This window comes from Salmo salar, chromosome 12 (genome assembly GCF_965601325.2).
Source record: "Salmo salar chromosome 12, fSalSal1, whole genome shotgun sequence".
NCBI classification, from domain to species: Eukaryota; Metazoa; Chordata; class Actinopteri; order Salmoniformes; family Salmonidae; genus Salmo; species Salmo salar.
The window spans coordinates 92,058,380-92,127,007 of NC_138302.1; the positions used below are offsets into that span (position 1 = coordinate 92,058,380).

General features: G+C 42.1%; 1 protein-coding gene and 1 long non-coding RNA gene across 2 annotated transcripts; both read left to right on the forward strand.

Moving 5' to 3' along the window:
• The first annotated feature begins 20,886 nt into the window (after positions 1-20,886).
• Positions 20,887-40,774, forward strand: LOC106566043 (monocarboxylate transporter 1). Its single transcript, XM_014133850.3, has 5 exons — positions 20,887-21,194; positions 26,031-26,304; positions 35,946-36,089; positions 36,422-37,207; positions 37,352-40,774. The coding sequence occupies exons 2-5, from the start codon at positions 26,088-26,090 to the stop codon at positions 37,612-37,614; spliced, it is 1,410 nt and encodes a 469-aa protein (XP_013989325.1). The 5' UTR covers positions 20,887-21,194; positions 26,031-26,087; the 3' UTR covers positions 37,615-40,774.
• An 11,134-nt stretch (positions 40,775-51,908) lies between these two features.
• Positions 51,909-59,106, forward strand: LOC106566042 (uncharacterized). Its single transcript, XR_014379801.1, has 8 exons — positions 51,909-51,996; positions 52,110-52,213; positions 52,314-52,612; positions 54,114-54,195; positions 54,836-55,060; positions 55,187-55,240; positions 55,333-55,419; positions 57,400-59,106. It is a non-coding gene; the product is annotated as an uncharacterized LOC106566042 (long non-coding RNA).
• Positions 59,107-68,628: the final 9,522 nt, after the last annotated feature.

The window sequence follows — 68,628 nt, forward strand, 5'->3', positions numbered from 1 at the left end:
CCTGCTTCTCTCCACCTGTACTCCTCTCCCCCTCTACTCCTCCTCTCCCCTACTCCCTCTTTACTCTTCCTCCTCTCCCCCTCTACTCATCCTCTCCACCTCTCCCTCTTTTTTTCCTGCTCCTCTCCAGCTCTACTCCTATCATGTTTCAGCACTGTTAACGAGTACAACCACCTCCCTGGAGCACCAGAAGGGCTGGAAGGCCTGAACGGGAGAAAACAATGTCTTGATGACTGAGGAGTTGTTCCTAAACAGGGATAGGAAGGTTTATAAATAAATACTGCATGTATGAGCAGCGTGGCATACTGCTCCTGCTGCTTCTTACTGACATACAGGGATTGGTCAGTTTATTAGGTACACCGATCTAGTACGGACCCCCCTTTGCCTCCAGAACATCCTTATTTCACCAGGGCATGGAAATGTTGCTCAATTGGTATCAAGGGACCTAATGTGTGCCAGGAAAACTTCCCCTACACCATTACACCACCACCACCAGACTGTACCGTTGACACCAGGCAGGATGGGGCCATGGACTCATGTGGCTAACGCCAAATCCTGACTCTGCCATCAGCAGGACACAACAGGAACTGGAATTCGTCAGACCAGTCAATGTCTTTCCACTCCTCAATTGTGCAGTGATGGTGTTCACGTTCCCACTGGAGTCACTTCTTCTTGTTTTTAGCTGTTAGGAGAGGAAGTGGAACCCAGTGTGGTCGTCTGCTACTATGGCCCATCCGTGATAAGGAACGACAAGGTGTGCATACTAAGATGTCTTTCTGCACACCACTGTAGTATTGCGCCTTTATTTGCCTGTTTGTGTTCAGCCTGTTAGCTTCCACAATTCTTGCCATTCTCCTTCGACCTCTCGTCAACAAGTTGTTTTCACCCACAGGACTGCCGCTGACTGGATGTTTTTTGTTTGTCGCTATATTCTCTGTAAACCCTAGACACTCATGTGTGAAAAGCACAGGAGGTCAGCTGGATCTGAGATACCCAGAACCGGGTCCCTGGCACCGACGATAATACCATGCTAAAAGTCACTTAGGTCACTCGCTTTGTCCATATTAACGTTCAATCGAACAGTAAGTGAATGCCTCGATGCCTGTCTGCCTGCCTTACATAGGAAGCCTCGGCCACGTGTCTCACTGTCTATAGTAGCGAACCATTTTTGTGAACGGGGTGGTGCACCTAATAAACTGTCCAGAGAGTGTATATCATGTGTCTCTTCGGTATGACATGCATGTGATATTTATGTTTGGCATGAAGGATTTGAATATCTTTTGCGCTTTCACAAACAATCCTGTAGGAAGAAATAACTTCAGAGCAGTATGAGCTAAAATCAACATTGTTCTTTATAAAACTTTTTTTTTTTAAATGCTATCGTTATACCTCGCAAAAGATCAACGAAATTGGATAAACCAAATAAATGAAGTCTTGTAACATTTTGGTCAGGTGAAGTGAAGGCATTATCGGTCAATGACCAAAGGCCAAGCATTGTTTTCATTCACATGAAAAGGAAATAGGAGGTTCCCTCATTGCGTAAGCACATACTCTGTGAAGTGCCCAGGCCGCTTCCTACCTCACTGTTGTTCCCTTTGGCTTACAATGGAGCTCCCATGGTGAAGCTACATGCCACAACACCATACAAACACAACTTCATACATGTACAGCAACAAGTGTTGTTTTCACAGTTGTAATCTCCTAAACACAAAGCTATATACGTTTGTTAGAAGTTGTTTGAATATCATGGTGCGTGATCCCACAACAAGAAGTCAAAACAAGCATCAACTGGGTGTTGGTGGTGAAACAAAACGTTTTATTGTATGTTTGTATAACTTTTGTCTATTTGACGAGATGGGGATACAATGAGGTTCGGGCTCAAGAGAAAAGGTCTACTTTTCATAAACATTTTGAAACAAAACCTCTGACTACTAGTTTTGATCCTTGGAAGCTGAAACCCATTCATACCAACTGATGTTCTCCAGCTCAATGTGCTCTGCTGTAGGCTATTGTTTGTATATTAATGCATTACAATCTGAATCATAAATGTTGTGAACTTTCCATCAAAAAGGAATGTTGATAGCATTTTGCTCTAGCTGGAAGAATATTTGACGAGCTGTAATGAATTAATAGTCCACCCTTGAAGCACTGATAACTATTTCAAAAAGGTCATTTTGGGGTCATGCTCATACCATTGGCAAACAAAGTGGAGGTAAATATATAAATGTATTCATTGCTACCGCGAGAGCATGCTGTAGAACTACACAATAGCCTAACACATTAGCTGTTATTTCAGTTGTTCAATGCATCATCACCCAATAGATAGCTCACAGTTCAAGTTGTTCTTGAGGAGACCAATTATTTCAGACTCAGAGGGGTAAAAGCGGTCTATGAATACCTTCTATTGTTATCCTTAGACTTTCTAACCTGTTCCTCAGGAACCAGTGCTGAACATCACTGAGCCAAGACCAATACTGTGTGAAAACAGAGGAAGGAAGAGGGGAAATCACTTTTCCCCTCTGGCTCATATAAAAATGATGATTGGGCGGAAAGCAGTCTCACCTGTCATTAAAATTCACATCAAATAACTATTATTTTTCCTTGAGGGAATGTCCTTTGTGGGATGGCTAGTACAGAATGTACGAAGATTTAAAAAGCAACCCATTCAATCTTATAAAACAAATGTGAAAATAGCAATGGATACTCTCTGCAAGAGTGCTGATGATTGTACTTATCTACTGTTTATACACTGAGTACAGAAACATTAAGAACACCTGCTCTCAACATAACAGACTGACCAGGTGAATCCAGGTGAAAGCTATGATCTCTTATTAATGTCACTTGTTAAAGAAAGATTTTAAAGCCATGAGACAAGTAGTGTTGTATTTTGAGACAGGCTTGAATATGCAAATAAGCCAATATGCAGAGGGTTAGCCTACATTGTCTCATGATCTGTATGGTAATAATAATTCATTTTATTTCGTAAAGTGTTTTTTTGCATCATATAACACAATACAATGCAATTTATAGTCACCTATTTGGCCCATGGTGTTACAGGCTAAGTAAAAAATATTGAATTAATGTCAAGCCCTTCATAATGTAAAAATATATATACTGCTCAAAAAAATAAAGGGAACACTTAAACAACACATCCTAGATCTGAATGAAAGAAATAATCTTATTAAATACTTTTTTCTTTACATAGTTGAATGTGCTAACAACAAAATCACACAAAAATAATCAATGGAAATCCAATTTATCAACCCATGGAGCTCTGGATTTGGAGTCACACTCAAAATTAAAGTGGAAAACCATACTACAGGCTGATCCAACTTTGATGTAATGTCCTTAAAACAAGTCAAAATGAGGCTCAGTAGTGTGTGTGGCCTCCACGTGCCTGTATGACCTCCCTACAATGCCTGGGCATGCTCCTGATGAGGTGGCGGATGGTCTTCTGAGGGATCTCCTCCCAGACCTGGACTAAAGCATCTGCCAACTCCTGGACAGTCTGTGGTGCAACGTGGTGTTGGTGGATGGAGCGAGACATGATGTCCCAGATGTGCTCAATTGGATTCAGGTCTGGGGAACGGGCGGGCCAGTCCATAGCATCAATGCCTTCCTCTTGCAGGAACTGCTGACACACTCCAGCCACATGAGGTCTAGCATTGTCTTGCATTAGGAGGAACCCAGGGCCAACCGCACCAGCATATGGTCTCACAAGGGGTCTGAGGATCTCATCTCGGTACTTAATGGCAGTCAGGCTACCTCTGGCGAGCACATGGAGGGCTGTGCGGCCCCCCAAAGAAATGCCACCCCACACCATGACTGACCCACCGCCAAACCGGTCATGCTGGAGGATGTTGCAGGCAGCAGAACGTTCTCCACGGCATCTCCAGACTCTGTCACGTCTCTCACGTGCTCAGTGTGAACCTGCTTTCATCTGTGAAGAGCACAGGACGCCAGTGGCGAATTTGCCAATCTTGGTGTTCTCTGGCAAATGCCAAACGTCCTGCACGGTGTTGGGCTGTAAGCACAACCCCCACCTGTGGACGTCGGGCCCTCATACCACCCTCATGGAGTCTGTTTCTGACCGTTTGAGCAGACACATGCACATTTGTGGCCAGCTGGAGGTCATTTTGCAGGGCTCTGGCAGTGCTCCTTCTGCTCCTCCTTGCACAAAGGCGGAGGTAGCGGTACTGCTGCTGGGTTGTTGCCCTCCTATGGCCTCCTTCACGTCTCCTGATGTACTGGCCTGTCTCCTGGTAGCGCCTCCATGCTCTGGACACTACGCTGACAGACACAGCAAACCTTCTTGCCACAGCTCGCATTGATGTGCCATCCTGGATGAGCTGCACTACATGAGCCACTTGTGTGGGTTGTAGACTCCGTCTCATGCTACCACTAGAGTGAAAGCACCACCAGCATTCAAAAGTGACCAAAACATCAGCCAGGAAGCATAGGAACTGAGAAGTGGTCTGTGGTCACCACCTGCAGAACCACTCCTTTATTGGGGGTGTCTTGCTAATTGCCTATAATTTCCACCTGTTGTCTATTCCATTTGCACAACAGCATGTGAAATTTATTGTCAATCAGTGTTGCTTCCTAAGTGGACAGTTTGATTTCACAGAAGTGTGATTGACTTGGAGTTACATTGTGTTGTTTAAGTGTTCCCTTTATTTTTTTGAGCAGTGTATATGTTTTTTTATATATATCTCATATTAACCCAGAAATAGTTTTTGGGTTTAAAATCAATGAATTATTTTTGATTACTTTGATAAAGTTGGCTATAAATGGATCTCTGAATGTGCTACAGTGATGAACCCACTCTCTCCTTCTGCACTATGTGTAAGGATTGCAGGCAGCTGCTTTGTCAGTGGCTGTGACGTAGGTGTCAGCCAGGAGTTGATGGACAGTCAAGAGCGAATGTGAGTAGGGGGGGGACATCCCAGATTCAAGTGGTGTCAGGTTTCACATCTACTGTACGCCACGCAGGCGGAAACTATATTCTCATGTGTCCGTGAGAACCAGGACTACCGCTCAATGCAAGCCTTTTCAAACTATGGTGTATATAGATAGATTTCTAAGCTAAAATGTTGGTCGGAACCGGCAGCAGAGCATGCAGGTCCCCTAAACAGGGGACTTTGTCCGGTATTGCACCACAATGAGAAATGCGACCCTGGTCAAGAGGAAGAGATGGGTGGAAGATCTCCTTGTGTGTCTCTGTGTATTCAATCATTTCACCATCATTTATCATAGTATTTATGAAGTCCTTCACAGAACAGCTCAAACACACTGAAGTATTTTTCCTGTTTATGCTCCTTTAGAACTGTAGATACGTTTTCATCCAGTTCATGTAAATATTCTAACATCCACAAAAACACAATCCTAATTATCCCACCAGAGGCGTGTTTCCATCACATTGGCAACATTCGAGAGCATCAAATCCATGATGCATTGTGGGTAAATTGTAACTGACTGACAGATCTACAAATGTAGAAAGTGATGTACAGGCAGCCCCACTGTCAGCTGCTCCTGTCAGAGTCTAAGCACTCCCCCAGGTCCCCCCAAGAGCACCAGACCCCTTTGTCCCCTTATATTCCTGCCCTTTGAATCAGGCTACAATGCCTGTGGACATTGCTCAGGACTGTCCCTGCAGAGCACCTGTTGCTGCACCTTACATGACCGTACTATACAGAAGGGGGCTGATGGACTACGACTGCTAAATGGACTATTGAAAGAAAAAAAAAGAGAGAAAAAAAACAGAAAAACATGAGTGACGAAAATACAAACAATCTCCCTGTCTGGTCAAAAGTATGTATATACATAATAAGGGAAAGGAGATTGTGAAAACATGTTCTATTCTGGTCATCTGATTCATCTGAAAGTGTTCTGTGTTTACATATTCTAGTCACAGTCTAGTAACAATGTGTATTACTGTCATGTGTTATCCCCTAACAACTAACTGTGCTAAGATAACATGTTGTTCTCATGCTTTACGGTTCTTTTACTTCTACATTTAAAAATAACTGTAAAACGGGGACGTTTCTTTTTTTGAGCGGGAAAGGTATGTAGGAAGTGATGTAGTGTGAATGTCTCCTAGCCAGGAGAGGGCGGAATCACTCTATGGAATACTGGACCTGATTGGGGTTCATGCATGTTCCCGGGTGGGCTTTTGAACTAGCCTTTGATGTATGAGACGTTCTATGTGAAGCTAGCAGTTGGATATTAAATATGAATAATCTAAAAGAGAAGTTATTCGCCTCATCTTTTTATCCACGCTTTGCATCATAAATAACTACCCATTATTATTTGTGTAAGTTGATTTGTAGATCAGTCAGTCCGCAGTCGCCTGCACTGTCGGCTGCCATGTTGAACAAGCCCACTGACTTGCTGCTGATAAAAGACTGCTTGATTATGTAGTGCACATACAATTATTATTTAGGTTAAGTTCACCTGTACCGAATAAAAAACATAAGTTAAATGGGTTTCCATCGCAATTTCAACTCTACCGATCGTTTTGTCACAAAAAATGAAAAATAGCAAACTTGCGCATGCTCTCTAGATAAGACTTCACTGATAAAGTGGGTTATAGGATGAGATATGGACAAGACGAAGAGAACCGATCATCATGTCACTAGCATTCAAAAAATAGCATACCTTCAATATTTAGCCTATTGGAAATGTGACTGATCACTGTGCACTTAACCACCATGGGAAATTCATCGTAACTTATTTAATCTGCCTAAAAACTTTTCATGCCTTTCCACGTCAGCCATATCATCGTATGACTCCAAGTTTATTTAGATATGATGGTTAATATATCAATATTTGCGCACAAAGGAATTTCCACCACAATTATTCGCATAATACATTTTACAGACACAAAAATAATGCATCATGTCGAACTAATTGCCTGTCAACATTTATGAAATTGTACCGACATTTCCTGTTTCCATAAGCCCTGTCGTTCCTTTTTATGTGTCAGGTAGTTCTTCCGCATGACCGTCTAGGTTTCCGAAGGGAGGAGGAGGATCGAGAGAGGCCGGATCTGCTCCTATTTCACCAAAGACAACCTGACTAGAAAGACACAGCTGCAGGGCATGGAGGTCTGTGAACATCTCAAAATGTGTTTTAAACAGTCTTTTTAGCAGTAGCAAGTTGACTTTGAAAAGATAAAGGAGATTTGACTTCCAGGGTCCAGTCAAAGTAAAATTTGTAATACAAGTCATCATGTGAAAATGTAAAGACTAATAGCACCAGAGGCTAAAAGAAGCCAAGGCCAATAGCATGGTGGTAGAGCATGGCTAAAAAGCATGGCTGAAAGGCATAAAGTCTCAAAAGGCAAGTTCTTATTCTATGGTCGCAAGATTGTATAGTGATTCTGAATTACAAATACATGCATCATTACAGACGTTGGTTGATATGAAACTGATACAACTTTCAATTGAACAATGAGACATCTGCTACTTTGGGAACATAGATAATATGGAAAACTTGTAGACATTTATTTCAGACCGTTTTAAATTGTGTAGCAATTAAGCAGGATAGTCATATGAGTATAAGATAAAATATTTGGGGATGTTGTTGATCTTGATCGGAGTTTTGGCATTAATCTGAACATGTGTAAAACATCTGAGTTCATCCCAAGAAATAAGATAAATCAACAAGAGTAGCTAGGTTTCCATCCAATTTGCGGCAGATTTTCATACAAATATTCTCAAATCTGCATAAAACAATATGCACATTTTCCCACCAGAGATGTGTCAAACGGATGTATTTCTGGTAAAAGACTGTGCGTGACTACAAAGTGCACATTAAAATAACTTTTGCAGTTAAAATGTACCGAATAAGAAATACAAGTTAAATTGGGTTTTCATCGCATTTTCAACTCTACTGATGGTTTTGTCACAGAAACTGTTGCGTTAAATAGCAAATGTGCCCACTTTAGTCTTGGCACGTGAGCTTTAGCCAACAGCTCGCAGATACAGTGTGGGTAGCCTACACCCATGCATACCCCACAAGACATGCCACCAGAGGTCTCTTCACAGTCCCCAAGTCCAGAACAGACTATAGAAGGCGCACAGTACTACATAGAGCCACAACTACATGGAACTCTATTCCACACCAAGTAACTGATGCAAGCAGTAGAATCAGATTTTTTTTTAAACTGATAAAAATACTCCTTATGGAACAGTGGGGACTGTGAAGTAACACAAACATAGACACATGCATACAAACACACGATAACATACACACTATACACACATTTACACATGTATTTTGTGTAATAGATGTGTGGTAGTAGAGTAGAGGCCTGAGGGCACACACTTAATATGTTGTGAAATCTGTTATGAACGTATTGTAATTTAAAATAATGTACAACCGTCTTCATTTTGCTGGACTCTAGGAAGAGAAGTAGCTGCCTTGGCAGCAGCTAATGGGGATCCATAATAAATACAAAAACATGAGATTATTCTGCATAAAGGCGAGATTATTTTTGTCAAGCAGCAGCCAAGCATCGATCATCATGTGATAAGAATAAGACCCTCAATATTTATTGGAAAGGAGCACCAAGCTCATCGCCGTGCACTTTCACCACCCTGTGAAGTTCATCATAACTTATTTAACCTGTAGCCTAAGAAACTGCATGCTTTCCTCTTAGTGGGCCACTTAAATCGTAGTGGGCCACAAAATATAATATAACTATGACTCCAAGTTTTCAATATGATGGTTATAAAATAAATATTTGTGCATAAAGGCATTTCCACCGCCATTTCTTACATAATTAATTTTACAGACACAAAAATATTGAATGTGTTTACGATAAATATACAATTGTACAGGCTTTTTCTGTTTCCATCAGACCAGTTGTCACTTTTTTGATGAGTCAGGTAAATCATCCGGATGAAATGGTAGGATGGAATACTGGTTAATGCTGCTAATTCTGTTCTAGATAATTTAACCCTAGGAATGTGTTACACATGTGTAACACCCACATGTTGCAATGATAGGAAAGAGCCAATGTAGACTTGAACTAGGTACAAAGCCAAGGAAACACATCACCCGAACACAGAATTACAAAAATATAAAGTTTATTACAATGTTATTACAGTTTCAATGGAAGGAAGCTTTAAAGGTGCTAGACATAGGAGTTTTGTATTGTAATTTCAGAAAATAATATATCTGCACTAATAGAGGAACGATAGTGTTTCATGGTATTACTTACCCGCCAGTGTTGTGAATGGCTGTGATATTCGCCTATTGATTTCTCCCGCCCGAGCTCAATGACCTTGTTAACCTCGATGTAACCAGACAAACATAATCAATTACTGAGCATATTCAAGACACATATTCAAAATTTACATTTTACATTTACATTTACATTTAAGTCATTTAGCAGACGCTCTTATCCAGAGCGACTTACAAATTGGTGCATTCACCTTATAATATCCAGTGGAACAACCACTTTACAATAGTGCATCTAAATCTTTTAAGGGGGGGGGTAGAAGGATTACTTTATCCTATCCCAGGTATTCCTTGAAGAGGTGGCTGTTTCAGGTGTCTCCGGAAGGTGGTGATTGACTCCGCTGTCCTGGCGTCGTGAGGGAGCTTGTTCCACCAGTGGGGTGCCAGAGCAGCGAACAGTTTTGACTGGGCTGAGCGGGAACTGTGCTTCCTCAGAGGTAGGGAGGCGAGCAGGCCAGAGGTGGATGAACGGAGTGCCCTTGTTTGGGTGTAGGGCCTGATCAGAGCCTGAAGGTACGGAGGTGCCGTTCCCCTCACAGCTCCGTAGGCAAGCACCATGGTCTTGTAGCGGATGCGAGCTTCGACTGGAAGACAGTGGAGAGAGCGGAGGAGCGGGGTGACGTGAGAGAACTTGGGAAGGTTGAACACCAGACGGGCTGCGGCGTTCTGGATGAGTTGTAGGGGTTTAATGGCACAGGCAGGGAGCCCAGCCAACAGCGAGTTGCAATAATCCAGATGGGAGATGACAAGTGCCTGGATTAGGACCTGCGCCGTGTAACAGGGAAAAATCTTGACCCTGTTACACATGTTTAGGAAATGTCTTGTCACAGCAAACCTCTGAAAGTGTGTGTCCTCCACTGATCTGATCTTGCTTTGTGGTTGTTGAAGGATAATTCACTTTCACACTAAACCAACGTAGAATGTTATGGGTTTACTGACGCAAAACAATTTAGAGTTCTGGTTCATAGCTGATTTCAACATGTAGAGCTACTGGATTTTAGCATTTGGAATGATTGAGGACATGTAACATGTAACTGCTATAGTAAACGAGGCCTGTTAGTTTCATGCTTATTCATGAAATATCATAAAGTGTTACCAGCATTGGTCCATAGCTGCATTACAGGTTGTCATGCTCCAGTCCAGTGACTGAAATGGTAGTGAGACCTGTCACTGGGGTCCAGACTGAGAGGTTTTTAAACAACACTCTCTTTTATTCATTTAGTGCATCAGCAGGTTGGTTATGCAAGTCAAGTGCATAACCCCAGAGCCTATGATTGTGGAGCTTATCATTCTATAGGGAACTTGTCAAATCCAGACCTGGGAAATCAAAGGCAGGGTCTGTTTTTACCATAGCTGGACTAGTCAGATGTAATCTAAACAGAGCAAACCTTGTATTCGTTCGAGGTTGTTGATCACCTGTCTGACACATCAGTTAGAGAGCCATGTCTGGACTAGGATGAATAGACTGCATTTGAAGAGGTAGAGTAATGACATGTGAAAGATGAAGTGTGAAGTACCTCACAACGTAATTCAGGAACACCTGTACACCTGTACAGTAGCAATACCTGTACACCTGTACAGTAGGAACACCTGTGCACCTGTATAGTAGGAACACCTGTACGGTAGAAACACCTGTACACATGTACGGTAGGAAGACCTGTACACATGTACAGTAGGAACACCTGTACACCTGTATACCCTTTGCAGAGGCTTGTGTCTAGAATCCTCTATGTAGGGTTCTTAAAAGAACCACCTGTACATGGTTCTACCTAGAACCCTCTATGAACGGTTCTGCATAGAACCCTCTATGAAGGGTTATACCAAGGACCATTTTATCATCAGGGTTCTTCCAAGAACTGTCTATGAAGGGTTCTACCGAGAACCCTTTTATATTTGGAGAGTTCATAGAACCATGACAAAACATTTAATATATCATAAGGCCTGTTTTTGAAGGCCTAGTTATACCCTAACACTGTGGTGTTAGGAATCTCCTGGTTTACAAGCCTGCAAGTCACATTAATCTGGTTTCAAATCAAATCAAATTTCATTGGTCACATACACATGGTTAGCAGATGTTAATTCGCATGTAGTGAAATGCTTGTGCTTCTAGTTCCGCCAGTGCAGGAATATCTAACAAGTAATCTAACAATTTCACAACAACTACCTTATACACACAAGTGTAAATGGATGAATAAGAATATGTGCATATAAATATATGGATGAGCGATGGCCGTGTGGCATAGGCAAGATGCAGTAGATGGTATAGAGTAAAGTACATACCGTAAATTCCCGACTATAAGCCGCAACTTTTTTCCCAGCTTTGAACCTCACGGCTTAAACAATGACGCGGCTAATATATGGATTTTTCCCGCTTTCAATTTTTTTTCTTCCAAAAAAACACATTCTGTGATGTGTTCAGTTTTTTGGCGGCATGAAGCTTTCATTAGACCAATGAAATTGCCGAACGGGATAAGGTCAAACAACTTTTTTGTTTACTGTTTAGATTAAATCGAGCGCTCTCAAACTTCCCATCATTCTGATTACGGTAGTCATTTTGTCACCCTCATCATGGCAAAGACACGGAGAAATGCATATGATGCAGCTTTCAAGTTGAAGGCGATTGATCTGGCTGTTGGAAAAGGAAATAGAGCTGCTGCACGGGAGCTTGGTCGATCGAGCTTGGAGGATACCGTAGGATAGGGGGCGCCACAGCGCATTTTGAAAAAAAATCGTTCCCATTTTCAACGGCCTACTAATCAAACTCAGAAGCTAGGGCATGCATATACTTATTATATATGGATAGAAAACACTCTAAAGTTTCCAAAACTGTTTGAATGGTGTCTGTGAGTATAACAGAACTCAAATGGCAGTCAAAACCCCGAGACCGATTGAAACAGGAAGTGGAATTCTGAATTGTGGACTCGACTTCTCATCTTTCCTTATTAATCACACCGTTAACAATGGTTCAGTGAGCACTTCCTATTGCTTCCACTAGATGTCGCCAGTCCTTTCACAGTGGTTTGAGCCTTATAGAGTCAAAACTCAGTGAATGAGACTAGTTTGAAATTGGTCACAGGGGATGGGCCATCACCATTATGACGCCGGCGGCCATGTCTGCCCCCACCTTTGGAAACGGGTTTAAAGGCCATGACATCATCCCCCTCGAATCTTATTGGCTCGCTTGGTGTTACAGGCCCTGAAGATTTATGTTATACAACGTTTGACATGTTTGAACGAACCTACATGCGGGAGCATCGCATTTTATCAGGAACTTCAGCCCTGCACTTGGAGAGAGCCATAGGACGCGCTACCAACATCAGGCTAATGGAACGTGAAGTATGGACTTTTTGACCGAAAATACATCTGTTGTGGACCTGGGATGCTTTCTGATGAAGACAACTAAAGGTAGGCGATTATTGACAATATTATACAAGATGAGATGTGACATGCGATTGTTTCCAAGATGGCGCCGAGCTCTGTATATTAGCTAATTTTCTGAGTATCGCATCTCCTTTTATCGCAAAGTGTGATTACCCAGTAAAGTTAATTTAAAATCTGGTATGACGGGTGTTCTCAAGAGATATTCATCTATAAATGTTAGATTGACAATATACATTTAAAAAATCGTTATAGGATAGTAATTTAGGGAAATGTAGCATTGTTTACCGGGACGCTTTTGAGGGGAAATGATGTAGTCAACCTCAGACAGAGATGTAAAATGCTGTTTTTATATATAAATATGACCTTTATTGAACAAAAGAATGCATGCATTGTATAACATGATGTCCTAGGGGTGCCATCTGATGAAGTTTGTAAAAGGTTAGTGCTGCATTTAGCTGTTTTTTGATTATATGTGATGCAAGTGGTTGGTCGGAAAATGGCTATGAAGCTGCTTTTTACGATGGACTCATCTAATATAATCTAATGATTTGCTTTTCCTGTAAAACCTTTTTGAAATCGGACGACGTGGGTCGATTCAGGAGAGGTGTATCTATAAAAAAAATATATATATATTATTATTTTTTTTTTTTTAATTATGATTTTTTTTTTATGCTAATTGGCGATATGATTTTTCGCTGGATTTTGATCCCGGTGACGGGATGAGACGCTGAAGTGGTTTTAATGAGTCGATTACAAGACGTTGGAAACAGCAGCGTGAGGAATTGACTCAGTGCAAAAAGACAACTAAAGCTTACTGCTCATTTTTTGTTACAAGCCGTGTTTCGTTAAAGCCTATTTATTTTTGTTACAAGCCGTGTTTCGTTAAAGCCTGTGTAAAGTTCATTTGTTTCAATGTACCGGTAGGCACCTGCGGCTTATAGACATGTGCGGCTTATTTATCTTCAAAATAATATTTTATTTAAAATTCAGTGGGTGCGGCTTATATTCAGGTGCGCTTAATAGTCCGGAAATTATGGTACATATGAGATGAGTAACGTCGGGTATGTAAACATTATGTAAAGTGGCATTGTTTAAAGTGACTAGTGATACATTTATTACATCCAATTATTAACTATTAAAGTGGCTAGAGATTTGAGTCTCTATGTTGGCAGCAGCCACTCAATGTTAGTGATGGCTGTTTAACAGTCTGATGGCCTTGAGATAGAAGCTGTTTTTCAGTTTCTCGGTCCCAACAATGATGCACCTGTACTGACCTTGCCTTCTGGATGATAATGGGATGAACAGGCAGTGGCTCGGGTGGTTGTTGTCCTTGATGATCTTTTTGGCCTTCCTGTGACATCGGGTGATGTAGGTGTCCTGGAGGGCAGGTAGTTTGCCCCTGGTGATTTGTTGTGCAGACCTCACTACCCTCTGGAGAGCCCTGCGGTTGCGGGCAGTGCAGTTGCCATACCAGGCTGTGAAACAGCTCGGCAGGATGCTCTCGATTGTGCATCTGTAAGTGTGAGTGTTTTCGGTGACAAGCCAAATTTCTTCAGCCTCCTGAGGTTGAAGAGGCGCTGTTGCGCCTTCTTCACCGCGCTTTCTGTGTGGGTGGACCATTTCAGTTTGTCTGTGATGTGTGCGCCGAGGAACGTAAAACTTTCCACCGACTCCACTACTGGCCCTTTGATGTGGATAGGGGGGTACTCCCTCTGCGGTTTCCTGAAGTGTTTGATCATCTGCTTTGCTTTGTTGACGTTGAGTGTGAGTTTTTTTTCTGACACCATACTCCACTGTAGTGTCAAATGCACCCTTGTGGGGCCCCAATGTTGAGGATCAGCGGGGTGGAGATGTTGTTTCCTACCCTCACCACCTGGGGGCGGCCCGTCAGAAAGTCCTGGACCCAGTTGCACAGGGCCGGGTCGAGATCCAGAGTCTCGAGCTTAATGGCGAGTTTGGAGGGTACTATGGTGTTAAATGCTGAGCTGTAATCGATGAACAACATTCTTACATACGTATTCCTCTTGTCCAGTTGGGTTAGGGCAGTGTTCAGTGGGATCGCGATTGCATTGTCTGTGGACCTATTGGGGCGGTAAGGAAATTGGAGTGGGTCTAGGGTATCAGGTACTGTGGAGGTGATATGATCCTTGACTAGTCATTCAAAGCACTTCATGATGACAGAATTGAGTGCTACGGGGCGATAGTCATTTAGCTCAGTTACCTTAGCTTTCTTGGGAACAGGAACAATGGTGGCCCTCTTGAAGCATGTGGACACAGCAGACTGGGATAAGGATTGATTGTATATGTCCATGAACACACCAGCCAACTGGTCTGCGCATGCTCTGAGGACGCGGCTAGGGATGCCATCTGGGCTGGCAGCCTTGCGAGGGTTAACATGTTTAAATGTTTTACTCACATTGGCTGCGGTGAAGGAGAGCCCACAGGTTTTAGTAACAGGCCGTGTCAGTTGGACTGAATTGTCCTCAAAGGGAGCAAAGAAGTTGTTAAATTTGTCTGGGAGCAAAACTTTGATGTCTGCGACGGGGCTGGTTTTCTTTTTGTAATCTGTGATTGGTTACTTTGTCCCTATACTGACGCTTAGCTTGTTTGATTGCCTTGCGGAGGGAATAGCTACACTGTTTGTATTCAGTCACGTTTCCGTCACCTTGCCATGATTAAAAGCAGTGGATTGTGCTTTCAGTTTTGCGTGAATGCTGCCATCAATCCACGTTTTCTGGTTGGGGAAGGTTTTAATAGTCACCGTGGGTACAACATCACCGATGCACTTGCTAATAAACTCGCTCACCGAATCAGCGTATACATCAATGTTATTGTCCGATGCTATCCGGGCAATATCCCAGTCCACGTGATCGAAGCAATCTTGAATCGTGGAATCAGATTGGTCGGACCAGCGTTGAACAGACGTGAGCGTGGGCGTTTCCTGTTTTCGTTTCTGTCTATAGGCTGGGAGCAACAAAATTGAGTCGTGGTCAGATTTTCCAATAGGAGGGCGAGGGAGGGCTTTGTAAGTGTCGCGGAAGTTAGAGTAGCAATGATCCAGAATTTTGCCAGCATGGGTCATGCATTTGATATGCTGATACATTTTAGGGAGCCTTGTTTTCAGATTAGCCTTGTTAAAATCCCCAGCTACAATAAATGCAGCCTCAAGATATGTGGTTTCCAGTTTACATAGAATCCAATTAAGTTCTTTCAGGGCCGTCGAGGTGTCTGCTTGGGGGGGATATACACGGCTGTGATTATAATCGAAGAGAATTCTCTTGGTAGATAATGCGGTCGGCATTTGATTGTAAGGAATTCTAGGTCAGGTGAACAAAAGGACTTGAGTTCCTGTATGTTGTTATGATTACACCACAAATCGTTAATCATAAGGCATACACCCCCGCACTTCTTCTTAGTAGAGAGGTGTTTGTTTCTATCGGCGCGATGCGTGAAGAAACCGGGTGGCTGTACCGACTCTGACAACATATCCCGAGTGAGCCATGTTTACGTGAAACAGAGAATGTTACAATCTCTGATGTCTCTCTGGAAGGCAACCCTTGCTCGAATTTCATCTACCTTGTTGTTCAAGAGACTGGACATTGGCGAGTAGTATACTCGGGAGCAGTGAGCGATGTGCACGTCTACAGAGCCTGACCTGGAGGCAGCTCCATCTGCCCTTTCTGCGGCGCCGTTGTTTTGGGTCGGCTACTGGGATTAAATCTATTGTCCTGAGTGGTGGTCTAAACAGAGGACCAACTTCGGGAAAGTCGTATTCCTGGTTGTAATGTTGGTAAGTTGATGTTGCTCTTATATCCAATAGTTCTTCCCGGCTGTACGTAATAAGACTTAAGATTTCCTGGGGTAACAATGTAAGAAATAATACATAAAAAAACTAAATACTGCATAGTTTCCTAAGAATGCGAAGCGAGGCGACCATCTCTGTTGGCGCCATCTTGTGGCGCCGACAGTGATGCATAATTCCTATTGGAATCCAGCCAGAGGATATCCACCAAGTGGAATTGTTAATTTCCCGCAACCTGCATTCAGAATGACTGCCAGGGTAGGAAAGATTGAATATTGAGACTACCTCAATCAACTGGAACAAACATCCTGTCACGTCCTGACCAGTAAAGGGGTTATTTGTTATTGTAGTTTGGTCAGGACGTGGCAGGGGGTGTTTGTTTGATGTGTTTCGGGGTTTCTTGGTTAATGTTCTATGTTAGTATATTTCTATGTTCATTCTAGTTTTTCTATTTCTATGTTTAGTTTATTGGGTTGACCTTCAATTGGAGGCAGCTGTTCCTCGTTGCCTCTAATTGAAGGTCCTATTTAGTAGGGGTGTTTTTCCATGGGTTTTTGGTGTGTAGTTGTTCCGTGTGTAAGCTGTGTGCCTTACAGGATTATTTTTGATTAAGTGTTTATTTTGGTTTTCTTCATAATAAAGAAGATGAGTATTCACATTCCCGCTGCGTTTTGGTCCCATCCTTATGACGAACGTGACACATCTACCGGTAACGGGTGCAATAGATGCAATTACTAACGGTTTCATTTAGAAAACTGTATTCTATTTATTTTTGTGTAGAAAAAATGTATCAACCAATCAATGTACATGCAAAAAACTGATATTACAGTAAAACAAAGAATTTGGAAAATCTCCATGCAAAAGTGCATGCTTGGAAATATTATATACGGTTCTACGTAGAAAACTTCTTGCTTTCCAAAGAATCATCAAAGAACCCTTTCTTCCAAAACTGTCACGACCGTCAAATGGAGTAGACCAAGGTGCAGCGTGGTGAGTGTTCATCGTTGTATGTAATTATAAATCAGAACACTATAAACAATGATAACGACCGTAACGTCTTGCAGGCTTAAAACCTCTTACATCTAGATTTTCCGCTAGCGGAACGCCTCGCCAATATCCAATGATAGAGCGTGGCGCGAAATACAAACACCTCAGAAATCCAAAAACTTCAATTTTTCAAACATATGACTATTTTACACAATTTTAAAGACAAGACTCTCCTTTATCTAACCACATTGTCCGATTTCAAAAAGGCTTTACAATGAAAGCAAAACATTAGATTATGTCAGGAGAGTACCCAGACAGAAATAATCACACACCCATTTTTTCAAGCTAGCATATAATGTCACAAAAACCAAAACCACAGCTAAATGCAGCACTAACCTTTGATGATCTTCATCAGATGACACTCCTAGGACATTATGTTATACAATACATGCATGTTTTGTTCAATCAAGTTCATATTTATATCAAAAAACAGTTTTTTACATTAGCATGTGACGTTCAGAACTAGCATACCCACCGAAAACTTCCGGTGAATTTACTAAATTACTCACGATAAACGTTCACAAAAAACATAACAATTATTTTAAGAATTATAGATACAGAACTCCTTTATGCAATCACGGTGTCCGATTTTAAAATAGCTTTTCGGTGAAAGCACATTTTGCAATATTCTGAGTAGATAGCCCGGCCATCATGGCTAGCTATTTTGACACCCACCAAGTTTGGCATTCACCAAACTCAGATTTACTGTAAGAAAAATTTGATTACCTTTGCTGTTCTTTGTCAGAATGCACTCCCAGGACTTCTACTTCAACACCCAATGTTGTTTTGGTTCCAAATAATTCATAGTTATATCCAAATAGCTGCGTTTTGTTCTTGCGTTCAAGACACTATCCGAAGGGTGACGCGCCGGCGCTTATCGTGACAAAAAAATTCAAAATATTCCATTACCGTACTTCGAAGCATGTCAAACACTGTTTAAAATACATTTTTATGCGATTTTTCTCGTAAAATAGCGATAATATTCCAACGGGAGACCTTGTTTTCGTTCAAACACTGAAAATAGAAAATGGAGTCTTCACATGCACGCGCTCTTCAGTGTCATTGTTCTCAGAACGACCACTTTCCAAAAGCCCTACTGTTTTTCGCCCAGGGACTGCAGAGTTATCATTCCACGTTCTGGCGCCTTCTGAGAGCCTATGGGAGCCTTAGAAAATGTCACGTTACAGCAGAGATCCTCTATTTTCGATAAAGAGGCTATAGAAGGACAAGAAATGGTCACACAGGGCACTTCCCATATAGAATCTTCTCAGGTTTTGGCCTGCCATATGAGTTCTGTTATACTCACAGACACCATTCAAACAGTTTTAGAAACTTTAGGGTGTTTTCTAACCAAATGAAATAATTATATGCATATTCTAGTTTCTGGGCAGGAGTAATAACCAGATTAAATCGGGTACGTTTTTTTATCCGGCCGTGAAAATACTGCCCCCTATCCTAAACAGGTTAACAAGCAATAGAAAAATAAGATCCCACAACTACAGGTGGGGAAAAGGCTGCCCAAGTATGATTCCTAATCAGAGACAACGATAGACAGCTGCCTCTGATTAGGAACCATACTCAGCTCAAAACAAAGACATAGACATCATAGAATGCCCACCCCACACCCCGACCTAACCATATTGAGAAACAAACCCTCTCTCTCAGGTCAGGGCGTGACAAAAACACTGTTCTTAGAATGTTAAAGGTTCTAGGTAGAACCCTATGCGACCGCAAAGAACCCTTTTGGAACCCTTTTTCTAAGAGTGTAACTAAGTCAATATATTCTAATAATTAGCCCATTTGACAAGGAAAAACACACCATGTAGCCAACAGACATCCAGATATCATGAGCTGGGAGGGGATGATGTCATTATCTCTTGTGCGTAGACCTGTGATTGGAAAGACACTGATTCTAATATGAGTATGCTGATAAGCAGCGTCAACAAGGCTCATTGTGATCCACACGTACTACAGGTGTTGCATGTACGATAGCAGTCTGAAATAATGTATCTACTCTTCAGAGAGCGAGCAATAGGAGGGCACTCTGTGATGATGTGGTGCTTTAATATATTATGCAACGTTGGCTATGGTAAAGGATTTATTTTCAAAAAGAGAGTGGAGCAGACAGGAAGAAATGACCCTGACTGCTGAATGAAAGTGAAGAGAGGATTAGAGGCAGGATACATCCAAAGGTGGAATAATTGTCTTAAGCTGTTTAATTATGCATGCACAGAATGTCACGTATTCAGGAGGTGTTACCTGAATGGCTTAGTAAAAAAAAATGTGTCCCAAAGCCATGATATGCAAAACTGTGCTGCACACTGAAATTAAAGGAGCAATCTGCAATTGCTACATCCATTTTTGTATATATAAGTTAATGATATGGACCCATTGATTCATGAAGAACGTAATTTGAATGCCACAAGTTTATTTAAACTGTCGTACCCCATCAGAAACCTAAATATAAGCTTGTTTTACTCTAATGTTTGTAAACAAATGAAATGTAAACAAACACCATATAGCCTCAAAACATGGTTAAAACTATCATTTTAATATCATGGATGGTCAGTCCTTGCATCCATAGATCTGTCTGTGAATTTGAGAGTGGTTACATTTCTCCAGCCCCATCCCTCAACTTGCTACCGAAACAGTGGTAGGGATTATTGTTTCAAATACGGATTATCCCTTTAATGTCATTTAGCTGATAACCTGGCTGTTAGTTGTTGTGTGATTGGGGTGTAATCGGTGGAGCAGACAGAGTCACAACCTCCATCCACCCTGTGGAATGCCCTTATTAGGTTTCTAATAACGGGAGGGACACTAAACAAACAAACAAAACAAGGTCTGAGTGTTGTTCAAAAGCCATCAGTGTTACGTCACTTGGTGGTCCCCTACAAGGAATCCGTGTTTTATTTGCAATACAGTAGTGCTCTATGTTTGTTAACCTCCAGCAGCGCTCAGGGATGTTTCCTTTCCCAAGCCCTGACCATCGAGCATAGAGTGACAGCGGGGGGAGTTGAACTAAGGCCTCACCTAAAGTTAACCTCTGAAGTGATCAGAACGATCTCTGCTAATATTTCCCAGGAGACCAGAGGGGAACAACAAAAGCTGCTTAAGAGGGAGCCAGTTGTTTGATTGCTGTGACTACCAATATCCTGTAATCTATTGTCTATACAATTATGAAAGAAATCAATTGCCAACAGGCATGTTATCTCTTAGGCCCAGACATTAGTGTGTATCCTACTGTTTGAAGTTTCACGTAGGGCCAATAGTGCAGTACATGTGAGCTGGAGACACATGGCAAGGAGGTGGGGAAAACATTTTAGGGGCACGGCTCTAATCCTCAAACAGCCAATGAGGCGGACTGGACTGACCTCATCAGTTAGCACTCTAGTATCTTGGCCGGCCCAGCTGTTTGAACTGGCCACTGAATGAACCAAACTTTGTCAACTTCTCTTCCATTTCACAGACCAGCACTTATTCAGACTCCGAAGTGTTCATTTCCCCAGCACAGGGACACTGCTTGTTGTAGTGGAGGTAGAGGTTCTGTTCTATGGGACATTCTAGGATGTTAAAGGTTCTGTTCTATCTCAGACATTCTAGACTTAGACTTCTGTAGAGGTCTTTTGCTTCTTACACAGAAGTGCCTCATTGAGAGGAGAGCTCCCCCATCTCAGCCTGTAGAGCTCATCTGGAACTAGGAGGAGCTGCTGGCAAGGTAAGATGCGACCAACCCACACATCCATATGTACATGTGGTTACTCTGCATAAGCTCTGATATGTCAATTTGCTCTTGGAGAAGCATTCTCATTTGCATGTAAAAAAAAAAAATGTGTTTAAGGAGATGAGTATTTTCTTGAAAGGATCTCACTGATATGTTTAATGTGACACACATGTCAAGTTGTTATGTGAGTGCATATTCTCTTTATTGTTCATGCCCTAAAAAAAAAAGAGTATTCTCTTTATTGTTCATGCCCTGAAAAAACCCTAGTATTCTCTTTATTGTTCATGCCCTGAAAAAAAACTAGTATTCTCTTTATTGTTCATGCCCTGAAAAAAAACAAGTATTCTCTTTATTGTTCATGCCCTGAAAAAACCCTAGTATTCTCTTAATTGTTCATGCCCTGAAAAAAAACCTAGTATTCTCTTTATTGTTCATGCCCTGAAAAAACCCTAGTATTCGCTTAATTGTTCATGCCCTGAAAAAACCCTAGTATTCTCTTAATTGTTCATGCCCTGAAAAAAAACCTAGTATTCTCTTTATTGTTCATGCCCTGAAAAAAACCCTAGTATTCTCTTTATTGTTCATGCCCTGAAAAAAACCCTAGTATTCTCTTTATTGTTCATGCCCTGAAAAAACCTAGTATTCTCTTTATTGTTCATGCCCTGAAAAAAAACAAGTATTCTCTTTATTGTTCATGCCCTGAAAAAAAAACTAGTATTCTCTTTATTGTTCATGCCCTGAAAAAAACGAGTATTCTCTTTATTGTTCATGCCCTGAAAAAACCGAGTATTCTCTTTATTGTTCATGCCCTGAAAAAAACCCTAGTATTCTCTTTATTGTTCATGCCCTGAAAAAAACGAGTATTCTCTTTATTGTTCATGCCCTAAAAAAAAACTAGTATTCTCTTTATTGTTCATGCCCTGAAAAGAAAAAAATTGTATTTTGTTTATTGTTCTGAAAAGCATTGACAGAAGTGGTCATGATTATGACGGCTCACCTTGGGATCATTATGGTATTGAGCAGGATGCTTGAGGCATCTCTGCAATGGAAACCAATGGGGATCGCCTACTACAAAACCACAATACCTGTACTATTACTCTCATTCATACCAAGCCTTCAACCTGAATCCCACTGCTGCTATTGTCAGGCTTTAGAAGACAATACTGAAATAACCTAATATTAGTCTAACAACCCAGCTTTTGTCCTGTGCTGTGATCCCCATCCATTTCTGTCAGTCACATATCCATTTGGAGGGCCATGTTAGCTTAGCAGCCAAAGTCCTGGGGCTTCTGAACACTACGCTTGCCTGCCTATCTGAAGCGGCAAGATGTCTGCGAGGGATTTAACCTTGAAGAAGTTAAGACATAGACCTTGTTGTGACATAGCCAATGTTCTATAGTGCCAAGAACGTGCCACTGGGGCGTTTGAAGCAGCGTGTTCTGTCTCGAGTGGCACGGTCAGGCTGCCCACTTTGGCTGCTTATTATAGACCTTTAGCCAATGTGGGGTCCATTGTTCATCTTGACTCATATTTCATCCTCCATACAGGCGGCTATCTGCATATGATAAACCTAGAAACCAGGTTAAAGTGGAGTCTTTAACTCACAGATTACTGGCCACTTACTTTGCAAAGTTTTCAGTCTTCTTGAGTGGATGAAATGGCCCCCTGTATTTATTTCAATATTATTAACCTTGATGAGCTGATTAGCCATTAATACACATTAGTGTGTGTCCTGACTTTCTCCTCCATTCATAAATTAAAACAGAAAATCACTACACAGTCTTGTCCGTGTGGGACTCAACAACCTATGTAAGCTCATGCACAGAATGTACACCACGCATGCACCCTGGCTTGTGCCCTGTGCCCTGGCTTTTGCCCGGGCTTCTACCCTGGCTTGTGACCTGGCTTGTACCTTGGCTTGTACCCTGGATTGTGGCCTGGCTTTTACTCTGTACCCTGGCTTGTGCCCTAGCTTGTGCCCTGGCTTGAGCCCTGGCTTGTGCCCTGGCTTGTGCCCTGGACTGTACCCTGGACTGTACCCTGGCTTGTGCCCTGGCTTGTACACTGGCTTGAACCCTGGCTTGTACCCTGTGCCCTGGATTGTGCCCTGGCTTGTACCCTGGCTTGTACCCTGGCTTCTGCCCTGTGCCCTGGTTTGTACCCTGGATTGTACCCTGGCTTGTGCTCTGTACCCTGGCTTGTACCCTGGATTGTACCCTGTGCCCCGGCAAATACATGTGCTGATTGAAAGACTGTTGAACAAGTAAACAATACTATTTTCAGACAGAGACATATCTTTGAGCTGACCTTTGTTCCCAGGACAGGAGGTAAAGCCGATAGCTGTAAGAGGACACCCAGCACATTGTATTCTCAACACCCATTTAACAGAACAGCCCACTCCCGATAAGTGCACTTTGGATATGTGAAAACTCCTGTGCAATACAGTTTTCAAGTCCCAATTCAATAACATGTTATTTTATTCATGCTTATAACTGCATGATGTGGTTTAGTTCACTCTGTCACTCCAGTCCCAAGCCATTATATTTCCTGTATCAGGAGTGGACTAAAACATTCCATTTCCACAGCATCACAGCAGTAAGCGAAGTTATTCTTCACATTCATCTGCATCTCACTTCTATGAAACTGCTCACAATATAGAAAGTTGACTTACCTGCTCTCATTTATCATAGCTGTTCCGGTGAGAAATTGATTTGCGACATGCCATGTTTGTACTGCGTACTGCACAGTTAAAAGAGCATGCTGAAGTACCCAGAAGTCCTCATCAGATAATGGCTGAAATTTAAGTTGATAGGGAACACAGTCTTCTTTTTCCTTTCTCTCTCTACAGAGTACATCCACTAACAGGGGAAGATTGTAAACCAGCATAAGGATACACATTTGGTCGAATTAGTCTTTGATCTTTGCCTGGAGCGTGAATTACTTTAAGAGATTTCAATGGCAGCCTTCCCAATATTTAGGTGAAATTCGAGGGGAATCTTGGGATACCAATTCCAGACTGATATACTGTGCAACAACATGCAACATGTTGTATCCAACATGAATTGATCTGCATTATAAACTGGAAGGTTCGAGCCCTGAAGGCTGATTGGCTGACAGCCGTGGTATATCAGACCGTGTACCACGGGTATGACAAAACATTTATTTTTACTGCTCTATTTACGTTGGTAGCCAGTTTATAATAGCAATAAGGCACCTCTGGGTTCGCGGTATATGGCCAATATAGCACGGCTAAGGGCTGTGTCCAGGCACTCGGCGTTGCGTCGCTCTTAAGAACAGCCCTTAGCCGTGGTATATTCGCCATATACCACACCGCCTCTGGCCTTATTGCTTAAGTATAACACATAGGGACATCCTGAAAATGTTTTGTATTCAAACGAGAAACACAGAGGCTGTCATACAGAAAGAAGCCTGCTGTATGTCATTGACTGATTATATTACCTTTGCATCAAAGCTCTGTCTGGAGAACTGTATTAGGAGGAAATAATGGGCTTTTGAAAAAGACGCCCCACTTTCCTTCAAATCTTCTGTATTTAATCAATGCAATCACATCACCCCAGCTCAACTCCTAGCTTAGCGTCACTACTTCTCAAACTCTGGAAAGATACAGTACATGCCGATGTTCCACTGTACAATGCAACACACTAACTGCTAATCCTATGCTGTTTTCACCACCACAGAGGGCCATTACTTCCCTTAGATCAAGAGTCCTCTCCACAGAACATGCAGAAGCTCTAAATCATTACCCTCTTTATGAGAGCATAGCCCCGAGCTTCCTAGGAAGCTGAATTCAACCTGTATTCATGGTTTGATAAATGTGCACTGTGGTTGGGTTCCTTGGTGTAAACAATATAGTAAGCCATTTGACTCTGCAGACGGGCCTGTATTCATAAGCTCAGAAGTGAGGGGGGAGTATAGTGGAGGGCTGGATTTACAGTAAAAAGAAGCTCCAGAAATGCCTCCCACACAGTGAATATTGGGCTTTTTAGGATGAATCCTCTTGGCAAATCAAATTGATCCATTTACTTCTGAAACACTGAGGATGAAGGATTCTGCGTTTCATACCACTGGTAAGAAATAATCACGCAAATGTGCTAAAGGTAACTATTTAAGTCAACATATTTATCTTATATGATCAAGCCATTGAAGTTAACAGAACATGTGCATGCATTTCCGCTCTCTCTGTTTGATATTTAGTTGTAGTTGCTATAACATTGCCTTTCAGGACATTACCATGATACACCTGTGATACGTACCAGAGGTAGATATTCGGGGAGGAAATGGTTTCCACCCTGTAAATAAACACAGGCTTATCTTGTGAAAGCAGCATGTGAAATCCTGCTGACATGAACCATACTGCATTGGCTCCAGTCATGCACAGTCCACATACAGTGTAGTATTCAAATCATGTTTCAAAGGAAATGAAATGAATCTGAATAGATAAGATGCATTTTGCTGAACAAATTTTGAAAAGAGGCAAAATGCACTGTATGTGACCTTTAAAAAAAAAAAAAATTATACCGTTTTCTCACCAATTTCATGGTATCCAATTGGTAGTTACAGTCTTGTCTCATCGCTGCAACTCCCGTACGGGGGACACCTTTACAGTGAGGAATCACCTACATTTACCTTTATGATTAAATGTTTCTTTTCACATTGTGAAACATTGTTAACATAGTTCGATTACCCCCCCCAAAAAAATACATTTGCATAGTGCAGGATGAACAATACCATTCTCAAAAGATTCTCGGTTAACTGAATTCTAGCATTGATGACGAGTTTCTGAAAACTTGATTAATCTTTCTCCAACAGGTGCCCATTGCTGTGTAGGTTCCTGCGTGCAGGATCTTGGTGAGCAGAACAGCAGCCATGCCGCCTGCCATGGGAGGACCCCAGGGGTACACCCCTCCAGAGGGGGGCTGGGGCTGGGCAGTAGTGGTGGGAGCCTTCATCTCCATCGGCTTCTCCTATGCCTTTCCGAAGTCCATAACCGTCTTCTTCAAGGAGATTGAGGTCATTTTCGACTGCACCAGCAGCCAGGTGTCATGGATCTCCTCCATCATGCTGGCAGTGATGTACGCCGGAGGTGAGCTGGATGATAGATTAGGGCTAGCCTGGTAATTACTAGACTGATATCCGTGTACCAAACATTCGTGTAAGCTCGCAAGATATGGCGGCTAGCGAAGCTAGAATAGTGCACCCCTACCGGAAATGTACATAACAATACAATAAAATATTTTAACACCTATTCAATTGTAACACATTACAATTAACACATTAACACATAACACATTACAAATGTACTCCAACTGTCTTTGCTTTCAGAAACAACAAAGCCAGTATGGAGTGCATTTTCTGGTTTATAAATACATTACAAATGTATTGGAAACAGGTTAACAACTGATTTCACAATTTTGTGTGAAGTTTCTGGGAGGGAGAGTCAGAGTGATAAGATAGTATACCAGTAGTGACCTGTCCAATGCTCAGGTAGCGTGATGAGATAGTGTACCAGTAGTGACCTGTACGATAATCAGTCAGTGATGAGATAGTGTACAAGTAGTGACGTGTACGGTAATCAGTCAGTGATGAGATAGTGTACCAGTAGTGACCTGTACGATAATCAGTCAGTGATGAGATGGTGTACCAGTAGTGACCTGTACGATAATCAGTCAGTGATGAGATGGTGTACCAGTAGTGACCTGTACGATAATCAGTCAGTGATGAGATAGTATAGCAGTAGTGACCTGTACAATGCTCAGGTAGCGTGATGAGATAGTCTAACAGAAGTGACCAGTTCAATGCTCAGTCAGAGTGAGTAAGGGATCATTGCGTATCAAATCAAATCAAATTTTATTGATCACATGCAGATGGTGATGTTAATGCGAGTGTAGCGAAATGCTTGTGCTTCTAGTTCCGACCATGCAGTAATATCTAACAAGTAATTTAACAATTTCACAAGAACTACCTTATACACACAAGTGTAAAGGAATGAATAAGAATATGTACATATAAATATATGGATGAGTGATGGCCAAACGGCATAGGCAAGATGCAGTAGATGGTATAGAGTACAGTACATACATATGAGATGAGTAATGTAGGGTATGTAAACATTATATAAAGTGGCATTGTTTAAAGTGACTAGTGAAACATTTATTACATCCAGTTTTTAATTACTACAGTGGGTAGAGATTTGAGACAGTATGTTGGCAGCAGCCACTCAATATTAGTGATGGCTGTCTAAATAGCTAGCCGTGATGGCTGGGCTATCTACTGAGAATATTGCAAAATGTGCTTTCACCGAAAAGCTATTTTAAAATCGGACATATCGAGTGCATAGAGGAGTTCTGTATCTATAATTCTTAAAATAATTGTTATGTTTTTGTGAACGTTTATCGTGAGTAATTTAGTAAATTCACCGGAGGTTTGCGGGGGGGGTATGCTAGTTCTGAACGTCACATGCTAATGTAAAAAGCTGTTTTTTGATATAAATATGAACTTGATTGAACAAAACATGCATGTATTGTATAACATAATGTCCTAGGGGTGTCATCTGATGAAGATCATCAAAGGTTAGTGCTGCATTTAGCTGTGGTTTGGATTTATGTGACATTATATGCTAGCTTGAAAAATGGATGTCTGATTATTTCTGGCTGGGTACTCTGCTGACATAATCTAATGTTTTGCTTTCGTTGTAAAGCCTTTTTGAAATCGGACAGTGTGGTTAGATAAAGGAGAGTCTTGTCTTTAAAATGGTGTAAAATAGTCATATGTTTGAAAAATTGAAGTTTTTGTATTTTTGAGGAATTTGTAATTCGCGCCACGCCCATCATTGGCTATTGGAGCACGTGTTCCGCTAGCAGAACGTCTAGATGTAAGAGGTTAACAGTCTGATGGCCTTGAGATAGAAACTGTTTTTCAGTCTCTCGGTCCCAGCTTTGATGCACCTGTACTGACCTCGCCTTCTGGATGATAGCAGGGTGAACAGGCAGTGGCTCGGGTGGTTGTTGTCCTTGATGATCTTTTTTGGCCTTCCTGTGACATCATGTGGTGTAGGTGTCCTGGAGGTCAGGTAGTTTGCCCTCGGTGATGCGTTGTGCAGACCTCACTACCCTCTGGAGAGCCTTACGGTTGTGGGAGGTTGCCGTACCAGGCAGTGATACAGCCCGACAGGATGCTCTCTATTGAGCATCTGTAAAGGTTTGTGAGTGTTTTTGGTGACAAGCCACATTTCTGTTACCACACTGTCTGTGTAAGTGGACCATTTCAGTTTGTCCGTGATGTGTACGCAGAGGAACTTAAAACTTTCCACCTTCTCCACTACTGTCCTGTCGATGTGGATAGAGGGGTGCTCCCTTTGCTGTTTCTTGAGGTCCACGATCATCTCCTTTGTTTTGTTGACGTTGAGTGTGAGGTTATTTTCCTGAAACCACACTCCGAGGGCCCCCACCTCCTCCCTGTAGGCCGTCTCGTTGTTGTTTGGTAATCAAGCCTACCACTGTAGTGTCGTCTGCAAACTTGATAATTGAGTTGGAGGCGTGCATGGCCACGCAGTCATGGGTGAACAGGGAGTACAGGAGAGGGCAGAGAACGCACCCTTGTGGGGCCCCAGTGTTGAGGATCAGCGGAGTGGAGATGTTGTTTCCTACCCTCACACCCTGGGGGCGGCCCATTCAGAAAGTCCAGGACCCAGTTGCACAGGGCGCGGTCGAGACCCTGGGCTTAATGACAAGTTTGGAAGGCACTATGGTGTTCAATGCTGAGCTGTAATCGATGAACAACATTCTTACATAGGTATTCCTCTTGCCCAGATGGGTTAGGGCAGTGTGCAGTGTGATTGCAATTGCGCCGTCTGTGGACCTATTGGGGCGGTAAGCAAATTGGACTGGGTCTAGGGTGTCAGGTAGGGTGGAGGTGATATGATCCTTGACTAGTCTCTCAAAGCACTTCATGATGACAGAAGTGAGTGCTACGGGGCGATAGTCGTTTAGCTCAGTTACCTTAGCTTTATTGGGAACAGGAACAATGGTGGCCCTCTGGAACATGTGGGAACAGCAGACTGGGATAGGGATTGATTGAATATGTCCGTAAACACACCAGCCAGCTGGTCTGCGCATGCTCTGAGGACGCGGCTAGGGATGCCGTCTGGCCGGCAGCCTTGCGAGGGTTAACACGTTTAAATGTTTTACTCACATTGGCTGTGGTGAACTAGAGCCCGCAGGTGTTAGTAGCGGGCCGTGTCAGTGGCACTCTATTGTCCTCAAAGCGAACAAAGAAGTTGTTTAGTTTATCTGGGAGCAAGACATCGTTGACCGCGACAGGGATGGTTGTCTTTTTGTAATCCGTGATTGACTGTAGACCCTGCCACATACGTCTCACGTCTGAGCCGTTGAATTGTGAGTCTACTTTGTCTCTATACTGACGCTTAGCTTGTTTGATTGCCTTGCGGAGGGAATAGCTACACTGTTTGTATTCGGTCATGTTTCCTGTTGCCTTGCCATGATTAAAAGCAGGGGTTCGTGCTTTCAGTTTTGCGCGAATGCTTCCATCAATCCACGGTTTCTGGTTGGGGAAGGTTTTAGTAGTCACCGTGGGTACAACATCACTAATGCACTTGCTAATAAACCCCCTCACCGAATACAGTGTATACATCAATGTTGTTGTCTGAGGCTATCCTCAGGGCATATGCTCCAGGCATTTTCAAAATGTCGCTGATTGAGTCTGTAATACCAACATGTTTCAAGCAGACCACCATAGTCCCTGTGCCTAAGAACACAAAGGCAACCTGCCTGAATGCCTACAGACCCGTAGCACTCATATCCGTAGCCATGAAGTGCTTTGAAAGGTTGGTAATGGTTCACATCAACACCATTATCCCAGAAACCTTAGACCCACTGCAATTTGCATACCGCCCAAACAGATCCACAGATGATGCAATCTCTATTGCACTCCACACTGCCCTTTCCCACCTGGAGAACAGGAACACTTATGTGAGAATGCTATTAATTGACTACAGCTCAGCGTTCAACACCTTAGTACCCTCAAAGCTCATCAGTAAGCTAAGGATCCTGGGACTAAACACCTCCCTCTGCAACTGGATCCCCCAGTTGGTGAGGGTAGGTAGCAACACATCTGCCATGCTGATCCTCAACACTGGAGCTCTACAGGGGTGTGTGCTCAGTCCACTCCTGTTCTCCCTGTTCACCCATGACTGCACGGCCAGGCACAACTCCAACACCATCATTAAGTTTGCAGACGACACAACAGTGGTCGGCCTGATCACCAACAACGACGAGACAGTCTATAGGGAGGTCAGAGACCTGGCCAGGTGGTGCCAGAATAACAACCTAACCCTCATCGTAACCAAGACTAAGGAGATTATTGTGGACTACAGGAAAAGGAGGACCGAGCACGCCCCCATTCTCATCAACGGGGCTGTAGTGGAGCAAGTTGAGAGTTTCAAGTTCCTTGGTGTCCACATCAACAACAATCTAGAATGGTCCAAACACACCAAAACAGTCGTGAAGAGGGCACGACAAAGCCTATTCCCCCTCAGGAAACTAAAAAGATTTGGCATGGTTCCTGAGATCCTCAGAAGGTTCTACAGCTGCAACATCTATGAGCATCCTGACTGGTTGCATCACTGCCTGGTACGGCAATTGCTCGGCCTCTGACCGCAAGGCACTACAGAGGGTTGTGCGTTCGGCCCAGTACATCACTGGGGCTAAGCTGCCTGCCATCCAGGACCTCTATACCGGGCAGTGTCAGAGGAAGGCCCTAAAAATTGTCAAAGACCCCAGCCACCCCAGTCATAGACTCTCTACTACTGCATGCCAAGCAGTGCCAGAGTGCCAAGTCTAGGACAAAAAGGCTTCTCAACATTTTTTACCCCCAAGCCATAAGACTCCTGAATAGGTAATCAAATGGCTGCCCGGACTATTTGCATTGTGTGCCCCACCAAACACCCCTACAACCCCTCTTTTTATGCTGCTGCTACTCTCTGTTTATCATATATGCATAGTCACTTTAACTATACATTCATGTACATACTACCTCAATTGGGCCGACCAACCAGTGCTCGTGCACATTAGCTAACCGGGCTATCTGCATTGTGTCCCGCCACCCACCACCCGCCAACTCCTCTTTAACGCTACTGCTACTCTCTGTTCATCATATTTGCATAGTCACTTTAACATATCTACATGTACATACTACCTCAATCAGCCTGACTAACCGGTGTCTGTATGTAGCCTCGCTATTTTTATAGCCTCGCTACTGTATATAGCCTGAGTTTTTACTGTTGTTTTATTTCTTTACTTACCTAACACCTTTTTTGCACTATTGGTTAGAGCCTGTAAGTAAGCATTTCACTGTAAGGTCTACACCTGTTGTATTCGGCGCACATGACAAATAAACTTTGATTTGATTTACCCGGAACATATCCCAGTCCACGTGATCGAAGCAATCTTGAAGCGTGGAATCCGATTGGTCGGACCAGCATTGAACAGACCTGAGCACGGGCGTTTCCTGTTTTAGTTTCTGTCTATAGGCTGGGAGCAACAAAATGGAGTCGTGGTCAGATTTGCCAAAAGGAGGGCGAGGGAGGGCTTTGTATGCGTTGAGAAAGTTAGAGTTGGAACGATCTAGAATTATAAAATTATAAAATTTAGGGACCCTTGTTTTCAGATTAGCCTTGTTAAAATCCCCAGCTACAATAAATGCAACCTCAGGATATGTGGTTTCCAGTTTACATAGAGTCCAATGAAGTTCTTTCAGGGCCGTCGATGTGTCTGCTTGGGGGGGGGGGATATACACGGCTGTGATTATAATCGCAGAGAATTCTCTTGGTAGATAATGTGGTCGGCATTTGATTGTAAGGAATTCTAGGTCAGGTGAACAAAAGGACTTGAGTTCGTGTATGTTGTTATGATCATACCACGACTCGTTAATCATAAGGCATACACGCCCGCCCTTCTTCTTACCAGAGAGATATTGGTTTAAAAAGTATTTGTTTTCTTTCAAATACTTTGAGTGTTTGATTGATACTATAGGTTTGGATCAAGGGACCATTCCATTGGTTCCATTGAGACCAGGCAAGCTAAAGTATTAATAGAAAACAAATACTACTTGAACCCAGACCTGGTGATTGCAGTGTGTAACAGCTGCCAAACAACACATGCGTTACATTGTAATTGTTACTGGTAACAGCTGTCCTACCACATCTTGGTAATCCCATGAAGTGAATTGTCATTGTCCTTTTTAAGTACCACTTAGACCTCATGGCTAAATAGTTAAGCATGTGTCCCAAAACGTGTCCTCCCATATCCTCCTACACTTACTGAGACAAGATGATGTGTGAGACTTAAGAAACGTCAACTTGGCTTCCTTTTAAAAAATATATATTTGATGCAAAAATGAAGCATAATGATAGCTATGATGAAAAATTGGACAATCATCCTTTTTTAAACAGATACTGTAACAGCACCTTTTAACATGCATGGATCTGGATGCCTCTATTAGGCATCCATATTCACAGTGTACCTTTCATTGAGAATGCATACACTCTTTATTTTGCTCAGTGGATCGTTCATGCACGTCCTATTCTTCAAGTACAAACAGCTCCCGTAGTTTCCCACCCATTGACTGTGTGGAGTAAGGTCACTGGGCACCAGATCAAGATTAAGTGTATTGTCCAAAAGGAGACGGCGATGCCTGAATCAAACCACTGTCATTGAAATTATACAAATGGGTCTCTCGAATGCTTTTACTCTTCCATCCATTGAAGCACAGTTATTAACAGTGCAACAGTATCTGTCTCTACAGTCCGTGGATGGGGTTCCTCTCTTCCCATTGTACTTGTTAATGCTCTGATCAGATGAATGTTGTCCCAGGTGTCTTCTGAGGCTGAGGAGATTAAATGATTTACATGAGAGTGGCAGGTGAGGCAGACTGTGTCAGCTGGTCTAGCTTCCTGTACTGACTGGGTTGAATCAAACGCTAGGTGTCAGACAGGTCTTCCCAGTGGAGCGTTGATACGCCTCTTTTCATCTGCATGACATTCAACACGAACAGACAGAACCGTAATCAGAGGGACTCTTGTACTCAAGACTCGTTGTCCCACAAGAACTGGTCTGAGGCTGGATAAAAAAAAGCACTGTCAAATAGTGAACAGACTCGTTTTCTCTCAAAGAGGGGAGGTAAACTGAATAAACATATTCCCGAGATATGATGCTGTTTTAGAAAATGTCCTCTTTTTTCCATATTGATGTTGTCCTGTACACATTGTTATTAGCTGCAAACTTCTACAGCATTTTCAGCTAGCTTAGTAGTAGTGCCTATTTACAATAACATGTGGAAGAAAAACTACTGAAAGAGTAATTACCAAAACACTGAAGATTAGTGCTGATATGTTCCATGTGTAGTACCACATACTGTATACAGTACAGTAGGTCAAGCTTCAGCAATAGCAGCACTTTATGAAGAACTCTTTAACGATTTCTGAACCATTTGCCTATTTCAGTATAGAGGGGACCCAGCACCATGTGTACATATTGTCCACTAAGAGAGATAATCCGCCATTTCCCTACTAGAGTACATAGCTGCCATGGCTGCCCCCCACCAGCCCAGTGAATGAATGCTATTTATTGTTCAGCAGCCCATTCCCTCAAAAGGTAGCACTTAGCTCAGGCGCACATTCAGGACCTGCATGGGCGAAAGCCAGGTCATTGGTTCATGCAGTAGCTTTGTCTCAGACGGTTCCCAGTTCTCCCACTCTGAATGTTGCCTGTTAGTTGGGCTGTGGACACATGACTGCCTGGCTGGCTGCGCATGATGAGGAGCACATGACTGTGTGGGGGCTGACCTCTGACCTTTCTACAGGACCGGAACACACAGGCCCTGTTAGACTCAGACCCTAATGATGTCTATGACCTATTCCTGGCAGGCGTAAAAAAAAAAGGGGGTTACAGCCAACAGTGCACAGCACACAATGTGTTCTTCTAGATTGTAGTTACAGTAATCAATGAGTAATTGAATCAAATGGCTTTAGAAAGCCCTTTTTTACATTAACAGCTGTCGCGAAGTAAACAACAGGAACCTGGCCTAGACCCCCAAAGAGCAAGCAGCAGTACAGTGGCAATCCATGCTCAATTTTGCATGTACGCTTACTGGTGCTACAGAAAATGGGTTGTGTTTCTTGGCTTATTCAACTGTAAGTTGCCATAACAATGTATTGTAGAGTGTTCATGTGTCATCCATGAACGCTACAAAACATTGACTAAATAATGGGACATAATCCTCTTGTCTTGACCTCTCTTTAATTTCTTTCCTATCCTTCTCATAATGTCTTATATTATCAGGGTTGGTCTTAGGGTGCCTCCTCAGACTTTTCACCCCCTCACCAGCTCATCTTCGGAGAGAGAGGGGTCAGGCTCTTTGTTGGTGTTTAGCCTCGCCTGTATTAGAATCTAAAAAGCCTTTGTCGTGTTCCGAGCTGGCAAATGAGTCTGGACAACCTCTAAACAAAAACTGTCACATTCCATTTAGGTTCCTTCAGTGGTGCCGGGATTTGGCAGGGAGGCTGAAGCGTCTTCCACATGGATCTTCGTTCCCATTTAGGCCTTGTTGGTATAGGCCAGACAGATGGTGGGCATGCAGCCAGCAGAACTCTGCATGCCATCTAGGCATATATGTTTACAAGTTGTAGTGAGCTAGGGGTTGTTAGGCTCATTTTATGGCCCGTAGTTACCTTAAATTTGTGTTGCCAAACCCTCTAAGATTTAGCCAAACCTAAATGGAATGAATATGTTTCAGTCTAAGACTATAACAAAGTGGAGCTATTGTGAATGTAGCCTCCAAAGTTTCCAGTAGGGGAGGTGATAGGGTATGTAGAAGTAGACCATTGATTAGAAAATCTATGAGTAGGCTATGTTTACCAAGTCATATCAGTAGACAAGCTGTCTATTTCAACAGCAGTAGCAGGCTGAGTGGGACAAAGGTAGTGTCCCTCTCAATGTGAAGCTCTCATCTTTCAAAATGAAGGGATATTATTTACTATTACATGGGAACTATGGTAGATTACCCATAGGAAATGAGTGACTACATGTAACCTGCTCTACTGTAGAGTACTTTAGATGCATTTTTTCTATACCCAACCTCTCTAGCACAAACACACATAAAATCCTGCACAGGATTTTACAGTAGCCTAGTTAGAAGTGCTCTATAAGCGACAGAGCCCTCTTCTTTTGTCATTCCCCGCACATACGTTAGGAATACACAAACTGTAGCCACACCTCACAATATCTTGTTTCATCGCGATTGTCTTGTTTTCTGTGCGATTGCATTGCCAACAGTGGCTAGACCAGAGAAATTGCTGCAGTGCAGCAGTGAGACAAATCATTGCAGAAGTTGTGTGGAAGCTCTGGCTGCACCAGCGTTTCTCAGAGTAGGGGCTTTAGGGACCTCTAGTGGTGAAATATAAAATTTCTCTAAAATTGTAGACTTTTCTTATGGTAGTCTAATTCGCATTTTCACCTATTAAAGATTTAAAATCACGTTAATCAAGGAAATTAATTCAAGATGCGAATTTGCAATTCTCTAAAGTTTTTCAAATGAAATTTCGATAGTCATTATGGTATAGTCAGTTATGCTTGGGCATATTTGCCTAACGTGAATTTTCCCAACGTATGAATCATCTTGAGTGGTTGCTTTGTATTTGTCACCTATCAGGTCCTATCAGCAGTATCCTGGTTAATAAGTATGGGAGTCGTCCCGTCATGATGTGTGGAGGATTCCTGTCTGGCTGTGGACTGATTGCTGCCTCCTTCTGCAACTCAGTGGAAGGACTTTACTTCTGTGTGGGAGTGGTCGGAGGTAGGCTTCCATCATGGTTAGTGCTATCCGGGATCCTCAGGACGTCCCTAGCTTACCCTTAACCCCTACCTTAACCATTTTACATTTCAACTTCAATGGGGAGTAGGGACATCCCAAGGAACCCGAATAGAAAGGATATGTTCATTAGTTTACTGTTCATTAGTTGCTGCTGTTGAGGAAATGTATTGCCCTCTGGGGCCCTCTTCAGGAACTCTATTATCACTTTCTAGTATCCTGAATTTATTTTCGGTCTGGTTTCATGTGTTATGTATAACGAATAACTATGCTGTCTGATATTGGACTGAATGAATGTATTTAATATATTTCAACAGGTTTGGGACTGGCATTCAATCTGAACCCAGCCCTTACTATGATTGGGAAGTACTTCTACCATAAGCGGCCCATCGCCAATGGAATCGCCATGGCGGGCAGCCCAGTGTTCCTATCCACCTTGGCCCCTCTCAACAGCTGGTTCTTTGACCAGTTTGGTTGGAGGGGCAGCTTCCTGATACTGGGAGGCCTGCTGTTCAATTGCTGCGTCGCTGGTTCTCTCATGAGACCCATCGGACCAAAACCACAGCCTGCCGTGAAAAGTGAAGATGCCGCAAAAGAGAGTACGACGTGTGGGCAGAAGTGCAACAGTTTTATTGACCTCTCGCTGTTCAAACACCGGGGCTTCGTGCTCTACCTCATGGGTAACGTCATCATGTTCTTTGGTCTCTTCTCCCCACTAGTGTTCCTTAGTAACTTTGCCAAGAGCAGGAACATCCCCAAAGAGAAGGCAGCCTTCCTGCTGTCTGTCCTGGCCATTGTGGACATGGTGGCTCGGCCCTCCATGGGCATTGTGGCCAATACAAAGTGGATACGACCCAGGGTGCAGTACTTCTTTGCCTGCTCTGTGCTGTTGAACGGTGTGTGCCACGTCCTGGCGCCCATCTCCGTGGACTACACAGGCTTCGTTATCTACGCCATCTTCTTTGGCTTTGCCTTTGGCTGGCTGAGTGCGGTGCTGTTTGAGACGCTCATGGACCTTGTGGGAACACAGCGCTTCTCCAGTGCAGTGGGACTGGTCACCATTGTGGAGTGTGGGCCTGTCTTGTTAGGTCCCCCTTTGTTAGGTGAGTGCACACATGTATTTGTAGTTTACTTAAGCTCCTTGTTTCTATTTAAAGACGTTCAATCATACAACTGGTTTATTTTTTATGAAAAGCAAAGACTTAACTTATGATACAAGTTAGAATTCATATTTTGTTTTGTCACAGGGAAATTCAAAGACATCTACAATGACTACCAATACACCTACCAGAGCTGTGGGGTGATCCTTATCATTGCCAGTGTGTTCCTGTTTGTGGGGATGGGTATCAACTACCGGTTGTTGAACAAAGAGAAAAAGGAGGAGGAGGAAAGGAAGGCTAAACTGGAGGGAGAAGAAGAAGAGTCCAACAAGGACAATGCTACCAAAGAAGCCACCAATGACAGGGTGGGAGCAGTTGACAAGACAAAAACTACAGAAGACATAGTCTAACTTTCCTTGACATCAAATTCACGCATTCACATGGTATCTCAATACAGTCAATGAGATAATGTAGACATCAAATTAATTTGGTTCAAGTCTTTGGCAGACAGCAATGTTCATGTAAACATATTTCTTCACCATTTCTACTTCTGTCATTGAATAACGTATTATCAGCATAATATGACTGTGTCAATATACACGTATGTATGCAACTTTTTACTGAAATATACGGCTGCCCTGCCAAAAAAATACTATATTTTACGAATCTGGAGTCCAGATAGTACATTTTCTGCATAAGTGTTGTGATATATTTTAGAATATTATTATATGGAGGTAATTTTTATGTGTATACTGTATTTAGAATTTCAGAAGTCCACCTCAAATAACTACTATGTACAGTATTATTCTGTAAAAGCACTTAATGGATATACTACTGCTTTTAGAAGGTTTAATGAATCACTGTAACATTTTGTTCACGCTGATGAATGGTAGGTTTCTTTAATCTCCGAAAGCATTGACACATGAATAATCAGGCATTTCTTGATATTCACAGTTCTTCAATACATCTTCAAAACAATTATATTCCTGTGTTGACTGTACAGCTAAAAGCTAGAGAGACCGATAACAACACCAAAAGCTTTGATTTGGGAATTCTAAATTCCAACAGAACAAAGTGTATAAATCAAAAATCAGTTCATAAAACACAGGCTTGATTTAGAAATGCATGAAAAAGACACTTGAAAATCTCAATAAAATAGAAGCTTTGCTTAACCTAGCCATAGCTCAAAATGACAGTAACAGGGTAGAACTCCAACTGTTACTCTGTGCCAAGTCTGCCATTAAAACCATTAGTTATTTTTGTATTTAATGTCGTGTTCATATTTGATACTGCCATTTAGCTATCACTTCACAGCCTGTATTCTCAGACTCAGATTAAGGCTAGTCCTCGATTTAATATTTTTATTTTTTTTAATCATTCACAATTAATCTCAATTTCAGTATGAAGACTTGCAGAAACTGCTTCTGCAATAGAAATCCCCGATCACACTTGTGGAGTTGTCACTATTTACAAAAACTGGCTATATCCAGGGGCGCAACTTTGGTTTTAGAAGTGGGGGGGACATAACCATTATTTTTTTTTTAATCCAGTCGGGTAAACACTCGAAACAGCCTACCCAACCGCTCAGAGGCGTCCTCATGGTCCTAAAGCACACCGTTGCCTCGTTTTGTATCATATTCAAATGATAAAATTAGGGAGGGACAAAATGCAATTTCAGAATGTGGGGGGATGTCCCCCTCGTCCCCAGTGATAGTTGGCTATATCGTTAAAATGATGTAAACAAAAATGGCCTTTTTGGTATTAATTTAAGTTTAGGCATAAGGTTAGCATTTTGGTTAAGGTTTGGGTTAAGGTTAGGTTTAAAATCAGATTTTAAAAAGAGAAATTGCAGAAAAAGGCAGGGTTTAGTCATATTTCTCACTATATGCCTCTGGTAACTAGTGATGACCACATTTTTCCGTTAGCTAGCTAAACTCATGCGTAGAAACACATCATCAGGTCTAACGGTTGTCTTGCGCCAAAAGGGCATGTGTAGGCCCTAAAATGAATGTCACTAATTCAATATAAAAAAAAAAATTATATATATGTACGTGTCAGTTTGTCACTTTCACGAGGTTGGAATAATAACTACTTTAGCCATTGGCTCGAATTTAGGTTGTGCCTTTAGATTTTGAGAACATTTACAGAATTTTGCACTTCTATCACTGACTTCTCATTCCTGGCCTGGTCTTCATGGTCTGTTTCGCAAAGCGTTTCCAGAAGTCTAGCGATGTTGCGCATCTGGGCTTAGAAACTCTTGGTGCTTTCAAGACAGCTGGGAACCTGGGAAGTACTGTTAACAACAGCAAGGGCAGGTTTTCGGCAGGCGTTTAGGACACTGGGTGCTAGCTAGTTAGTTAGCTAGGATTCCAGCAGGTGTTCGGCAAGCCGGAGCAAAAAACACTGTGAGATAGCTAGCTAGTTAGCTAGGACTCCGGTACACAGCAGCAGAAGAAAGGTTGCTAGTTAATGATAGCTAGGACACCGGTAGACAGTGTACTTCGCCCATGCCTGTCATGCACTAGTTTCCCACAGTTCTGGTAGTAATGGCGAGGGCAGATGTTTAGCAGGTGGGAATGAAGGATACTGTGTGCTAACTTGTTAGCTTACTAGCTAGGACGCCGGAACACATCTAGCGGGGGCGACTCCGGCAGATCGCTGTCGGGTGGGGTTCCTGCGGATGCTTGGAATTTCCAGTTACTACATTTCCTGCCTTAACCCATTAGCTATTTATCTCCACTCTGTGGCAGTATTTACTCTTACGTTAATGACTCTTGAGCTCCTGAAAGTTTATCCTCATCCTGGAGGAAATTGTTTGCACATTATATTGGAAAGTTACACTGTATATCACTGTTACTGATTGATTTAATTTTAATTTTAAGTAACTTAAAAAATATTCCTGACATAACCACCTTGAGGTTGCACTGATGTAGCCTACTTGATGAGACTAAAGTCATAATTGTGAATGCAGAAATCAAGGGTTTGATCCAATGAAAGTTGATAGACATTGATTGTCATGTGATGGTACCCTGATCCATGAGGGAACAGACAATCTTTGGTCATCATCATCATTTTCATATGTTCAAGGGCACTTGGAGGGTCCTGAAGGGATCCAGCTTTCTGTCAGAATTGACTTTTCTTATCAGGGTGAGGAGAGATTACGCAGCAGGTTAGGAGAATTAGGTTAAGATGATGTTTTCATAAGGGTTAGCTAAAATGGCCAAAAAAATTGCCTACTTTTAACGTACATTTTTCAAAATCTGGGTCCAATCTAGACATGACCGACTTGAAGGGAGGCCCTTTGAGTTCAGCACACGAAGACACTTTTAATCATGTGTGTCATACATGGATGATGACCATGATGTGAATGGTTTTGTGGCATTTTAATGAATGTCTTTTTTTCTTTCCACAAAAAATACAACTGAAATGGGATGTTGTGTTCATATAACAAGGAGAGCTAATGTATTATGATGTATTTAAAGATATATTCAAAATTAGGAAAATGCAATGACAAACAAATGAAGAGTTATTTACTTTGGCCTAAGTATAAAATAAATATCCCCACAGCTATTGGACTGTTTGAATTCATTGGCTAACCTGGATTACAATGTTTCCATCGATTAGTATAATGCAGAGCAATATATTAAGATAATATAAATATATGACTGGTTAATGTACATTTATTTCACATATGTAGGCTATCTATTTGATACAGTACATTCTGCACGCATTCACACCAACAACAAAACATCTGCCATTTGAACAAAACAAACATTGGCTGTCTTCACTTCCAGGTAGGGAGCTACTAGCTAACATTAGCTAATATTTCACAATTAGATATTAATTATTTAGCTTGGTAGCTAAGTATGTTATTGCAAAATATTTTGTTTTGCTGTAAATGTGCCCAGTCTCTAGCTAGGTTAGCTAGCTAGCTATTGTTGTGACAATATTTCAGTTTGCTCACTAACATTTTCTGGAACAAAAATAGCTATAGCCAAAAGCCCTTGCTTGCTAGTTTACTAACTGTCAATAAAGTGCTGTTGTCAATTAATATTAACGTTACCAATTCGTTGTCAGGATGGAGAGAGAGAGAGAGGATTCAACTTCAAGCTGTTGGTTCCTCCTACAGAGACAACCCACTCCCAGGCACTGTATGTTCAGCTGTTGGAAAGCCGCTGTCGTGTCTTTGGCATCATTAAACTGAAGATATGTTTATCAAATAACTCTCTGTAATTATTATTACGTGATTAAACTGATTAATCGTGTAACTGAAATTAACTAGAAGGTCGGGGCACCAAGGAAAATATTCAGATTACAAAGTTATAATTTTCCTAATATAACTTTCAGATATTATAATATCTGATGAATTTGTCTCCTCATTAATGATGTGTTATTTACCTCACGTCAATCTCATTCCAAACGTTGTAAATTGTTGGTTATCTGCACGAACCCAGTCTTCACTATGAGTCATCCATACATCAATTGTCTTAAAATCATTTATTTACTAATCTAAGTAATTCACAGAAATGAATAAACAAACAGATATGGTTACAAGGAAATGATAGGAGAATGTGCCCTAGTGGGCTAAACCGGCATGGCGGCTTGGTACACAAAGAAAGGGCGTTGGGCTTGAATGAAAGAGCGGGAAGACTGAGGAACGAAGAAACAGCTACGCTATCGTAAATACAGAATCTTATGCATTCTAAATTACCACCCATTTGGAAAAGGAAAATGCAATAAATATTTACTCTGAGCTGCGCTTCGGTAGGTTGGTCGTAGATGCTGGCCGTGTTGGCCAACAGAGATCTTCCAGTCCTCGGAAGAATGTCACTGGTGGTAAAATGGATACGTTGTAGTATCTTCGTCGTGTGTTAGACTGGATACGTCATCCGTCCTTTCCTAGCCCACGTCTACAGCGGCCGCTGCTAACTCAACGGCTAGGAAGTATCACTTCTGTAGTGAATAAGGGTTCAAAGTTCATACCATTCGCAACCAAAGCTCACGCCGAGGTTGTCTTAGTTCTGTACTTGACATGTGTGTCCTTCTAACGTAGAGGCTGCAGACCTCACGTACCCGGAACAGACTGGTTACATTTTCGTCACTGACTTATATAGTGGCGAGGGGAGAAGGGTGTGTTTCATCGTTTATAACCCCTGTCTCTTCACAGGGGCGGGCCACTGATTGGTCAGGGCTCTTTCCTTATGAAAACCCAATTCTCTCATTTGGAAGCTAAAATTACATTTAATCTCCTAACAAACAGTTTCAATATCAAACATTTAAATTGCACAACAATTCCATGTGAATCTGATAACTAGAATGTGTAGACTTTCCCAGGTACAGTTTATGTCATCCTGTCATCAGTCATAATGTCTCAGATGACAACCGAACTGACATCCATACTCATTACGTTCCAACACATATTTCCAACTGGTTCTATTACCGAAATATGGTTCCTTTCCCCCAACTTGTTTGATGTTCCCAGACTCTCTATATTTAACAAAGGCTATTCAAAAGTCCTTCAGTAGGGTCAGAGAGAGAGGGGAAGGGAGAAAGGTATTTATGGGGGGTCATAAACCTTACCCACAGGCCAACGTCATGACACCGCGCATGGAGCCGGTCCTACCACTGTCCTTCCTACCACTCCCTAAAATGCTAAAAACCGCTCCACACTCACAAATTCCAACACCCATCTATTTTTGTGACTACCTGGACCTACCAATTGGTTTTAAAGTATTGAAACCAAACCATATGGATTTCAATGAAAAGTATTTGAATAAACATGGAAAGGTGAATGTAAAAAGCGAACATAATTTAAAATAGGCTACATGTGTAAGGCTTGGGCGTAGTTGAGGAGGAATCAGACGCAGGAAACAACGATAAGGGTGATAGCTTTAATGCTCGACACGGTAAAACACCAGCCACCCCAAATAGCGAACTGAGCGCACACAAAATCAAATTGCCCCAAACACAGGGGACAAAACTCGAGCAGGAGGGGGCGCCACCTTCAGTGGGAGTCGTGACAACATGTCCTATTAAACAGCATATAAACACTCTAAATAGGTCAGGAGCCAGACAGGGAGCCTAAGAAGGAACAAAAATGAATTATTTAGGCTATATTATTTCAATTATTTCAAGGCTATAGCCTACAAAGAAATAGCTTGTGAGGCATTTACGAGTGTGACACTAGGCTGGCAGGGATATAAAGCACTCAGCATTTTAACAACACTTCATTGTATTAAAATAATTATAGTCTAAACATTGAGCGTATAGGCTGTGACTAACTTAGAATTAAATACAAATTAAATGAAAAATGCCTTATTAGTGCCTTTGAATTCATTTTTAGAAACACGAGTTTGGCCAGTCTGGGGCTTCAGACTCATGCGATGGTTCCTGGAGAGCCTGCCAGCAGCGGAGAATGTCCTCTCCACACTTGCAGAGACACTGGGGATTCTAAACACCCTTTTGGCCACTCTTGCCAGGCTGGGCAGAGATTCAATTGTGTTTTACATTTTTCTATAGGTAAGCCTAAGGTTTTTAGGCAAAATAACCCAGTCAAAACGGAAAGCTCCTTGAACGTGGGAATATGCCAGGCCTCTTAGGCCAAAATCAATTATGGCCTATTGTATAGATAATAGTATGAAAATTAACGAAACGTTTAAGAGATCAGATGTTTAGTTAATAAACACTTCGCTACAATGACACTTAGTTATCTACCCACCTTGTTCCTTTATTTTAGCATGTGCACGTAGTAATTACACCATCATACTTTTGGGATACGTGTCTTTTCAGATTCCACAATGATTCTTTAGTTGTTTCATGTAGCCAGCGTGTAACAACTGCCATATCTCGCGGGTAGAACAATGGAATCCGATATGTAACCTAAAAGTTTAGCACCATACCAACAGGTGGTATCCAAGCTTTACACATAACAGTGGCCACTTCATCCCTCTCTTGGTCTTGGTCCTCATCTTTGTAAGTCACCTTGATTTAGCACCTGTGTGTTTTATCAGTTTCTTTATGATATTCAACGGATATTCGTGCTTTCAAACCTCAATAGCTGTCACGATTGTCGTAAGGAGTGGACCAAAACGCAGCGGGAAAATGTATACTCATCTTCTTTTTTTATTTGAAGAAGGAAAAACAAAAATAAACACGTATACAAAAACAAACGACTCCAAACAGTCCCGTCAGGTGCAACAAACACTAAACCAGGAAATAACTACCCACAAACCCCCTTAGAACAAACACCCCTATAAATAGGACCTTCAATCAGAGGCAACAAGAAGCAGCTGCCTCCAATTGAAGGTCAACCCAATAAACACCACATAGAAATAGACCAACTAGAAATAAAATAGAAATACACTAATATAGAACATAACCCAAACAACCCCGAAACACCCTAAACAAACACCCCCTGCCACGTCCTGACCAAACTACAATAACAAACAGCCCCTTTACTGGTAAGGACGTGACAATAGCACAACAATGCACAGTTCTTATTTTCAAGATTTGGACATTAATTTGCTTTCCAAAGCTAATAAACATGTAGAAATGTGAGCAGCATTTTGTATTCCTAGTTGAATTAGTTAGGGAGCGTAAAAAAAGTACAAACTTTTCTTAAATTCGAATTTCAATAGCTCCTTGGTCATGTGACCTACTGACCTCGAACAAGGTTCAGAATGTACACTTAGTGGGCATACATATTGCACACCATTTAGTTTGTCCATTTTCATCTCACACATTTTTTTCAAAAGTACTATTTTCAATAGCTCCTTGGTCATGTGACCTACTGGACTCAAACAAGGTGCAGAATGTCCACCGACTACCCTTCTATATTGCACACCCTTTAGCTTGTCAATTTTCGTCTCACACAATTTTACATGAATTTTGTCATCTTTAGAATTCCAATAGCTCCTTGGTCATGTGACCTACTGACCTCTAACAATGTTCAGAATGTACAATCAGTGGGCCTACACATTGCACACCCTTTAGTTTGTCCATTTTCATCTCACACGATTTTACATGAATTTTGTCATCTTTAGAATTTCAATAGAACCTTGGTCATGTCACCTACTGACCTCAAACTACTTTCAGAATGTCCACGGACTGGTGGAGACGGGCGCCGCGAGGCGTCCAGTGCGGTAACGCGACCTATCCCGGAGAAGCTGGCGGGAGCCCCGGGGAGAGTTCTCTTTTCTCTGTGAAGGGCAGGGCGCCCTGGAAACCCCGAGAGAGGGACCCAAGCCCTGGAAAGCGTTGTGATTTCGGCGGTGTCTGGTGAGCTCTCGCTAGCCCTTGAAAATCCGGGGGCCATACACATATCTGCAGCAGGTGTCCAAGGTGAACAGCCTCTGGCATGTTATAACAATGTTGGTAAGGGTAAGGGAAGGGAAGTTGGCAAGTCAGATATGTAACTTCGGAATAAGGATTGGCTGTAAGGGCCGGGTCGGTCAGTCGGCTGGGGTGTGAAGCAGGGCTGGGATTGAGCCGCGGCTGGGCGAGCAGTCGCTCCGTCGCCCTCCTCTCGCCACTTTTGGAAGTTCGTGGTGCGGCCCATCTCGCGGTGTGTGGTGTTGCAAGGGGCTGTATGAGGGGGTTTGTCGGGGTGGTGTCTGTCAGCGGCCGAAGGCGGACCTGGGGGTGGTTGGGGTAGTGGAGATGGCATGTGCCTTACCATTAGCTGACACAACCAGGCCTCAGGCTTGCCTGAGTGCGGGCCACCACACATTGTAGGTGGGTAGAGACTATACCCAGTGATAGGGCATTGCATAGGTCTGGCTCATGCCCTACAAAGTGGGGAGAGGTATCTCCAGCTTGTCTGGAGAGGGAGGCCTACATCTGATGTGGGTAGTACCATCCACACCCATTGATTTTCTGCGGAGCCATAAAATGGACGGAAGAAGCATAGGTTCCTGCTGGGCATGGATCACTGAATGTCAACTTGATGAAATTCAAAGGAGCATACCCACCTGTAGTAATCCTGCTCAGTAGGAGAGGAACCGCAGGTTCAGACATTTGGTGTAAGTACTTGGCTGAGGAGCCAATGGTGCGAAGCTACCATCTGTGGGATTATGACTGAACGCCTCTAAGTCAGAATCCCCCCTAAACGTAACGATAACGTAGCGCAGCAGATCTTCGGTTGGCCCGGGATAGCATGCCTCTTTTGGCAGGTGAGTAGAGCCGTTTGTGAGGGGGTTGGGGTGCGGCCGGATGAGTTGCCGCCCTCTCCTGATGCGTACCGCATGTTTGTGGGGAACCTGGTGCTAAATCACTTGTAGATTACCTGACTCTGGGTCAATGTGTTGTACGTAGCAGAGCAGCTCACTCACTGCGATCTATTGAAAGTCAGCCCTCGATCCAAGATTTTGTTGGGGACAGAAGGCGTCTTCCTCGATAATAATCCTTCTTTACTTACGGGTTACCAGGTGCACGCAGAAGGGCCAGGGGCCAGAGGCCAAACACAGAGCATGAGAGAGCCCAGGCAGGTGGGTAGAAGATGTAAGACATTGATATTGGGCTCTGGATAGCTGGGAGGCTACGTGATGGTCGCCCAGCCACCCGGGCCTGTCCTCTTGTGGGACTGTGAGTCAGGTTGGGACTTGATGTGGAAGTCAAAGGGTCACCAGGTGCACGAGGAGGCCTCCCCCAATGCGGGGGGCACTCAGAGTCAGAGCAGGGGCAGCCGGAGTAGGGACTTAGTCTCTGAGCAGAAAACAGGTGCACAGAACCTGTTTCGGGTTACCAGGTGCACGTGGTTCCTGACAGAGGGACTATAGATGTCTTAGTAATTCCAGGGAGTAAGCTATACTCTATGGCCAAAGGAGAGGGGTGTTGACGGGGTAGGGAGAGTAGGTGTGGAGGCCTGAAGGTCTGTAGTTCCAGTGAGTAAGCCTAGAGGCCAGGAGTCAGAGGTCACCAGGTCAATGGGGGCCTGCCTGGAGGTCAGGAAGGCCCCAGGGAGAAGGCCAAAGTGAATAGGTGTGTGAGTGACACTGTCCTTCAGGGGGGCAGAGCCGGCAAATTCATGTAAAATCGTATGAGAAAATTGACAGACAAAAGGGGGTGCAATTTGTAGGCCCACTTAGGTGTACATTCTGAACCTTGTTTGAGGTCAGTAGGTCACATGATCAATGAGCTATTGAAATTCTAAAGTTTACAAAATGTATGTATAATCATGAGAGATGAAAATGGACAAACTAAAGGGTGTGCAGTATAGAAGGGTAGTCAGTGGACATTCTGAACCTTGTTTGAGTCCAGTAGGTCACATGACCAAGGAGCTATTGAAATTAGAAACATTGAAAAAGATAGCAATTTCATGTAAAATTGTGTGAGATGAAAATGGACAAACAAAAGGTTGTGCTACATATAAGGCTACTCAGTGGATATTCTGACAGCAGTTTGAGGGTTGTAGGTCAGAAGACTAAGGAGCTATTGAAATTTGAAAGTTTGAAAATGTATGTAAAATCTCATGAGATGCAAATGGACAAACAAAGGCTGTGAAATGTGTAGGCCCGCTCAGTGTACATTATGAACCTTGTTTGAGGTGTGTGGGTCACATGACCAAGGTGCTATTGAATTTCAAAAATGTTAATAAATAATTGAAAATAGTGCGAGACGTAAAATCGACAAAACAAAGTGTGTGCAATGTGTGTCTATGCCTTTGGGTTAGCTAGAACCAGTGTTGAAAGTTTTAGCCGTAATGGTTAAAGAGCTATTGACATTTGAAAAAGTAGATTTGTCACTATGTTGGTGGTCCCTAACTGCTGTTGTTGGACTTAAGGAAAACTACAGGCGAATATCAGTTGAATATCCAACCTGAATCTGTCTTTACCTCGGTCTAAAGCAAGGGGCTATTAGCAGCACACAAGTTGACTACAAATGCATGCTGGCATGCCCTGAGCTCGTGAAGTGAGTGCTATTGGAATGCTACTGGAGCGAAATTGGAGCAGGTAAGAAAGCCGATGCTCCAGCCTTTGGCTCCACACTCCAGTCAAATTGGGGCATGCTCAGCTCCAGCTCTGCTCACATACTCTGTTCACCGGACAGGTTTCTACCGTCAACCCACATGAAATACTGGAGGATAGTGGATGTGTCATGCACACTTTGCAGCATGTTTTGCTGGAAATAAAATGGTTTGGTATTTTGTCAATATGAATGACCTCGCATCGATGTGCTACTTCATTTCTTACAGGCTGACTACACAGCAAAATCAATTTTGAAATCTATGTTATTCGTGCGTCTGCGTTTACAAGGGCTAAAATATGATTCAGTTCTATTTCTGATGCAGATCGCGCTGCAAGTCCTGCCTCTCCCATCTCCTCATTGGTTTATAGAAGCAGGTACCCACGTGCCATCTCCTCATTGGTTATGCCCACGTGGGTGACTGAAAGACGAACGAAGTCAGTGGCGGTAATGCACCTAATTTATGAAAGTTGCCAATCGCAATATAAAGTCAAGAGAAGAAAAAGGCTGGAAGGAGGAGAGATGACTAGAAACGATTCGGTTGACCGTTATATGTGTGGATTAATTGCCGGAGTAGAGGACCTTGTGCATTTCAGGTAAAATAACAACTCAATGTTTATATCCCAGGACAAATCAGCCAGCAACAGCAAGCTAGCTAAAAAGGTCAAATTAGCTATCAAGTGCAAGCTAGCTAGCTAAATTGCCATAAATGTTTAATGCTTTTCGACCTGTCCCCAAATTAATATAATTGGTTCAGAGTTTGTTTAGATATTTGAACCTGCGTGTTGTGATCACATTTGGTGTGGGGGGACAAAATACATTGATGCACGCTGGCGCACAATGGGGCACGCACGCAGCCGGTTTGGGTTCCGTGTTATAATAAATGTTTCGACAAAGAGTCAAACATGCCTTTTCCCTCGACGAATATGAAACCCACCAGATCAGGTATTTTATCATATGGAACATTAATTGTAGAATGCTGACACTTTTTTAAACATTTAGTGTGTTTTTTCAGACCCAGATACTATATTGATAGTGTTTTTTAGTCAAGGAATTAGGTTTAGGCTAAACCGGCTCCTAGAATTTTGGGCAAATTTGATTTATTCAAAGGCATGCGTTGCACATGCATCTCGAGGTAGAATACTTTCCTAATATATATTCTCTCAAAAGATGCATTCAAGATGAAAGTTGTGCCACCAATGAAAAATGAAGAAGTAAGTAAACTTAGTTTGGTGTGACACAGATAAAAAACAATACTATGTGATGTGACATGGAGCTGGTGGGTTGTAGGGGAATAAAACTGCAAAGTGGAAAAGTCAAAGTGGACTCAGAGGCTATGCAAAAAGATATGAAGCTGCAAGAAAACAAAACAACATTTGAAACATAACGCAAAGCCTTTCAAGAATTGCAGGTATGTACCACAGTACCAGTACATGTTAAGGTATAGGCCTATATTGAAATGACAGAGTGAAAATGCTACAGTCCTTTAAAAAAGTGTATTATTATTGTTATTGTATTTTCCTTTATCTTTCCGTTCGGAAATGAAAGCCTCACTATTAAACTAGAAGATCAGAGCAGTGAGAATGATGATCCGTTGAACAGGTATGTATTTGATTACAACATGATACTTTCACTATAGATTGTATGATCATTCTGCTTTTATCTGGCGCGTTTATTTCTCGAACAGAAACAATGCAACATGGAACATAAGTCATATACTGAAAGATACGTTTGAAAGATCAGCGGAGAAAGTCCATCTACATAAGTAAAACATGCCGTCTTGTCAGCCTGTGTACATGCTAGTACCTAAATGCAAAATGAGGACATGTTGTGGTCTACGTTGTCCTCAAACTAACCTATGTTCTCTTAGAGAAAAAACCCATCACATGTTCATGGACAGAAGATCAAATATTTTTTGTCACATGCGCCGAATACAACTGGTGTAAACCTTACCGTGAAATGCTTACTTACAAGCCCTTAGCCCTTAACCAACAATGTCCGGGGGTACAGGTTAGTCGAGGTAGTAATCGCTGTTCTGATATCCTGAAGCTCTTTTCGGTCTTAAGAGAAGGTAGCAGAAGCATTATGTACAAAATAAGTTACAAACAATGAGAAAAAACACACATAATAGCATAATCAGTTAGGAGCCGGTAAAACGGCAGCCATCCCCTCCAGCATCATTATCACAGTGAAAGTACTCAGGTGAATATTAATATTTCCTGTTCTTTTGATTATTTGTTATCTACATGAATAAATCACGTATGGTTACATGATGCTAGTGAAATGTGTTTTTTTAATTAACTGTTATAGAGGATGAATGCTGCCTTTAAGAGCCTACGTATTCAAGCAGAAACTGACCGCCATGAGATGCTGAAAGGTATGTGTACTTGAAATACTGTATATAATCATCAATGCACTTGTATTGTGTTGTTATGAACATAACACTAGGCAATGTACACAGTATATAAAAATAGAACAGCAACTCTTTTGGTGTGAACATTTCACACAGTCAAAGAGGGTTTGTAAGAATTGAATGATCTAAAGGAGAAGTTTGAGGAAGAATTCAGCATGAAACAAGAAGAGATTAGTCAATAACTGACTCAATCAACATGAGTAGAGTAAGGGGCACCGTCTTGCAGAGTGTTTCCCAAAACACACATTTTTGGAAACCTCTTGTTGTCACACACAATATAAACAGTATGTAGACTATTCAAACTGAAGATGTCTCATACACGTTGTGATACAGATGAAAAGGAAGAACAAAAAAGAAAGACTTCAGTAAATCCTGTTCAACCTCTATGAAAGCCAAGAGAGTTGCAAAAGTTTACAAGAGGCAGCAAGTAAGATTGGCACTTGAAAAAAATCTAATTTATTTTGATTTTGTTGATTGATTAGGCCTAGGTGTGAACTTTTCCATAAATTCCATGCATTTTACTGAAAGTGTAACTTCAAGCATGGTAGCTGCATCATAACTGCTTTACTCCTGTAAAATTTCATGATTTACGACAAAAACATATAAACATCTTATTTTTTTCGACAGAGCAACATCAGGAAGCCCTACAAAGTTCCAAACAAGAACAAGAATCCCTGTTAGAGTCTGCAAAGTGCCGAACAGCTCAATAAAGACTTTGAAGTTAGTATGTTATCTTGTACTCCAATATGTTGATGAAGATAATATTCAGAACACAGGTTATGCAATTCATCATGCACATTCCAAGGGGGCGTATGTTAAATTTTGCATTCTATATTGTTATTTAGCTTTATGTGGCTGTGGACAGAACATAATGAGACAATGGAAAACATGCATTGTTACTTATTTGTATTTAGCTTGTATGCAACCAGAGATTAAATATCAGTTTTGTTTTCTAGGAGAGATTAAAGAAAAGAAAGACAGCCAGCTACAACTCCTTGAAGATGAACTGGTAAAGATTATACTGTGTTTTGTGAACTCAAATTGGCACTTCCCTCTCATAAATGTCATGCCTAGTCCATGTAGCGAGGTTAATGAAAGAGCAATTATTTAAATCTTGCCTTTAGGATGTCAAAACAAAATCCATACAGTCACAAAGTTGTTGAGACCAGAACATCAGAACTCACCACAGAGTTTAAGATGAAACATGCTGAAATTCACTAATTCAAGGTGAGATGATGACCGTTGTGTAGATACATTTGTAGTGCTACTTATTCAGAAGGATATTGTTTGCTTAAATCTTATTAATGTGTTGTACCCTTCTAGAATAAAGTCTGCTGAAAACAATTTACTGGAAAAGGCTCTTGAAAAGGCTGAGACGATGCAAAACTATTTGAAGGAAAAAGCCAATATGACTGAGGTTTGATTCTATTAATTGTATTTTCCTCGCACAATATTGGCTTCAATTTTTTGTTTGACACCTGTACATGCAGGAGTCCAGGAAAGAGATTGTTCATATGTTCTCTCCGACAGAGGAAAATACAAGAGATTGAGGGGCAGTTATCTGCTGCAATGAGAAGAGATGAAAAATCCATCAAGGAAAAAGATAATCTAAAGACAGACATTGTACAACATGAGTAAGACCTTTGATGTTCAAATATCACTTATACAATAACAGTTTTCCTCCATGTCTCCAATTCTCCATTTAAATAATGCTGAATGTGAACTCTTCCCCAGGGTGAAGTATGAAGAGCTATCAGCAAGTTTCAATCAGCTGCAACTTGAGAACAAGACTATGCTGGAGAAGATGCAGAATGAATCCTCAGAGGCAACCCTTCTTGTAGCACGACTAAAAGTCTGTATGAATTGAACATGTGTTGCTATATGTATAGAATAATACAGAATAATTTAGCAGTTTTCTGATCATTTATGGTATTGTGTTGTTATGGGAATATTTTTCTCTCATTCAGGAGAGGGAGGCAAAAGATGAAGATGAAGGAAATTGAAAGACTCCAGGAGGAAAACCATCAATTATGGTCAGAGTTGATTGTTAATATTTAATACGCTGCTATTAATATGCTGCTATTTTTATTGACTTTTTGATATGGTAGACCATTCCATTGTTGTAGGCCGGCTAAGGAGTATTGGTGTCTCTGAGGGGTCTTTGGCCTGGTTTGCTAACTACCTTTCTCAAAGAATGCAGTGTATAAAGTCTGAAAATCTGCTGTCTCAGCCACTGCCTGTCACCAAGGGAGTACCCCAAGGCTCAATCCTAGGCCCCACGCTCTTCTCAATTTACATCAACAACATAGCTCAGGCAGTAGGAAGCTCTCTCATCCATTTATATGCAAATCATACGGTCTTACACTTAGCTGGCCCCTCCCTGGATTTTGTGTTAAATGCCCTACAACAAAGCTTTCTTAGTGTCCAACAAGCTTTCTCTACCCTTAACCTTGTTCTGAACGCCTCCAAAACAAAGGTCATGTGGTTCAGTAAGAAGAATGACCCTCTTCCCACAGGTGTTATTACTACCTCTGAGGGTTTAGAGCTTGAGGTAGTCACCTCATACAAGTACTTGGGAGTATGACTGGACGGTGCACTGTCCTGCCACCAGCATATATCAAAGCTACAGGCAAAAGTTAAATCTAGACTTGGTTCCCTCTATCGAAATCGCTCCTCTTTCACCCCAGCTGCCAAATTAATCCAGATTCAGATGACCAGCCTACCCATGCTAGTTTACGGAGACATAATTTATAAATCGGCAGGTAAGGGTGCTCTCGAGCGGCTAGATGTCCTTTACCATCCGACCATCAGATTTGCCAACAATGCTCCTTATAGGATACATCACTGCACTCTATACTCCTCTGTAAACTGGTCATCTCTGTATACCCGTCGCAAGACCCACTGGTTGATGCTTATTTATAAAACCCTCTTAGGCTTCACTCCCCCCTATCTGAGATATCTACTTGCAGCCCTCATCCTCCACATACAACACCCGTTCTACCAGTCACATTCTGTTAAACGTCCCCAAAGGACACACATCCCCGGGTCGCTCCTCTTTTCAGTTCGCTGCAGCTAGCGACTGGAACAAGTGGCAACAAACACTCAAACGGACAGTTTTATCTCAATCTCTTCATTCAAAGACTCAATCATGGACACTCTCTCTGACAGTTGTGGCTGCTTTGTGTGATGTATTGTTGTCTCTACCTTCTTGACCTTTATGCTGTTGACTGTGCCCAATAATGTTTGTACCATGTTTTTGTGCTGCTACCATGTTGTGTTCCTACCATGCTGTGTTGTAATGTGTTGCTGCCTTGCTATGTTGTTGTCTCAGGTTTCTCTTTATCCAGTGTTGTGTTGACTCTCTTGTTGTGATGTGTGTTTTGTCCTTTATTTATATTTTATTTTATTTTTTATGCCAGGCCCCCGTCCCCGCAGGAGGCCATTTGCCTTTTGGCAGGCCGTCATTCTCAATTACAATTGCAATGCAGCAAGATACATTTTTTCTCAAAATCATTCACCTTTTCTTTCCCATAGAGAGGATTTGAAATCCTAAAATGACAAAGTTGAAGAGCAAGGTGAAGACACTGAGAATCTGCAGAAGAAACTTGGAAAAAGTGTAAGAAAATCAACTGTTTCAAACAGTTTTTCAGACAACGACAAAATACGGCCAAATCTACAGTTGAAGTCGGAAGTTTACATACACTTAGGTTGGAGTCATTAAAACAAGTTTTCAACCAATCCACAAATTTCTTATTAAAAAAATATAGTTTTGACAAGTCGGTTAGGACATCTAAAATGACTTTGTGCATGACACAAGTAATTTTTCCAACAATTGTTTAGAGACAGATTATTTCACTTATAATTCACTGTATCACAATTCCAGTGGTTCAGAAGTTCAGAAGTTCACATACACTAAGTTGACTGTGCCTTTAAACAGCTTGGAAAATTCCTGAAAATTATGTCATGGCTTTGGAAGCTTCTGATAGGCTAATTGACATCATTTGAGTCAATTGGAGGTGTATATGTAAACTTCTGACCCACTGGAATTGTGATACCGTGAATTATAAGTGTAATAATCTGTCTGTAACAAATTGTTGGAAAAATTACTTGTGTCATGCACAAAGTAGATGTCCTAACCGACTTGCCGAAACTATAGTTTGTTAACAAGAAATTTGTAGTGGTTGAAAAAACAGTTTATTGACTCAAACCTAAGTGTATGTAAACTTCCGACTTCAACTGTAACCTGATCCCTGCAGGTACAGGAGCTACAGCTTCGAGCTACAGAGGCCGTCAAGAGTAAGGAAGATGCTGAAGTCAAATGTCAGAACAAGACGCAGACATGGTTGCCGTGACAGAAAGCACAAGGTTAAGTTCTCTGTTGGTATCAGAACCACTATGACAAAATGGTTGACGAGAAAGATGCAGAGCTTGATGAGAAGAAGAGGAAAGACATGGAGGCAGCTGTTAATAGAACATCACTGGTATGATACATGATAGTATATGAATTAACATGTCATTGTATTAACTGGGAGTATTTCAGTAGGGTGTTATAGCTCTGCTTCTTTTCCCGAATTTTTTTCCCTCGGGAATTGGATCTGTCACAGCAGAACATGGAGAATGGCCATTTGAAGGAACAACTGGAGAAAGAAATGAAGGAGAGGGTAAGTCCCCTGCCATCCACCATGCTGACAAAGCTGTGTCAAGTGACAAATGTTGTCTATTGACTCAGTCGTGATGTCATGTTGTGTTGTAGGAAAGCTGACTACAGGAGATTACAGGCCTGGAAAAAGAGACGGCGTGTCAGAAAATGAGCAGGCAACTGGAGACACAGGATAAACAGGTACATATTCAGATATCAGAGCATTACAACAACACTTAGTGTTGTTTAAAAGTGTCTGACAAAACTATTGTTTTTCCCCAACAAAAAAATATTTGCAAATGAGCTAGCTACCTGAGTCAAAGTCCATAGAAGTTACAGTGGGGGAAAAAAGTATTTGATCCCCTGCTGATTTTGTACGTTTGCCCACTTACAAAGAAATGATCAGTCTATAATTTTAATAGTAGGTTTATTTGAACAGTGAGAGACAGAATAACAACAAAAAAATCCAGAAAAATGTCAAAAATGTTATAAAATGATTTGCATTTTAGTGAGGGGAAATAAGTATTTGACGCCTCTGCAAAACATGACTTAGTACTTGGTGGCAAAACCCTTGTTGGCAATCAGAGGTCAGATGTTTCTTGTAGTTGGCCACCAGGTTTGCACACATCTCAGGAGGGATTTTGTCCCACTCCTCTTTGCAGATCTTCTCCAAGTCATTAAGGTTTCGAGGCTGACGTTTGGCAACTCGAACCTTCAGCTCCCTCCACAGATTTTCTATGGGATTAAGGTCTGGAGACTGGCTAGGCCACTCCAGGACCTTAATGTGCTTCTTCTTGAGCCACTCCTTTGTTGCCTTGGCCGTGTGTTTTGGGTCATTGTCATGCTGGAATACCCATCCATGACCCATTTTCAATGCCCTGGCTGAGGGAAGGAGGTTTTCACCCAAGAGTTGACGGTACATGGCCCCGTCCATCGTCCCTTTGATGCGGTGAAGTTGACCTGTCCCCTTAGCAGAAAAACACCCCCAAAGCATAATGTTTCCACCTCCATGTTTGACGGTGGAGATGGTGTTCTTGGGGTCATAGGCAGCATTCTTCCTCCTCCAAACACGGCGAGTTGAGTTGATGTCAAAGAGCTCCATTTTGGTCTCATCCGACCACAACACTTTCACCCAGTTGTCCTCTGAGTCATTCAGATGTTCATTGGCAGACTTCAGACGGGCCTGTATATGTATTCTTGAGTAGGGGGACCCTACGGGCGCTGCAGGATTTCAGTCCTTCACGGCGTAGTGTGTTACCAATTGTTTTCTTGGTGACTATGGTCCCAGCTGCCTTGAGATCATTGACAAGATCCTCCAGTGTAGTTCTGGGCTGATTCCTTACCGTTGTCATGATCATTGCAACTCCACGAGGTGAGATCTTGCATGGAGCCTCAGGCCGAGGGATATTGACAGTTTTGTGTTTCTTCCATTTGCGAATAATTGCACCAACTGTTGTCACCTTCTCACCAAGCTGCTTGGCGATGGTCTTGTAGCCCATTCCAGCCTTGTGTAGGTCTACAATCTTGTCCCTGACATCCTTGGAGAGCTCTTTGGTCTTGGCCATGGTGGAGAGTTTGGAATCTGATTGATTGATTGCTTCTGTGGACAGGTGTCTTTTTTACAGGTAACAAGCTGCGGTTAGGAGCACTCACTTTAAGAGTGTGCTCCTAATCTCAGCTCGTTACCTGTATAAAAGACACCTGGGAGCCAGAAATCTTTCTGATTGAGAGGGGGTCAAATACTTATTCCCCTCAGTAAAATGCAAATCAATTTATAACATTTTTGACATGCGTTTTTTTCTGGATATTTTTGTTGTTATTTTGTCTCTCACTGTTCAAATAAACCTACCATTAAAATGATAGACTGATCCTTTCTTTGTCAGTGGGCAAACGTACAAAATCAGAAGGGGATCAAATACTTTTTTCCCCCACTGTAGGTGTTCTGAAACACTCAGCCACGATGCCTGAGGACAGTCACACAAAGCCTCTGTAACCCAATCCCAAAGCTCAGACAAAAGAGATGCTGTGACTCCAAACATTAATGTAAGTGATCATGAATGTCTTAAAAATGATTGGGTTCTTTCTGGTCAAAAGCTCTCTGAGATGTTTCTCCATTACATCCCTGTGCATGATCACTGTATAATACCTCAGATTAACTGATATATTTTTGATGTGTCACAGGAAATGGAAAGCGAAGCCCCAAGAACGCAATCTTGGAGCTTTATGACTACAGTTAGAGCAACATCGCAAATGAAGGTATTGGAATCGGTTGATTATTTTGTGTGTTTTATTTATAATGTAGGCTATTCCATCATCAATGACCTGTATGTTGTATAATCACTGTAGAATTTATTAGATTAACTGGAGTGGTATGTTTGTGTCAAAGGAAAGCAAAGCTCTCAAAACTCCATCTTGGCGTTCCCCCAGTACAGCTGGTGCAACACCACGGATTAAGGTGGGGATAGATTTTTTTATGTGTAGTATTCACTAACTGTTTTATTTGTTGACCGTGACATGTGTACCATTCCCCCAGAGGATTCTCTCCATCCTATTTCTCTGTGATTGAGTGATTTTTCTCCACAGTCTTACAGAATCAGAACTCCTCCGTCCGCTGGGAAGTCTGTGCCCTGGGGGAAGAGCACACTGGAGCTTGACCCCAAGTCTGACAGCTCTGAACATAAAGATTTATATGATCGATCTAATGAACACACTGCTTTAACTTTAATAATACTGAAAACATTGGATTGGCCTAAAACTCAGAATGTATTATGAAATACCACCCAATTCCCAATGACCACAAATAAGTTTTAACTCATGACTTTATAATGCATGCTGTATGGAATGCACATTTTCATTGTGGGAATAATTTTTCTTTAAATATCACATCTTTTAAGTTGGACGTCTTTCTGGTTATTATAATGGCAGAGCTTTGCAGTTGCAACTGATCCATTCAAAAGCCGCCTGCAGCCAAGTGTCCCAGCAGCACAGCATCAAAATGTGGACATATTGAGGAACGAATGAGCCAGCTGAACTTACATTACCACCAAATACTTGATTTACTTGGCAATACTCCCTCTGCATTATGAAATAAGTTGTGAAATACCATATTGCATTATAGTATAGTCTGTACTCGGCAACTTCTAAAATATAGTCTGTAACTTGTAAAAGTAGTTAATGCAATTTTTTTTACAATTTTCAGGTCACTATTAGCCACTTCCACTGGTTTGCTTCAGCTTCACTCCTGTTTTATACTATCGTAATGTTTCAGATCCAGAGCCCTGTTGTTCAGAAATCACTTGGGAGTGCTTTAAAGCTCGCTGCAATGAAAAGGATGCAGGATGCTGGTTGGACAGCTGTCGCTGGTGCTGACAAGGAGAAGAAAAACATCAAGTGCTTTTCAAAATTGATCGTTTTTTGTGTGTGTGACAAATGTGGACATTCAATATGCTCTTTTCATTACACCACTGCTCTCAAGTTCATCCATGTCTATAGTTGTCTGATGCTGGGAAATCTGTTGACCGAAATAGACATTTAAAATGCAAGTCAAAACAATTTGAAATGACCCAGGTATATTATCTTGTTTTGATGTTACTGTTTAGCCACATTACTCACTTTATTAATGGAAAAAATGGAAAATGCTTGTTTTGAACAGACTTGCCACCTTTGACTCCATTCAACATAAATAAGTTCAAGTGTTTGTTCATAACATTGTTGTTTTTGCTTGTGCTGTTTTTATGTTCCTACATATGACATTTGTCAACATTGTGTTATTTACAGTGGTGTAAAGTACTTAAGTAAAAATACGTTAAAGTACTACTAAAGTAGTTTTTTGGTATCTGTACTTTACTTCACTATTTATATTTTTGACAACTTTTACTCCACTACATTCCTAAAGAAAACTATGGACTTTTTACTGCATACATTTCGAATGCTTAGCAGGACATGAAAATGGTGCAGTTCACGCACTTATCAAGAGGTCATCCCTACTGCCTCTGATCTGGCCAACTCACTAAACACACATGCTTCGTTTGTAAACGATGTCTGAGTGATGGAGTGTGCCCCTGGCTACCCGTAAATGTAAAAAAACAAAACTGTCTGTCTGTTTATACTTTTACTTTTGATACTTAAGTATATTTAAAACCAAATACGTTTAGACATTTACTCATATTATTTTACAGGGTGATTTTCACTTTTACTTGAGTCATTTCTATTAACGTATCTTTACTTTTACTCAAGTATGATAATTGGGTACTTTTTCCACCACTGGTTATTTATTATTATTTATATTACTACCAAATAACATTATGCTAAAATGTGTTATAGTCATTTATTTGTATTTACTCAGATGGTCGTATTCTCCCTGATTTGTCAATAATCAGCTAAATCTGTGCAAGTGTAAAGACATACATAATATACACTGACTGTAAAACACATTAAGAACATCTGCTCTTTCCATGACATTGACTGACCAGGTGAATCCAGGTGAAAGCTACGATCCCTTATTGATGTCACTTGTTAAATCCACTTCAATCAGTGTAGATGAATGGGAGGAGACAGGTTAAAGAAGGATTTTTAAGTCTTGAGACAATTGAGATGTGGATTGTGCCTTTCAGAGGAACAAGAAAACAAATGTAAGTGCCTTTGAACGGGGTATGGTAGTAGGTGCCAGGCACACCGGTTTGTGTCAAGAACTGCGACGCTGCTGCTTTTTGGGGGGGGGGGGCCTATTGGCTAGGTTTGACATTACAATTGATAAAGTGAAGTTAAAGAAGAAATTTGAGGTAAAAAATCATAAACAATAGGCTGAAATGAATGAGAAGTAGAGGACTCATAGCCTTGGGAGAGCTCTCGTTCTTCAGTTAAGATCTCCAGGTGGAACTGTGATGGCTGGGTCACACGTAGATGGTTGTCAAAATCCATCATATCAAATCAAAATCAAATTGTATTGGTCACATACACATGTTTAGCAGATGTTATTGCGGGTGTAGCGAAATGCTTGTAATGCTCAGTAGTTGCCATAGTAGGATTATAGATTTGTGAACCATCATGGAGTCCTCCAGAAATGACTAGTGTGTTGTCTGCTGCTTGGGATCGACCCACTGAAAATGCGTTGAGTAGAGTTAGAAAACTCATGTGACATACACTACAGTAGCACAAATGTGTCAGCTTGTAATACAATATTCATAAATGTATGAAACAATAATGAAATGTAAATAATAACCCCCAACTGTGTGTGTACAGTGTTGACCAACATTATCTTTATTTCTCTCAGACTGTTTGTTCTAATATTGAAACAGCAGAAGCCTGTACTTGTCCTGTTTTTTTTCACAGTCACAAAGGATACCATACAAATAAGTCACAACCCATGTTTTGACATTTTATTCAGGTAGGCCTGCTGTGTATAATACCCTTTGTATTAGCAAATGTTACAGCAAATGTGTATTTGACCGAGGTAGATACAACCTAAGAATTGCCCGCTCTTTCAGCCCACTAAAGAATTAGCATCATAATAGTATAAGAATATTTCGAAGATAAATACACATAACAGAGACATAGAGTAATAACGATTCATGGAAATAGTGTTTTTTCTGTAATAGGGAATTATCAATGGAAATAGTTGGTTTTTAGTTCAACATCTGTTAGGAATGTCAGTCCTGAACTTATGGTGTAGCACGTTCTCACTGGTCCAACCTGAAATAGGATAGAGTTTTATTGCAAGGAATTCTAATTGGTCAACCACGGGCTAGGGCTGGGTTATAAACTATATCCTGTCCCTCTGTTCACTGGAGAGAAACACTGGAGAGAGTCTCAGGAGAGCATCACTGATGACAGGGGAGAATGACCATTTACTAGTGTGCACCCCGCTAACTAGCTAGCCATTTCACATCGGTTACAGCAGCATGGTCTCCCATTTTGATTGGAGACGTGTTCAGGATGTAGTTTAGTTCATTCTGGACTAGCTGGCGTGGCTCACCATATCTCGCTTTCAGGGCCTGGAGAGCAGCAGTGTATGGTGTTGCGGAGGGCATAAAGGATTTGGCCAGCTTGTATGCACTGGGAAACCGCAAGTGATCCATCAGTACTTGGTATTTGTAGCGTTCTGACAGATGACTGTGAATACCCAGTAGGCTCTCCAATGCCATTTCCAAAAGGACAAAATCACTCTCCTTTCCGCTGTCAAAGTATGGCAGTTTGGGTCTGGGAATTCCATAGGCAGTTTCATGATGTTAGGTCACTCTTCTGGTTGCGTGAAGGATAAACCCGGGAATGCTGATGAGCTCACTGTGGCCTCATTGGGCCTGTCCACTACTGTCCCAGACCCTCCATTGGTGGCAGCCTGAATTGGTTGAGAGCCCTCCCACCTGATGGTTGATGACTGGCCTGGCCCAGGCCCTGGATGAGAGGAACGATTTGCCGTGGTTGGTAATTGGCGGAAAGGCGAAGGAGTGGTGCTTTGTCTAGATGGAGGAGGAATGCTGACTTGTGTCATTGGCATAGAGGGCATTGGTGGAGTGGCTTGTCCCCCGTGCTCCATGTTGGCTGTTTGTTCCTCTCCAGGAAGGATGAGACCATCCGTGCCTCCTCCAATTCCCTGCTGGCTTGACGGTGCCGTCGCTGCTGTGCCAGCTCCTTGGCAATGAATTCCCGTTCCTGTAGCGCTCTACGGGCCTGCACATCCAATAGGTGACACTGTTCATCAGCCTGTCGTTCCTCCTCAATCTGACGCTCAATTTCCTCCAACGCTAGTAGTTTCATCCTCTCTCGTAGGACAGCGGTCTGTGAATCACTGAGGGCTAGTGAATGGCGGCTGCCATGGCCACTTCCAAAGGGGTATCCACTGGTCGAACTCTCACTCCATGTAGAGTGATGATTTCCCATTACTTAAGGGGTGAGCGGAGCCTGCCTCAGGAAGCTGGTTGACCTGTGCTGTGGGAGTTACCTCCTCCATGGGTTCTTCCTGTAGACCACTTTCCCATCCCAAAGCAGTTTCTGGTCCTTGGCTCAGAGGGGATGGTTGATGGCTGAAACGTACAGTTGATCCATCGCCACTTTGAGCTCTGGTGGGCTTGCCCGTTGATGTGGGAAACGCCACCACACAATCCTTAAGATAACCAATTCTTCCCTCTCCTCCCTTTCCTTTTCACCTGTCTTTGGTTCAGTCTTCATCCGGCTCGAAGGACCATTGAAGATTAGTGGAATCTGTGTGGGTAGCTGGACAGGTAGGATGACTGACAGTGAAGGTGAACAGGTGGTCACGGGTCAGGTGACAGAGGAATGGATGAGACTGAGGCAGGAATTCCTTTAATCATAAAGGAAGTCTGTGCTGCATAACAAAGGAAACAGAATAACATGTATCCAATCAAATTCATAACAAAGGAAACAGAATAACATGTATCCAATCAAATTCATAATCAAAGATCAAATCATAACAATCATTCATTATTAACATAATGAGGTAATTCAGAAATTCAGTTCAATAAGGAACCATCCTTGAGTCATTTAGGCTCGTAACTATTCATCATAATCATGAGAAGAATAATACAAATAATTCAATCAGTGATCGGTTATTCAATCTATAATCCCCATTAGTTTGATATCAGAATTGATCAGTTCAGCAAACAATGACATTTCATATTTCACCCTTTCAAGTTTGTCTTCGTATGTACATGTAATTTCCATATATTCCATATTAACCATATATCGATGGCATAATTGGCCTGTGATGATCTGTAGGGCCGTGATCATTGACCATTTACATTACATAATAGGTTTGAAGCGTGCGCTCCAAGCCGCGCTCTGCGGTATTAACTATAAACAATAACTGATGGCCCGCTCTCCCGATCGCAACAGATAGTTCAGATGAAAGGTAACAGATTCGGTGGACGTACGTGGATTCATCGACGCACAGAACTTCTGGATTAGATGGAGTCAACCCCTTACAGCCCTTTAGGGATAGGGGGCAGTATTGACAATTTTGGAAAAAATGTGCCCATATTAACCTCTTACATCTAGACGTTCCGCTAGCGGAACACCTGCTCCAATATCCAATGATGGGCGTGGCGCGAAATACAAAGTCCTCGAAAATCCGAAAACGTCCATTTTTCAAACACGTGACTATTTTACACCATTTTAAAGACAAGACTCTCCTTTATCTAACCACACTGTCCGATTTCAAAAAGGCTTTACAGCGAAAGCAAAACATTAGATTATGTCAGCAGAGTACCCAGCCAGAAATAATCAGACACCCATTTTTCAAGCTAGCATATAATGTCACAAAAACCAAAACCACAGCTAAATGCAGCACTAACCTTTGATGATCTTCATCAGATGACACTCCTAGGACATTATGTTATACAATACATGCATGTTTTGTTCAATCAAGTTCATATTTATATCAAAAAACAGCTTTTTACATTAGCATGTGACGTTCAGAACTAGCATACCCACCGAACACTTCCTGTGAATTTACTAAATTACTCACGATAAACGTTCACAAAAAACATAACAATTATTTTAAGAATTATAGATACAGAACTCCTTTATGCAATCACGGTGTCCGATTTTAAAATAGCTTTTCGGTGAAAGCACATTTTGCAATATTCTGAGTAGATAGCCCGGCCATCATGGCTAGCTATTTTGACACCCACCAAGTTTGGTACTCACCAAACTCAGATTTACTATAAGAAAAATTGGATTACCTTTGCTGTTCTTCGTCAGAATGCACTCCCAGGACTTCTACTTCAATAACAAATGTTGGTTTGGTTCCAAATAATCCATAGTTATATCCAAATAGCGGCGTTTTGTTGTGCGTTCAAGACACTATCCGAAGGGTAACGAAGGGTGACGCCCGGTGCGTTTCGTGACAAAAAAAAGCGATAATATTCCGACCGGGAGTCGTTGTTTTCGTTCAAAGACTGAAAATGAAAACATGGAGTCTTCTCGTGCACGTGCGCCCCAGTCTCATTGTTCTCAGATCAACCACTATCCAAATGCGCTACTGTTTTTCAGCCATGGCCTGCAAAGTCATCATTCAACGTTCTGGCGCCTTCTGAGAGCCTATGGGAGCGTTAGAAAATGTCACATCTAAAACTGTTTGAATGATGTCTGTGAGTATAACAGAACTCATATGGCAAGCAAAAACCTGAGAGAAATCCTACCAGGAAGTGGAAATCTGGATGCATGGGCTCTCTTCAAGTCATTTCCTATTGAACACACAGTGACGTAGTAATAATTGTGTATAATTGTAATAATTGTAATAAACTTCCTAAGGCTTCCACTAGATGTCAACAGTCTTTAGAAACTTGTTTGAGGCTTCTACGATGAACAGAGGCCGAATGAGAAGGCTGGGAAGTTGGTCACCCAGGGAAGGACATCACTTCATTGGCGCACATTCACGAGAGAGGTAGCTCTGTTCCAAAACATTTTTCAAGACACAGGAACCGTCCGGTTGAAATATTACTGAATCTTCACATTCTAAAGGCCCTAAAGATTGATGTTTTACAACGTTTGACATGTTTGAACGAACGTAAATACAACTTTTTTTTACTTTTCGTTGTGACATTGTCCGCGCGCTTCCTACATTTGGAGTAGCTGAACTGAACGCGAGAACAACAAGGAGTTATTTGGACATAAATTATGGAGTTTATCGAACAAAACAACATTTATTGTGGACCTGGGATTCCTGGAATTGCCTTCTGATGAAGATCATCAAAGGTAAGGGAATATTTCTAATGCAATTTATGATTTTAGATGACTCCAAAATGGCAGCTATCTGTATTGCCTAGTGTATTGTTCTGAGCTCAGTACTCAGATTATTGCAAAGAGTGCTTTCCTCGTGAAGCTTTTTTGAAATCTTTCACAGTGTTAGCATAAAGGAGATGTTCATCTATAATTCTTTGAATGACAGTTTAATATTTTATCAGCGTTTATGACAAGTATTTTTGTAAATTGTGGTGCTGATCCACCGGCAGTATTTGAGGGAAAATATTTTCTGAACGTCACGCGCCAATGTAAAATGCTGTTTTTATATATAAATATGAACTTTATCGAACAAAAAATGCATGTATTGTGTAACATGATGTCCTAAGAGTGTCATCTTTTGAAGATCGTCAAAGGTTAGTGCTTCATTTAGCTGTGTTTTGGGTATTTGTGATGCATGTAGTTGCTTTGAAAATGGCTGTGTGGTTATTTGTGTCGATGTACTCTCCTAACATAATCTAATGTTTTGCTTTCGCTGTAAAGCCTTTTTGAAATCGGACAACGTGGTTCGATTCAGGAGAAGTGTATCTATAAAATGGTGTAAAATAGTCCTATGTTTGAGAAATAGAAATTATTAGATTTGTGGTTTTGAATATGGCGCTCTGATTTTTCACTGGCTATTGTCAAACTCGGTGTCATAACAGGTTTTAAGGAAGAGAAAGCAGCGAGATCGGGCAATGGTGATTTCCTCCTTTTAATGAGTTAAAATCTGTCGGACATTCCACCTGACCTAATTAAAGCGCCCCTGGCCCAGCTGAGCAAGTGTCCATGAATGGGCCTTTTTTACAAGGCCCTTCTCCCCCAATTACTTTATTTGGCCGGGCAGCCAGCTCTACAAGGTCTTGGTGGTTCCAAACTTCTTCCATTTAAGAATGATGGAGGCCACTGTGTTCTTGGGGACCTTCAATGTTGCTGCATTTTTTTGGTACCCTTCCCTAGATCAGTGCCTCGACACAATCCTGTCTCAGAGCTCTATGGACAATTCCTTCAACCTCGTGGCTTGGTTTTTTCTCTGACATGCACTGTCAACTGTGGGACCTAATGCAGACAAGTGTGTGCCTTTCCAAATCATGTCCAATTGTCATAATTAGCTACAGCAATGAATATATATTTTTGTACTTAAATTTATATCTGCTCTCGTTGGACTTCGGCTGTATATTTTCCGCCATTTTCTTCAAATCTGTCCACTACTGTCCACTACTTTTATACTTTTTGGTGAATGTAGTACAACTTCCGGAAACCTTTGGCATACTAAATATATCCATACTATGCCTCAATTTACATCACAAATAGTACAGTTATTGCGGTTAGTATTCGAACACAGCTATGGTCATTGGTCAGATTAACTTAACTCTCTGTGTAGGCTTTCAGTCACCAAATCAGAACTTTTTGCAGAGCAGTTATTATTAAGTTATTATTCAAAATAATTGGTGAAATAACTGGTGGTTGGGAGAGGGGGGAAAATATGTCCCTTTTTCTCTATGTTTTTTGGATGTTTGCGTATGGTAGGCTGAACCTGTATGTCCAAATCAGCTGCCAACAAATGCCAGTAATACATTAGTAGCATACAGTTGTTGTCACAGGCGTCAAAGTGAGTAGACCATGGTGCAGCGTGGAATATGTTCATCTTGTCGTTTAATGCAAAAGAATGAACACTTTACAAATTAAACAAAAAAGGCCAGCAGACAGTTCCGTCAGGTACTTACAACTAAACGGAAAACAACTACCCACAAAAAAACAAAGGAAAAACAGGCTGCCTAAGTATGGCTTCCAATCAGAGACAACGATAGACACCTGCCTCTGATTGGAAACCATACCCGGCCAAAACATAGAACACAAAACATAGAATGCCCACCCACCTATCAGACGCTGGCCTAGCTAAACAGAGAAAACACAGCTCTCCTAGGTCAGAGGGTGACAGTTGTTGGTTGACCCAATTAATATTGTCACCTTTGTAAAGATGCATGTGAAGCATGCAAGATACAGTTGCATAATTGTTTCCCTCCAAACCTGTCTAGAAATAAGTGTGACGTTCTGACCATAGAAAGCTTTTATTTTCTATGGTAGAGTAGGTCAGGACGTGACAGGGGGTTTTGTCTAGTTTATTTATTTCTATGTTGGTTCTAGTTTCTTTTTTCTATGTTGGGGGTTTTGTCTAGTTTCTGTATTTCGATGTGGGGTTCTAGTTTCTGTATTTCTATGTTGGGGTTTTTTGGGATTTACATTTACATTTACATTTTAGTCATTTAGCAGACGCTCTTATCCAGAGCGACTTACAAATTGGTGCATTCACCTATAATATCCAGTGGAACAGCCACTTTACAATAGTGCATCTAAATCTTTTAAGGGGGGGGTTAGAAGGATTACTTTATCCTATCCCAGGTATTCCTTGAAGAGGTGGGGTTTCAGGTGTCTCCGGAAAGTGGTGATTGACTCCGCTGTCCTGGCGTCGTGAGGGAGCTTGTTCCACCATTGGGGTGCCAGAGCAGCGAACAGTTTTGACTGGGCTGAGCGGGAACTGTGCTTCCTCAGAGGTAGGGAGGCGAGCAGGCCAGAGGTGGATGAACGGAGTTTGGGTGTAGGGCCTGATCAGAGCCTGAAGGTACGGAGGTGCCGTTCCCCTCACAGCTCCGTAGGCAAGCACCATGGTCTTGTAGCAGATGCGAGCTTCGACTGGAAGCCAGTGGAGAGAGCGGAGGAGCGGGGTGACGTGAGAGAACTTGGGAAGGTTGAACACCAGACGGGCTGCGGCGTTCTGGATGAGTTGTAGGGGTTTAATGGCACAGGCAGGGAGCCCAGCCAACAGCGAGTTGCAGTAATCCAGACGGGAGATGACAAGTGCCTGGATTAGGACCTGCGCCGCTTCCTGTGTGAGGCAGGGTCGTACTCTGCGAATGTTGTAGAGCATGAGCCTACAGGATCGGGTCACCGCCTTGATGTTGGTGGAGAACGACAGGGTGTTGTCCAGGGTCACGCCAAGGCTCTTAGCACTCTGGGAGGAGGACACAAGGGAGTTGTCAACCGTGATGGCGAGATCATGGAACGGGCAGTCCTTCCCCGGGAGGAAGAGCAGCTCCGTCTTGCCGAGGTTCAGCTTGAGGTGGTGATCCGTCATCCACACTGATATGTCTGCCAGACATGCAGAGATGCGATTCGCCACCTGGTTGTCAGAAGCGGGAAAGGAGAAGATTAATTGTGTGTCATCTGCATAGCAATGATATGAGAGACCATGTGAGGATATGACAGAGCCAAGTGACTTGGTGTATAGCGAGAATAGGAGTGGGCCAAGAACAGAGCCCTGGGGGACACCAGTGGTGAGAGCACGTGGTGCGGAGACAGATTCTCGCCACGCCACCTGGTAGGAGCGACCTGTCAGGTAGGACGCAATCCAAGCGTGCGCGGTGCCGGAGATGCCCAGCTCGGAGAGGGTGGAGAGGAGGATCTGATGGTTCACGGTATCAAAGGCAGCAGATAGGTCTAGAAGGATGAGAGCAGAGGAGAGAGAGTTAGCTTTAGCAGTGCGGAGAGCCTCCGTGACACAGAGAAGAGCAGTCTCAGTTGAATGCCCAGTCTTGAAACCTGACTGATTAGGATCAAGAAGGTCATTCTGAGAGAGATAGCAAGAGAGCTGGCCAAGCACGGCGCGTTCAA

What these genes read in the sequence shown, in the direction of transcription:
- LOC106566043 (XM_014133850.3), top strand. Translation starts at nt 26,088, where the DNA reads ATGCCGCCTGCCATGGGAGGACCCCAGGGGTACACCCCTCCAGAGGGG. An exon ending in GGCAGTGATGTACGCCGGAG is followed by an intron (nt 26,305 to 35,945) that starts GTGAGCTGGATG and finishes GTCACCTATCAG; the next exon opens with GTCCTATCAGCAGTATCCTG. An exon ending in GTTAGGTCCCCCTTTGTTAG is followed by an intron (nt 37,208 to 37,351) that starts GTGAGTGCACAC and finishes GTTTTGTCACAG; the next exon opens with GGAAATTCAAAGACATCTAC.